Source organism: Saccostrea cucullata, unplaced genomic scaffold (assembly GCF_032062105.1).
Source record: "Saccostrea cucullata isolate Sc308-1 unplaced genomic scaffold, CSIRO_AGI_Scuc_v1 ctg607, whole genome shotgun sequence".
Classification (NCBI taxonomy): Eukaryota; Metazoa; Mollusca; class Bivalvia; order Ostreida; family Ostreidae; genus Saccostrea; species Saccostrea cuccullata.
In genome coordinates, this window is record NW_026933462.1 from 398,541 (window position 1) to 470,629 (window position 72,089).

The 72,089-nt window shown below is 34.1% G+C and overlaps 5 protein-coding genes across 10 annotated transcripts in view; 2 read left to right on the forward strand and 3 right to left on the reverse strand.

Annotated features, from left to right (window-relative positions):
- Positions 1-14,661: 14,661 nt before the first annotated feature.
- LOC134238425 (uncharacterized) lies at positions 14,662-15,978 on the reverse strand. Its single transcript, XM_062720552.1, has 2 exons — positions 14,842-15,978; positions 14,662-14,740 (listed from the first exon to the last, which is right to left on the reverse strand). The coding sequence occupies exons 1-2, from the start codon at positions 15,878-15,880 to the stop codon at positions 14,670-14,672; spliced, it is 1,110 nt and encodes a 369-aa protein (XP_062576536.1). The 5' UTR covers positions 15,881-15,978; the 3' UTR covers positions 14,662-14,669.
- Positions 15,979-38,975: 22,997 nt separating this feature from the next.
- On the forward strand, positions 38,976-42,329 carry LOC134238416 (uncharacterized). The gene has a single exon (XM_062720541.1). It carries the CDS (start codon positions 39,081-39,083, stop codon positions 41,097-41,099), a length of 2,019 nt encoding a protein of 672 aa, XP_062576525.1. The 5' UTR covers positions 38,976-39,080; the 3' UTR covers positions 41,100-42,329.
- A 3,682-nt stretch (positions 42,330-46,011) lies between these two features.
- LOC134238417 (exosome complex component 10-like) lies at positions 46,012-60,313 on the reverse strand. Its single transcript, XM_062720542.1, has 22 exons — positions 60,207-60,313; positions 59,819-59,955; positions 58,112-58,235; positions 57,805-57,915; positions 57,439-57,592; positions 56,946-57,003; positions 56,730-56,805; positions 56,487-56,597; positions 55,901-56,044; positions 55,405-55,595; positions 54,987-55,143; positions 53,497-53,645; positions 53,077-53,239; positions 52,635-52,782; positions 52,218-52,321; positions 52,021-52,098; positions 51,715-51,753; positions 51,533-51,605; positions 51,271-51,335; positions 50,858-51,026; positions 50,437-50,510; positions 46,012-46,257 (listed from the first exon to the last, which is right to left on the reverse strand). The coding sequence occupies exons 1-22, from the start codon at positions 60,285-60,287 to the stop codon at positions 46,153-46,155; spliced, it is 2,511 nt and encodes an 836-aa protein (XP_062576526.1). The 5' UTR covers positions 60,288-60,313; the 3' UTR covers positions 46,012-46,152.
- A 2,702-nt stretch (positions 60,314-63,015) lies between these two features.
- Positions 63,016-64,534, forward strand: LOC134238426 (uncharacterized). 2 transcript variants are annotated; one of them, XM_062720553.1, is made up of 3 exons: positions 63,016-63,479; positions 63,639-63,802; positions 63,916-64,534. In XM_062720553.1, the coding sequence occupies exons 1-3, from the start codon at positions 63,112-63,114 to the stop codon at positions 64,479-64,481; spliced, it is 1,098 nt and encodes a 365-aa protein (XP_062576537.1). In that variant the 5' UTR covers positions 63,016-63,111; the 3' UTR covers positions 64,482-64,534. The 2 variants fall into 2 exon arrangements, with proteins under 2 accessions (XP_062576537.1, XP_062576538.1); XM_062720554.1 differs by having other exon boundaries at positions 63,919-64,534.
- A 1,038-nt stretch (positions 64,535-65,572) lies between these two features.
- Positions 65,573-72,089, reverse strand: part of LOC134238419 (ciliary-associated calcium-binding coiled-coil protein 1-like) — a 65,649-nt gene continuing 59,132 nt past the window's right edge. For 4 of the 5 annotated variants that reach the window (XM_062720549.1, XM_062720548.1, XM_062720547.1 and 1 more), the window contains 7 exons: positions 71,977-72,089; positions 70,269-70,416; positions 69,554-69,626; positions 68,990-69,109; positions 68,098-68,139; positions 67,376-67,504; positions 65,573-65,760 (listed from right to left, as the gene is read on the reverse strand). The exon at positions 71,977-72,089 is cut by the window's right edge and continues 57 nt beyond it. In XM_062720549.1, the coding sequence (XP_062576533.1) occupies positions 65,674-65,760; positions 67,376-67,504; positions 68,098-68,139; positions 68,990-69,109; positions 69,554-69,626; positions 70,269-70,416; positions 71,977-72,089 (712 nt within the window). In that variant the 3' untranslated portion in view covers positions 65,573-65,673. The remainder of the gene's footprint in view (positions 65,761-67,375; positions 67,505-68,097; positions 68,140-68,989; positions 69,110-69,553; positions 69,627-70,268; positions 70,417-71,976) is intronic. The other variant, XM_062720546.1, reaches the window with a different exon arrangement.

Genomic DNA, 72,089 nt, shown 5'->3' on the forward strand with positions numbered 1-72,089 from the left:
TTCCACTTTAATTAGGGAAAACCTAGGCCCTGGAGATTGTGGTACACTGGGGAATCGTGCTCTAGGCTGGGGTGGTCTGGATGAAGGTACCTGGCTCCTGTATTGTAATGGGTATCTTTGACCTGAAAAATCTAGAAGCATATTGATTTTTAGCAGACGGGCCTGTACACATAACTGATGGATGAGGGCCGCTACAGCTCAAACATTTATGTAAACTAGAGGTATTGTGAGCAATCAGCTCACTAAATGATACCCCCCGCCTCCCATATGAATATAATGGCAGTGTCCATGTTTTGCTCTGGAAAATCCAAAATATATGTCAGATCAAAAAGTAAAATAGGAGGTGCACAATGGCAATGTGTAATGAAGATTCTGTGAAAGTTTCATTAAATTTCCTTCAGTGGTATGAGAGGAGTTGCGGATAAGGGATGGATACCCCAAAGCGTAACAGACGGACGGACGGACGGAAATACCGATTACTATATACCCTCCCACTTTTCAAGCGGGGGGTATAATAATGGCACTGCTGTTTTACACAAACCCCATAATTGTTATAGTCATAGCATTTAAGATACGCCCCCCTGCTGAAGGTTTTTGCATAGGACCCGTAAACGATGGTACCATGTACATTAGCCAAAGCTCCGGATCAACTATTCCCAATGAAGCACTTGAATTTTTAGCAATTCTCATTCAAAATTGCTCATCATAAAATTTCCACCCTATACCAGTGCATCTGCTAGCCCCTAGACGAACAGTGTGGATGTACTTAAGCAAACCAAAATTTTTGTAGGGTGTACTGTGGCATATATTGATGAGAAAAAAAAAATGCATCAGTCCACTGCTGCACATTTGTAATTTTTACTGTACTGTAGCCCGTTTCGGTTCAATCACTACTTGACCATTGGATATTGTTAGTGTTTGCTTACCATCCATCGGGACCGGATTGGATAGAAGCTGACCTAAAACAATGTATTCACCCTTAACGATTTTTTGTTTGATCGATTCTGTAACATTTGCCCCCAATCTACCGTATATACTATCGATCTCGTTACCTGTTGTATCTAAATTGACCTCAGGTTCATTGCTGGGACTAGTGGAAGGAGTAGCCACACTTGAAGTTGTAATACTAGCTGTACAGGGTATGTTTTCCTCTGTCGAAACTTCTGTTGACGCAACTGATCCTCTTTTTTGTTTTGGTCCACTCGTAGGTGCTGACTTGGCAGCGGATTTCCGCTTCGCGGGCTTGGCAGCCGGTTTACCTCTAGGCATTTTCTGAACCTACCGACTTAAGAGTAAGAAATAAATATAGAAATCATAAAGTTATTAATATTATTTTTTTTTTTTTGCTCAAATATTGTCTCAGCGTTACGACCTTTCTGTTTTTTTACACGTGGTTTTTCAAAATCGAAAAACATCCGAAGAGTCATTTACATAATGGTGCATATACGCACGAAAATAAAATTGCTAGAAATATTCTCCTTAAATTTCAATGCATAACATGAAAACATGAATATTTTTTAACACAGTATAAATAATAAACAAATTTACAACTTGGGATGCAGGATGCTTCTGCTTTCCTTGGTTCTCTAACGAAAAAGGAAGTCCCAAGGGTTAGGCTAAAATACCGAAAGTTGATAGAACGGGGAAATACTAATGACCCAATAACCCCAAATATGGGCCTCTCTAATAACGCGATTTAATTTTCAGCAATTAAATCGAATTAGTGTTAAGGAAGAACGTGCTCAAGTGAGCTTTTCTGATCGAAATTTGTCCGTTGTCTGTCGCCGTTATAAACTTTAAACATTTTCATTCTCTATGCCACTTTCAACCAGAATTGCAACAATGTATTCTTGGGTATAGAGGATTCAAGTTAATACAAATGCAGGGCAACACTTTACAAATTCTGTGAAATATAAATGGCATCATTCAAAAATCGTCTTCGCAAACCACTGTGTTGGAAAATATGAATCTTGTGTAGAGTGGGGTCACAGTTGGTGATCAAAGTTTTAGATAGGAAAATAAAGGAAAAACCGTTAAAAATTTTCATCCGAAAAACAGCAAAACCATGGTTGGTCATTTCCTCGGGTAGTGAAGAATCATGCTTTTGCATATCAAAACTGCCAGGGATAGGGTGGGCCCACAGTGGGAAAGCAAATATTTTTGGATGTCCCATTGAATATCCTATTGCATGCTGGTCATTTTTTTGTCGCTCGCGTGGTGCAGTGGTTGGAGCATCTGCTCTAGAGTCACGAAGTAAGGAGTAAATCCTTACGTCGCGGGTTCGAATCCCACTGTGGGACGTGGAGACCGGTCCTTTGGATGAGACCGAATAAACCGAGGTCCCGTATCGCAGTAGGTGCTGGTACGAAATAGATCCCTTCTTGCTCAATGGCGCTGAGTGCCGAGTATAGGATAAAATTTGCAGCTCTCCGCCGGCGAGTGGTGGCGTCTCCATATGCGTGAAAAATTCTCGAGAGTGGCGTTAAACAATATACAATCAATCATATCCTTTTTTCCTAGCCATTGTTGGAAGAAAATTGTCAAGAGTGAATGTTAAGTCTCTTTTTGTGGCAAGATATTGCAATAATACTACAACTATAGGGGTATCTTTTAGTAAAATTTGACAGTATTTCAATTTTAGTTACCATTGCAACATCATTGATCAAAATAAAAAAAAAATGAAAACAATAAAGACAATTATGTATCTCAGTGTAGTCTGCTTGTGTGCCAAGTTATATTAAAATCAGACAAAACTGTAGGAGGAGTAGCATTTTGAAAGTATTTCACAGAAATTTCTGATTTAAGAAACCACGGCAACACTGTTCATCGAGATCAAAAACCGATATACAGAATTATGTATCTTAGTGTAGTCTAATTGTAGTGCCAGGTTGTATTGAAAACGGACCAAAACTGTAGGAGGATTAGTATTTTGAAAGTATTTCACAAATATTTCTATTTTTAGTAACCACGGCAACATCGTTCGTCAAAATCAAAAACCGATAAAAAAAAATTATGCATCTTAGTGTAGTCTACTTGTGTGCCAAGTTATATTAAAATCAGATCTCGACCAAAACTGTAGGAGGAGTAGCATATTGAAATTATTTCACAAAAAAATATTTTTTTAGTAACCACGGCAACACTGTTCATCGAAATTAAAAAAACCAATACACACAATCATGTATCTTAGTGTAGTCGACTTGTGTGCCAAGTTATAATGAAATCAGACCAAAACTGTAGGAGGAGTAGCATTTTGAAAAATTGTTTACAGACAGAAGGTCGGACGCCGGACGCCTTACTATTGCATAAGCTGTTTAAATTTAAAAGTGGGTTCGATGGAAGGGGGGGGGGTATTTGAACAAACTTAAATCTAAAATTTCTAAGAATACTTTTGAATTAATATGACAAATTATGGCTTTGATGTTTATAAGATGAAATTTTTTATTGATTTGGCTATTGCCTTTCTATTCCTTTCTTACAATCCAACATTACCTTTTTTGATGCTTTTAAATTGATGATACATCATGGCTTTGTGAAGAATTTTAATGATTTTTACCATGTATTCGTACGAAAAACCTTGATCAACCATTGTGGCCCCACTCCCCCCCCCCCCGGGGGGGGGGGGGGGTGATCATGATTTGAACAAACTTGAATTTACACTACCTGAGGATGCTTCCATATAACTATAACCAATCACAGCTTTGCCGTTCTCAAGGAGAAGAATTTTAAAGATTATTTTCTATGTGATCGTACTTTGATCATCCATAATGGCCCCACCCTTGTAGGGGTCATGATTTGAACAAACTTGAATCTTCACTACTAGGAGATGCTTCCATTTTACTATGACCAATCATGGATTTGTTCTTGAGAAAAAGATTTTTCCTATGTATTCCTATGTTAAACTTGATCCCCCACTACCACCCCCTACCCCCCGAGGGTCATGATTTGAACAAACTTGAATCTACCCTTTCAGAGGATGCTTCCATTTAACTTTAACCATAATGGCTTTGCTGTCTTTGAGAAACAGATTTTTAAAGATTTTTACTATGTATTCCATGTTAAACCTTGATACCCATTGTGGCTCCACCCTACCCCCGAGGGTCATGATTTTAACAAACTTGAATCTTCTCTACCAGAGAATGCTTCTACATGAGTTTCATCTTTCCTGGCCCTTTGGTTCTTCAGAAAAAGAATTTTAAAGATAATTTTTCCTATAAATTCCCATGTTAAACTTCGACACCCCATTGTGGACCCAGCTTCGTGTAGTCATGATTTGAAAAATGAATCTTGACTACATGAAGATGCCTCCACATGAGTTTCATCTTTCCTGGCCCTGTGGTTCTTGAGGGGAAGATTTTTCGTATGTTAAGTTTTGATATCCCATTGTTGCGCCACCCTTTCCCTGAGGATCATGATTTAAACAAATTTGAATCTACATGTACACTACATGAGGATGCTCCCACATGAGTTTCATCTTTCCTGGCCTACTTGTTCTTGAGAAGAAGGTTTTTTTTAGAGATACCATTGATTTATCAATAATTAATTATTATCTCCCCATGGAAGAGGGCTTGGCCTTTTATTTGAACAAACTTGAATCCCCTTCACCCAAGGATACTTTGTAGCAAGTGTGGTTGAAGTTGGCCCAGTGGTTCTGAAGAAGAAGATGAAAATGTGATCTGAAAAGTTTACGACAACAACGACGACAGACAGCGGACAAATTTTAATCAGAAAAGCTTACTTGAGCCTTTGGCTCAGGTGAGCTAAAAACACCAGGATGGCGACGTTATTTTTGGGGAACTCCCTAAGCAAATAGATCTGGGTTTCGTAAGAAAAGAAGATGGGGGGATAAGGCGGGCGAAGTGCCTATAGTGCAACAGATAAGAAGTGAAAATTTTAATCTCAATTAAATCCAAATTTTATTTGATATTTCTATTAAAGTATTCTTTATGTAAAATCTCTGCAATTTACAACATTCTCACAAAAACAGAAAATATTTGCCTATAAAAAAGCTTACACACACTAAAAAGAACAAAAACGATCATTTTCCCGTAGTTTAACAAAATTTTTCAATATGAGTTGGACTTCGCTCCATTTTTTCGGAAAGATGATCCTAAAATTTTGCAATTAAATATACATTTTTGGGTTTACAAAAAAAATGTAGCGAAGACCTACTATACCTTAAAAGTTCACTTTTATGACACAACATTCGCATCTTTCCGAGAAATACTACAAGTCCATTAAGTCAAGGGTCATATCACAAACATGATTTAAATGCCCCAAATCACCATGAGTGATGTAGCATAGTTGTTAACGCGTTAGTCTCAAAGCAGTTTGCTATTGATACTTCGGATTTTTATTGCTAGGGTTTGAATCCCACGAATACCATCTATTAATTTTATGCAAGAAAATTTTTTCCGAGATTTTTTTTCTCTCTGAAAAGTTTTTTTCTCATAATTTCAAAAATTTCAATAATTAGAAGTTAATTGAAATACTCAATTTACATACTGAATATGATTTCTTAATATCGGACGCTAAAGGCATTCTGCCCGCCTTGTTCCCCCATCTTCTTTCGCGACTAAATTCAGTATCGTGCTTTTTATTTAAGTTGAAAGTCCAATCTGCTTGAAAACTACGGGCCGTGCATGGCCCTTTTCAACCTTTGCAGCTCATCCTGGACCCATTCCACTAAATCGAAAGTGAAACCCGTATCATTCGTATAATATATAAATTGTCTTCATTAACTTGTCAACTTTTTTGTGAACAATCTGGTAATAATTAACACGTGTATAATTCTTTTAAGTGATACATTTTTTTTAAAATTTGACACGCAAGCATGTACGAAAACCTCTGACATTTTCTGAACTGTCAGGATTTGGTGGTGTTAGCCATAAATTTGAGCAACAGACATTAAACCGTATGGATTAGACGTTTCATCTAAAAAAAAAAAAGACATATTTTACGCTCTAAATGTAAAGTAATATCTATATGATATATTTTTATTAATCTGTAAATGACAGTTTCTAATCTAGTCGCTCCTTAACAAGAAATATGAGATTATGCTTACCTTTAATATTCAGGTTTTATGCCTTGCTCTAATTGTTGAAGAAGATTTGTCATTGATTGATTGATTTACTTGACTTTCAATTCTGTTTAAGAAATTCTAATTGAAAATTTATGTATATTCATACTATTGATTGATCATTTACTTGACTTTTAAACCTGATCAAGATGTTGCAGTAGAAAATTAAAATGTATATCCTACTGAGACTGTAAGTTAACTTATGACCATGTCTTCAGCTTAATCTTTCAGATCGAATTTGTCATCCAAATACAAAATAGTTACTCTCTCTCTCTTTTTATGTATATACCCGTATAATATATGCGTTTTGATGTGATGATGACATAGTCTATATATATATATATATATATATAATGTAAAACTCCACCAAAATCGAATAGGCAACAGGTGGGGTTCAATATTCGTCATTACTGAATTAATTTATTGTACCTTAATAAAACATTCCTGACAGAAGGAATTTCTTTTAATAATGTAAAATTCATATGCTGCGTAGATATGCTAGTTTCAAATCAATTAAAATTTGAATAAAATGATTATCCTGAGCACCTAGGAATACGAAAGCTGTAAGTTTAGAATATAATATTTGACATGTCTATTGTATGATTGAATATGGGTTAAGACCTAAATATTGTCACGGCATTGGACAATAGGTATAGAGCTCGAGAGTATTATTCTAGATCCTGCTATCCAAAAGAAGAACAAGAGGCCCATGGGCCACATCGCTCACCTGAGCACTGTGGCTAGGAAAAGTAGAAATTGGTTTATTATTGAAAAGTTTAAATCCAAAAATAGTCCCGTGACCAATCATGGCTTTGCTATTCTTGAGAAGATTTTTCCAAAGAATTTACTATATATGTCTATGTAAAACGTTTGTCAGCCATTGTGGCCCCGCCCTACCCTCGGGGGTCATGATTTGAACAAACTTGAATCAACACTACCTGAGGATGCTTCCATATAAATATGATCAATTATGGATTTGTTATTCTTGAGAAGAAGATTTTAAAGAATTTTCCTATATATTTCTATGTAAAACTTTGTTCGGTCAATGTGGCCCCGCTCTACCCCTGGGGGTCATGATTTGAACAAACTTGAATCTACACTACCTGAGGATGCTTCCATATACATATGATCAATTGTGGCCTTGTTATTCTTGAGAAGAAGATTTTTAAAGAATTTTCCTATATATTTCTATGTAAAATTTTGGTCGGCCATTGTGGCCCCGCCCTACCCCTGGGGGTTATGATTTGAACAAACTTGAATCTACACTACCTGAGGATGCTTCCATATAAATATGATCAATTATGGATTTGTTATTCTTGAGAAGAAGATTTTTAAAGAATTTTCCTATATATTTCTATGTAAAACTTTGTTCGTTCAATGTGGCCACACTCTACCCCTGGGGGTCATGATTTGAACAAACTTGAATCTACACTACCTGAGGATGCTTCCATATACATATGATCAATTATGGCTTTGTTATTCTTGAGAAGAAGATTTTTAAAGAATTTTCCTATATATTTCTATGTAAAATTTTGGTCGGCCATTGTGGCCCCGCCCTACCCCTGGGGGTCATGATTTGAACAAAATTGAATCTACACTACCTGAGGATGCTTCCATATAAATATGATCAATCAAGGCTTTGTTATTCTTGAGAAGAAGATTTTCAAAGAATTTTCCTATATATTTCTATGTAAAACTTTGGTCGGCCATTGTGGCCCCGCCCTACCCCCGGAGGTCATGATTTGAACAAACTTGATTCTACACTACCTGAGGATGTTTTCCCATAAGTTTCATCTTTCCTGGCACAGTGGTTCTTGAGAAGAAGATTTTTAAAACATACCACCAAATTTTCATTAATTCCCAATTATCTCCCCTTGAATGAGAGCGTGGCCCTTCGTTTGAACAAACTTGAATCCCCTTCACCCAAAGCTGCTTTGTGGCAAGTTTGGTTGAAATTGGCCCAGCGGTTCTTGAGAAGAAGTCGAAAATGTGAAAAGTTTACAGACAGACAGACGGAGAGACAGACAGACGGACGCCGGACAAAATGTGATCCGAAAAGCTCACTTGAGCCTTCAGCTCAGGTGAGCTAAAAACTAAAAAATTAATTCTTTTCATGGATTAGACGTTTCATCTAAAAAAAAAACAAAAGAAAAAACATATTTTTTACGCTCTAAATGTAATGTTTTTTAATGAACATTTGATCTTGAATAGTGTTCGTTATCTCCATATGTTTCATTTCAAGAATAGCCAATAAATAAATAAAAAATCGGAACTCCCAAAATTTTAATGTGTCTACTTTATACAGGACGTTCACGTGTACTTTTTAATCTCACGAAAAAATTTACCGCCAGTCTCGTGCAAAAATGCCTGAATCTGGATGAAGGGATTATTTTGCGTCGGACTTGTTTTGGTCATTAACATCAAATGAAGCCCTGTTGAGACAAAGTGATTAATGCAGTAAAAATATAAAGGACATTTTTAATCGTTAAAGGATCTTGTATTTTACCAAAGGATTCTGCATGTGGTAGTTCCCTTAAAAAGGAGTAAACTCATCAAAGTCATTTCATTTTTATTGTATTTATAACATTCTCAACTATTAAAATGCATTTGAAGTACCGTAATGACACTTTAACTGGACATACTCTGTACATGTAACAATTCTGACCATATGACATCTGTCATTGTCATTGGAAATATAAAAGGGTGGCCCAAACGACGTGCAAACGGCACAGGGGGTATATGATGTCCCGGTAGTACTTAAGTTATTTAAAAAAAACAACAAAAACTTTCGCTGCAGTTATAAAATGTTCCATAAATATAAATTAACCCTCAATTTGTCAGTGCAATCAAATTGATATGTATTTTTAAGAAATAAAAATGCAAAAGAAAAATAACTTATTTATTATCATGAGCATCATCATCATCATAAAAGAAGCACACAGACACATTAGTGTTCACAATGCCAACATTTTTACAAAACAGTGACAAGAATTAAACTATGAAATATGTACATTAACAAAAAATATTAAAATATAAAAATATGGGTCATTTTCAAAAAATGTCCAAATTCCTGTTATACAAGCTTTTTTTGAAAATTTTACAATAAAAATCAAATTTTTTTTTACCCGATGAATTTAACAACAATCTACAAGTGTAGAAAAAAATTAAGTGCGATTAAAAATTGACTTGAATACTGAAAAAAGTCCTTCAACCTGAGTAAAATTAAAGAGAATTGCTTGTGATTTGGCCGGATGTTTGACTTCAACTCTGATCATTGATGTAATAAATATAATTAAGCAGTGTAAAATGACATTTATTGTGTTGTACATGTTTAATACTGTCTAAATGCATGCTAAAATGTGATTGAAAAAGAGTAAGAATATGATTTTTTTTAAGTTAAGTGTGTGTTATTTTGGCCGTGTCCTTGGAGTTACCAGGATATAAAAGTTATCTGTAACAGTTATCTTTCCTAAAGAAACTCTTCACTATCAGCCTCATTCTTTTGGTCTTGATCCCGCCAAAATATCATGAGACACTTTACACAGATCTTTTATACCATAGGCACAATATGTGGTTGAAGGCAAGTTTGATTGCAATAGTAATTTATTTTTGAGTCCTAGGAGTTACTTCGATATTGTGATGATAAATTAATTTGCCATTCCTTTGATGCATTGAGCAAGTTTATAACAAAATACCTATCATCTAGGAGCTGTGCTTTATGTTCATAAGTCAGTTATTGCTTTTATACTTCCAATTATTTATATAATAATTCCCTGGTGTTACTGTCCATTTTGTTACTGCAAGAAAAGTTACTCTAAGGATGTATCTAGTTACTCCAAGGACAATTTACATAGAAAATAATTAAAAAGAATGAAAGTTGGAGTCATGTTTTATTTTCCTCCCTTATTTAAAACTATCCAGTAACTAATTTTGTTTTAAAATGCCAAAATATTTACTAAATGTTTTACCATTTGAAAATCATATGATTTTGCAGTCTTGGTTATGCAAAGGACAGAACTGGGTAACTCCGCGGACCTATTGAAAAAAAAAACCCTTTAAATTCCCAATTTTAATACAACATTTGTGTAAAGTTTATTACAATATAAAATAACAGAAATATTTTTATCAAATTGGCATTTTTTTTTCATATTATGTTTCCATGAGCTATGAATTAATTCAATAAATAATTTGAGTAACACAAAGGACAATGTTTGGTAACACAATGGATGTAAAAACGATTAAATATTTATGTTATTAATATACTCTTGCATGTTCTTTTGTTTCTGTTGGAAAATATACAACTTTTATTTCTTTTGAATAAATTGAAATATCAAAATTCATTATGTAATGCAATCATATCCCCTTTTATGCTCTTTAAAGTAACCTATGGTAACACCATAGACAAATTCAGTTACTCAAGGGACACAGCAAGGATTAAAGATAGAAAAATGAAACAAGCGTATTGCATATGGAGTGGTAATTGTGTTCATTGTATTGCAGAAAACAAATGTGGTGGGATATTGCAATTCAAGTAACAATGAATAATGAAGTGCTATAAATATATGATGGTTAAAAATGGTAACACAAAGGAAGTTTTAGGTAACACAAGGGAATGTGAAATAAGGCAGAATATGATTTGTTTTCTTTAGTCTGAGGATTCTAGTTATGTTCTCTTGATGAAGATGATGTAAACAAGACACATTAAAAAGTTGCAATGAAGCCAATAGAATCCAAGACGTAAAAGATAGATTTATATCATTGAATTGAAAATACCTTTAAAGTTATATCAGATACGGAACATTTCTTTGCAAATGCATTTAAAGTCCTTTAATCATGTAAACCCTTAGATGAAAAAGTCACAAATTGTTCATAACTGTTCTAAAAGGATTTCAAAAGATTTTTTTAAGGAGACAATGTACCAGTCATTACCCTAGAATACAGTTTTGCATTTAGTTGAGGATGTTCTTCAGATTTGTCCAACTGAAATCCCTCATGACTGTTCTACATCCTGTAAAAGTTGGTGCTGAAAGAAGTTTTTAACCTTGAATGTACACAAGCTTTTGGAAAGTGGTGGAGAAGATTATATAGTCGAGGCAGCATTGGACAACAACAAGGCCAGATATGGTGGCAGACCACTACATTTCAAGCCACTTTGTTGGATTGTTACCCTGAAGAACTGACAATGAAAGTTTGGCAAACGATCAGTGGATACAAGAGCAAAAAGGGCAGAAAAATATCAATGAAAAAAATGAAAAAGAGTACAGATTAACAAGAGGCCCAGGGGCCATATCGCTCACCTGAGTGTAAGACCTTTACTTGCAAGAATTATGCATGTAGATGTTGAGTATGAATTTCTTTTTATTCATTTTCTGTAATTGGGCTTGATCTGAGCATAAAATTGTTTAGAATGGCTTTCTTTTCAACCAGTGCTTAATTAATGCTTACAGTGTACCTCATTATCAATTTAGTCATAAAGAGGTCAATCTCAGTATTTCTGCGGAATATAGCACTTGTACTGTCAACTCTGAAGTGTACTATGCTTTTATTGAACAATAACATTTCTCTCCTTTTTGGGGGGTGTAACATTAGCTATGATAGTTACTGTGGAATCACAAATTTTCGTGGGGGGTTAATTTTCGTTGTTTTCGTGGTATGACAAGACCCACGAATTCATGTCTACAACGAAATGTAAAATTTCACACACATAAGTACTTATTGATTCTTGATCCACGAAATCAAATCCCCACGAACCAAGAAATTTTCCTCAAACCACGAAAATTTGACCCCACGAAAATATGTGATTTTACAGTATAATAAAAACAGAAAATGCGAATAAGATTTTACTTTTATTTCTTTACAAAATTCAACAGATTTGGTGAAAATTTATCAGACAATTAGTAGAGAATATAATGAAAACTAAGAAGCGTTAATAACAATCAACTATCTAAATTTCATATGATTTCAACAGACATATATAATCACAGTATCAAATATGCAATATTGCAACAATTTTGTGACAGAAATGCAAAACTTCCTGACAATAACATTACATGTAAACATAGATGCTTTTTAAACAGTTCAAAATTTGTTTAGAGGAAAGTTAAATACATCAAGGTAATCGTTTGAAAGATACAAAATATACTGTATTTATTTTTAAGTTCACTTAATAGTAAATCTTTCCTATACATAACGAAAGCGAAAATTGGAAAGATTCCAACTGAAAGTGAATAATTATATGAATAATTATATGACACTGACTTTGAACATCAACTATTATTTTTAAAGAATTTTTAATAAGTAACATTTACCGGTAATTGGAGTACCTGCAGGAATCAGATAACCTAAACTTGATGGTAATATTCCAAAATGGAGTGATTAAGATTTTTGCAATCAATAATTTTGATTTTAAAGCCCAGTCATGAGAAATTATAGTGATCCACCTTTTTTTCCCTGTCTTTTAAAGGAAAAATTGTAATGTTATAAAGAGGTAGGTTTACCTCCCTTTACGGGCTGGCCATTGACCCCCTCTTTTCATACTTACCTGGGTATAAGTCGATTCTCATGAAATTATAATATAATGGTGGTCACATATTAAATATCTCAATGCTGGAGAAAATTAAATATCAATTAGTATGGAGTTAACTGAAATCAGCAATATACTAGTAGCTTAGAATGAGTTGTCAGTTTCTGTCTGATTATGCAGGTTGCTTTCCTATTCTACACAGGTATAAGCTAAAGCTAGTAAAAGTAAATGTTTAAAGCTGAATGACTTGAAATACAAAAATACAATAAACTTAACATTTTAAGACAAAAAAAATCCAAAAAGATAAAAATTCAAGACAAATTATTTCAACACAAAGTTTCATATATACAATGAACATACATGTAAATGATGTTAAAAGAAAATATTTGCTCTGGGAAAAATATTAATTCATATACACTGTAAAAATTTATACTCTCATGTACTCCAGTATTGTTCAGCAGGGACTAAATGACACAAGACATAGTAACATTTTTAAACTTACAATATTTCTATACAGCAAAATTTTATATGAACAGATGCCGGTAATATTCGATGAATTTACTTCATAAAATTATAGAATACAGTGTTGAACATATATCAAAGATACCAATTACTTGATGCAAGTGCAACTCTAATCATTATTAAGCAGAACTCATTATTTTCTTTAAAGTAAACTTTGTAAACAATTCATGTAATCTCAAAATATTTCATGTATACCGGTATTCAAAATACAAGTTCATGATATTCATATGTATAATCATTAAAGAAAAGAATCTAAACAGTAAGGGTAAAACTATTATCTCACAAACATCAATACAGTATATTCATAATTTCTAAATATTAATTAACACATAATATATACAATGATCATCATTTTTTTTTACATGAATGATTGTTATTGATGGTACATAAATTTCCCTTAACATGCAACATTCAATTATTTGTACATTTATTGTCTGTTAAAAATTAACCCACAATAAAAATTCATAATGAAGGATTCCTGTTTAGTACAATCATTTTAGTACATTTATTTGCAAATTTTTAAGGCTATTCAATGCATACATATAAAAAATAGTTTAAAGTTACTAAAAACAAACAAGATTTTACATCAAGTAATTGGTGTCTATAAGATACTGTATACAGGGAAATATTCGCCCCATTTCATTTTTCCCACTGTCATCCATCTGAGGTAAGACAAATTTAAAACAGGGTAAATTAAAAGAACACGTAGTATGATTTCTTCAATAATACTGTGAGTGGGGATAATTTAAACGCTGAAAAAATTGTGTGAAAGGCTGAAAATAACACAGCCAGGGCGAATATAACCCTGTATACAGCAATCAATGTACCAAATGTCACTAAGTGACACTGGCACATCGATAGGTGGGAGAGGGGACAAGATGACGTATCTCCCCCAAATAAATACTCTTGCGTCCCTTATATCAGATTTATAAAGAATATGTACAGTAAATCATTTTATGGTCCGACCAATATGCCTCAATCACATCAGTTTCACAATGAGGGAAGTTTGTGAAAATCAAATCAAGTTGTGAACCTGAATCATGAGTTACCTTTTTGATCAATTGTGTGCATTTTAAATTCAACTTCATAAAGTTCAGAAATTCTTTGTGACCTGTAAACAAATCAAAATTGAAATCTCCAAGAATTATCAATTTTTTCTCTGTGTCTACAAAAGGTTTCAAGTGCAACATAACTTCACGTTCAAATTCTTTAAAAGAACATGCTGGGAACTTGTATAAAACAACTATCTGCACTTCTCCAAGGTCTCTGAAATTTATTAAAGCTATGATGAATTCAAGCAAAGTGTTACTGAATTTTGAGATACATGTCATCAAATGGTCTTGTTTAACATATAATGCTGTTCCATGATGAGGCCGATTGCTGTCACTTCTCTTTTCATGATTAAACAAAGTCAAGTAACCTTCCATCATAAAATTCTGTTCATCATTGATGGTTAGTCTTGTTTCTGAAAAACCAATAACATCTGATGCTACAACATTGGGTTCATTTTTAATTTCATCAAAATGTTTGTGAAGAGATCTTGCATTATTAAACATAATTTTTAGTTTGTTCTGCTCTGTTTTGTACAATGGAAGATAACACAGCTTTAGAGGTGCTTCCTTCCTCATTCTTTCCATTTCTTCTACAACTTTATCATCAACAGTTAATGCTTGCTCATTGAAATTCAGAATATGCAATTTGTCAACAGATCTAACTCTACTAAGAGCTACATAATGAATGTGGGGTGTTTTCCTTATCCTTGACTGAGATAAATCTACTACAATTTCATCAACAGTGCAGCCCTGAGCCTTATGAATTGTCTTACCTGCAGCTGGTCTTAAAGGAAACTGTATTCTTTGATATGTAGTTGAATTGAAAACAAAAGATCGCTGACAGTCAAATATCGGTGTCCAATCATCCATAACACCATCATGGAAAAGATGTCTGTATTTCTGTCGAGCAATTCTCCCTACTGCAGAATCCAAAAACTTCACCCATACTATACTTGGCCTTGATACACCAGGTAATCTGTTTTCAACAAGAAATACAGTACATGATGAACCATTTGTCAAGCCATCAGTAACATCAATATTAACTGTAATGTCATATATCATTCCAATGGCTAGAGTTAGTTTTGTCATGAGATTTGCAGTTTTGCTAACATCATCTTGATTTTGCAATGATCTGAGTAGTCGGTCTTTCACAGACTTACTGTGGTCTTGGAGGACACTGTCAACAGCTTTTACAATAACTTTTTCACCAGGAAGTTGCTCTATAAGTTTATTGTTATATTCATCTACTTTTGCATTCATTGTGAAAAGATGGGGAGCATTGTGTGGATAATTTGGACTATTTTCAGCAATGATGCACCTGTGAATTATATCCAAGTCCTCAGAAGTCATCTCATTGTGACGAAGACGGTTCAAAAGCTGTGCAAATTCTAAATCATCCTTTTGTCGCATTACTTCATCTAACTCGAATAAGGTGAAGTTTTCTTTCCAAAGATTACATGCAAGTGCTTGGGCATTTTGTTTTAAATCTTGAAAAATCCAGCCATCCATAATTGGTTTCAGTTGAAAGAAATCTCCAACAGCAATAATACTGATGCCTCCAAACGGCCTCTTCAAACCAGTAAGAAGCTGAAGTCTGCCATTGATAAATTCCAACTTTGCATTGCCAACCATTGAAATTTCATCTATGATGACAACTGACAAATTTCTGTATTTAGTTCTAAATGTGTTGAGTTCATCACAATGCATATTTTGCTGCCTTTGGTTAATTTTCTGGTGAAATGCAGAAGCAATTGTCTGACCACCAATGTTAAACGCAGCTTTACCAGTGTATGCACAAAGAAGAATTCGTATATCGTCTGGATTTTCACCCTCCTTAGCACATAAATACCGATGTAAAGCTTGATAAAGCGCTTTAATTAACACTGACTTCCCAACTCCTGCACCTCCTGAAAGATATGCATGAATAGGTTCCTGTTTAGACTTGATCCATTGCATAACATGATTGAAGAATTCGCGTTGCTTCAAATTTAAACTGGCTACAAGCTTTAAATACTCATCATCAGGTAATCTAACAGAACTCTGTTCATTTAATTGTCTTGTTGATGGAATTCCAACTTCATTTCCTATATCATACTCTCTCTGTTCAATTGGCCTTTCTGGATTAAAGTGAACGAATGTTTCAGAATCAACATTTCCTTCATATTCATCATCTGCGTCAGTTTGTTGAGCACCAGGAGCTAATTCATCATATGCTTCTGTCAAATCATCCTGCGCCATCTGTTCTGCCTGCTCAAGCACATCAGCATTGTGTTCATACTGTTTGATTTTCTGAGCCAAGAAAAATTTTTTCTGGTTAAATGACTGCTCAAAGCTCTGCTGTCCACACAGAAGATCAGAACATTCATTTCGCCATGGAGTGAACAGCATTAGTTTTTCTCTATAGTAATTTTCTGGGTTTGTCTTTAAGCTATAACGCACATATCTTATAACTCTTGGTGTTTTTCTGCGCTTGATTTTAATTCCATTTCTCAACACAACTAATGTGCTGTCTTCTTTAAATTCACCCTCAGTATCACTTCCACTATCTTCATTTTCTGACTGGTGCTTCTCATCATCATTTGTTTCCATTTCAGACAGCTCACTTATACTTTCCTTTGGGAAAACTACATCTAACTGTGACACATAGTCAGCTAAACACCAGTTTTCAAGTTGTTTTGGACGTTTTGCATATCTTTTGACTATGTTACTGCATTCTATGTCTGTGGAATTAGCATTCAACTTTTCAAGTTCTGAATCAGGTTTGACAAGTATTACACGGTCATCAACTGGAGATGTGTTTATGAACATTACATCTCTTGATGCTTTTGTAAGGGGCATTTGCAAAACTAGATATGCAGCTTCTTGTGCTCCAACTTCAACACTGTTAAGAAATTGATTTCCAATGTGTCTAACTTGTCTCTTAATGTCAAGATTGCCCTCTCTTGCTTCCTTAGCAGCTCTACTCAGCAGCTCACTCATTCCTCTTTGGGATTTACTTATGTATGAGACAATGTACATTGCACAAGCATATGGATCCAAAACATACTGAATATCAATGTTTGCTGCCCAAGCATGAAGAAGAGTACTGTTGTAAGCATTCACTCTCAAGTCACAGGGTTTACGTTTTAAAAATACCTTGGGTGTTCTCAAAGAACTTCTGATGCATTTTATATAATCATCTTCAGAAAGTTGTAGTACATTCTGCAAAAAGTCTTGGAAAGTGCAGCTTATGTCACATCCATTTTTAAAGTCATTCACTTTGTCTTGCATAGTCTTGTGCATTTTCTTGTATTTATCAATGTCACTGTCCAAAGGTTCTAATATCATAGTAGCTTGGAGTGGTGGAAGTGGAAATCCAAATCTACAAACAGCCTTTCCTTTTTTCTTGCATGTTTGTGAGTGTTTATGAACCTGCAATTCTGTCAAATTGTCTTCTGTATTCCTTTCACACTTCAAGTAGCTGTCAACAAATGCAGCAATTTCCTTGTTATCATTTTCTAAGTATTTTGGAGCATTTTCAATCCAAACAATCATGTGAACATGTGGTGATCCCCTCTGTTGAAATTCAACTCTATAGAAAAAGTCCTGTATCTTACCAATAGGATGATGATCACTCTTAAGCACAGTATTCAAAAAAGTCCGAAAACGATGATCAAAATACCTTGTGCATGTAATCGGATCTTTCTGAATTAACTTTGACTTTTCAGTCCATGTCATGCTCTCAATTTCAGAATCTGTGTACTGTTTGTCATCGTTTAAAACTCCTAATGCTCTGATCAGATCATTCCAACGTGTATCTGCAGCAGAAAAGGACATAAACCAAGTTGGTAGACCAAGCTGTCGTATCATTGCAAAAACGTCTTTCTTTCTTGTTTCAAGATAAGGAGGAGAATTTCTCAACTGTTTGAAAACATAAAATCCCTCATTGTGTCTAACAATGTCATTGATTTGATCAGGATTTCTTATTTCATTTGCAGTAAAGGTTTTCCCCTTTGTTTTGCACTTTCTAAGGGCTAAATTGCATTTGTCTGTTACCTGTTTTAGTTGAATCTTTTTCAATTTGAAAAACAAATTTGGTACCGACTGTGCAGCACGTCTATCAACACTTCGTAATTCCCACTTGGCAATATCAGCATATGAAACAGGTATTTGACGCTGATCGTTTTCTACCCTTCCTTTGCCACAAAATATTGTAGGAAATGACAAATACTCAGCCATTTGATCTTGATACAAACTAATTGGTCGCTGTCCCTCTCCTGGAGCAAATGTGAAGATCTGATTCATGTCATACGAGTCACTGTCTAGTAAAGTATCACGATTTCCATCCTTACCACTATCAACTTCACAGAATTCATCAGAGTCTGATTCATCTGATTGGTCATGCATTGCTGAATCTTGATTGGTGTGACCCTCTATAAACTCTCTCATTAATTCGCTTGCGGAATTGGTGACCTCAAGGAACCAGTTGTCATCTATGTTTATGTTTGAATTCTGATAATATTCACTGTTTTTCATTAACCAATGTAAAGCAATCAGAACCTTTGTAGGTCGGATATTTTCATGACAATAAGAGTGCTGAAAAGATAGTTTCCTTTTTAACTTCACAGGTATTGTAATATTTTCATCAAGTCTCCTGGGAAGACTGTTGATTGTTGGTTGAATGTCAACTGGCACGTTTACAACATTTCCTTTTACTGAATACTGCCCTCCTCTTGGTAATTCTCTTATCTGCATGAAGGGAATTCTTAAGGATACGAGTCTTTCTTCCAATGGTAACAGATTTAATTCACTTGGTTTTTGAAGCCATGTCATTCCATTTGCAATAGAGAGTTTTGGCGTTCGACTTTCTTTTAAACTTGAATTGCATGTGTTGCATATCCATTCCTGCCCATTTACAGACTTTGTATTAGTAAAATACTTCCTTTTGATTTCAGCATGCAACAAAACATTATCTACATTTGAAACACTTTCGTGAAACCATGTCTGTTGGCAACATGTGCATACAAACACAGGACCCAATCTTACATTGTTGTGAAAATTGTCAACACACTCAATTGCATCAACTCCAAATTTACTTTTTCTGTATCTTTGTTTTTCAGTTTCAATATAGTCCGAATTCCCCCGTGAGTGTGCTTTTGATTGTTTTGCAGCAATATTTTCTGATGATCTATACTCTTCATTTTTTCTCTTTTCTTTCATCTTCAATCTTTCTTTTTCTAACTGGTTAGAATTTTGTCTCATTTCTTTTTTCTTCTTTAAATCTCTTGTTTGCTCATCATGCCTATACTCTGCATCTTGTCTCTTGTTTCTTTTACTGTCCCTTTCCCTGTCTTTAAACTCTGGATCTTTTCTCTTGTTTTTCTTACTGTCCCTTTCCCTGTCTTTAAACTCTGGATCCTGTCTCTTGTTTCTCTTACTGTCCCTTTCCCTGTCTTTAAACTCTGGATCTTTTCTCTTGTTTTTCTTACTGTCCCTTTCCCAGTCTTTAAACTCTGGATCTTGTCTTTTGTTCCTCATACTGTCCCTTTCCTTTTCTTTGAACTCTGGTTCCTGTCTCTTGTTCCTCATACTGTCCCTTTCCTTCTCTTTAAACTCTGGATCCTGTCTCTTGTTTCTCTTACTGTTCCTTTCCCTGTCTTTAAACTCTGGATCTTGTCTCTTGTTTCTCATACTGTCCCTTTCCTTTTCTATGAACTCTGGTTCCTGTCTCTTGTTTCTCATACTGTCCCTTTCCTTCTCTTTAAACTCTGGATCCTGTCTCTTGTTTCTCTTACTGTTCCTTTCCCTGTCTTTAAACTCTGGATCTTGTCTCTTGTTTCTCATACTGTCCCTTTCCTTTTCTATGAACTCTGGATCTTGTCTCTTGTTTCTCATACTGTCCCTTTCCTTTTCTATGAACTCTGGATCCTGTCTTTTGTTTCTCATACTGTCCCTTTCCTTCTCTTTAAACTCTGGATCTTGTCTCTTGTTTCTCTTACTGTCCCTCTCTTTTCCTTTAAACTCTGCATCTTGTCGTTTGTTTCTTTTACGGTCTCTTTCATTGTCTTTAAACTCTGGATCCTGTCTCTTGTTTCTCTTTCTGTCCCTTTCCCTTTCTTTAAACTCTGGATCTTGTCTTTTGTTTCTTTTACTGTCCCTTTCCTTTTGTTTGAACTCTGATTCCTGTCTCTTGTTTCTCATATATTCTCTCATGTAATCCTTTTTATCTTTCTTTATCGCTGTTGTTTTTAAGTGACCAGTATTGGTACCAGCAGATTGTTTGTTTGTGAGAGCAGTTGTTGTTAACTGATCTAATCTACAATATTGATGTGTACTTTGATTATTACTAGGGAAGCTATGAATAAGTGTGCGAAAGGCAACAGGCATCACTTCAAACTCAGTTGCAAATTCAATGTGCATACTTTCATACATTGCATACAGAAATCCTAACAAATCATCTAAGCAGCAACTGTGTCTCATCAGAGACTTTCCATCACATTCAGACAAACCATTTTCCCCATGAGAATGCGAGTCAAAAAAATAAAAATCATTGTCTGAAGCTTTGTACAGTGCTGAACATATCGAGCCAATCATTATTAATACATATCTAGATAACCCCAATGCTTGTTGCAGACATTCATGTAGAGTTTGAATTTGATTTCTCTTATCATCTGTAACTAATAAACCAAACAATGTATCAAACTTGTCAACAATGTGATGATTTTCACCAGAATCAATATGAAGTGGTAGTTCATCAAACATCAGTAACCTACTTTTAAAATTTCCAGCACTCTGGAGATTCTTCACAGCTGTGTTGTACAAATTATCTCCCTTGAGCAGAGTCTGATCTAAAAAGGAACTAGTAAATGAAAAATTTTCATATGAATTTGACAACATCATAAGTGAATTGCATGTACACTGATTACCTCTTGAAAATGATGAAAACCTCATGCTTCCCTGATGGAAGGATCCAAACACGAGATTATCTGAATTCTGATGCATACAATTACCTTGCAGTGCATGTGTTGTTTCATTTGGTATATTGTTCATTGTAAACGGAGTAATATTCTGAGTTGTAATCTGAGATATATTCTGAGTAAGCAACTGAGAGGAATTCAGAGTAATCATTTGAGGCAACTTTTGAGGCAACATTTGAGCCAGAGGCAACATTTGAGGCATAGTTTGAGCCAGAGGCAACATTTGAGGTATAGTTTGAGCCAGAGGCAACACTTGAGGCATAGTTTCAGTCAAAGTGGTCTCAGGGAGAGCCGCAGAGACCACTGTCACAGGGGTGGTAGAGATCACCCCTGCCGGTACAGATGTCATAGGTGTTAGGACGTGGCCTACACCCAGAGGCACAGATGGTTGGACGTGGCCAACATCTGTGGGGTACTTGTCACCCACATCTGCCTTACAAGATTTCGTCTTCTTCACAGCAGCTTTCTTCCAGCTCTTCTTCCTAGGCATTCTGTGATCTACAAAAAACATAACAATGTTATAATCTATAGTATATAATAAGGATCAGCATAGCCTACACATGATACTAACACACATTCTCGAATTCATAATGCTGCCATCACTGACACTTTCAGATTTGAGAGCAGTTGTTCGAAACTACATTGCAGATACTTTTAAAAATATATACTTACCGGGGGTACTTTAAGTTTGTAGCCAAATCAAATTAAAGAAAGCAGAAAGTTGAAAAAATTTAAAACCTGAAAGTTAAATTCAAAATCACATGCAAAACATATGACAACATTCATTTAAAGAGGTCACTTGTGTTGCACAGTGGTTAAAGGCACACACTAAGGAGTTTATCCTTAGTTCGCTGGTTCGAATCCCACTGTGGGATGTGGAGACTGATCGCTTGGACGAGACCCTTTAAACAGAGCTCCTGTGTCTCTGTAGGTGCTGGAATGAAAAAGATCCCTCACTGCTCAATTGCCCTGAGTGCCAAGTATTGGACAAAAATTTGTAGATCTCCACTTGCAAGTGGTGGCATCTCATACGAATGAAAAATTCAGAGGGTTGTTAAATAACATACAATCAATCATTTTATGAGAAACGCAAGTTATATGCAATTTGTAAACCATTTTCACACAAGACTTACCTTGAACATGTGACACACATTTAAGAAATTATATGTACCATATAAATGTATACAAAATATACTGGCATAGCTTTTGTGCAATAAGTCCAAATTACATACCGTGTAGCGGGTTATTTTAGTGGGGTGCTAATTTTAGCTTATTTTGGCATTTTGATGGTAGTCCACTAAAATTTTAATCGCTAAAAACAAAATATACTGGCATAGCTTTTGTGCAATAAGTCCAAATTACATACCGTGTAGCGGGTTATTTTAGTGGGGTGCTAATTTTACCTTATTTTGGCATTTTGATGGTAGTCCGCTAAAATTTTAATCGCTAAAAATAGTCAATACTCATCTTAGTGTTAATCTGCAAACCGCTGAAACTCTGTCAGCTAAAATAAATTACACCAATTTATTGGCATACCTTTGAGCATGCATAACACCAAATTTTACACCCGCCAAAAAAACTTGCTATATGGTACCTAACCATTGTGGTATTCCATAAAAATTTTCTTTTATCGTGTTTATCGAGAACTGTGTGTACATTGGTATTGTATTTAACCTGCAGTCAAAATTATAAAAGCAACCCTTTAAGCCATTTCATTTTTTTCTCCCTTATGCCACTACATGTATCTTTATTTTTTCATAACTCGTATCTAAAATTACAGTCTGGATTCTTAAAATTTCCTATTTTGGTCAAAACCTTTTATTCTGCCATTTCCTCTAAATATTCCTATAACATGTTTTATAATTTGCTAGCATTTAATACCTTGAAATTTCTTTTGAAAAAGATTGATTAAAATCAATTCCTTTGAATTACATCATTTTTATCATCATAAAGTCTGCAAGTTTTGGAAGTATATATAGTTTTCTTGTCCACAAAAACTTTAACCTTGCTTATAACCTTTGATTGGCTCCTCATCCACTATGGCTTTCACATTTCACAGGTGTATTTCTTGTGATAAGACTTTCCAACTTTCAATTATTAAAAGAAAAATTAATAAACATTTATCATTATGAATAAGTTTAACTTTCCAGTGTTTATGTTATTTGAATTAAAAATTTCAATTATAATTCATTATTTATCAATTATGCCCAGCTAATTATTACCGATAATTGATTCTAATTATTTCCGATTTCCCATCACTAGAACTTGAATCAGACTGCTAATTAAATAAACCACATTATTATTATTCTACTTTTATATAGCACCTTATGTAAATATGTTATTACCCTGAAGCACCTTACATGTATAAAACAAGTACCAGGGGCGGATACAGGATTTGTGGTTAGGGGGGGGCGTGGATAATTCTGTTGAGGCAAGAGGTCTGGGGGCCGCCTTAAGGCCCTTAGTAGGTCCAGGGCGAAGCCCTGGTGGAGGCCCAGGGGGCAAAGCCCCCGGAAGCTCTTGGGTTTTCATGTATTTTAAAGTAAAATCAGGCACATTAATAGTGCATATTTTTCAATTATTTTTGTTAAAAGTATATAGCATATAGGTGGGGGCCCAGCTCCCGGAAGCTCCTGGGTTTTATTGTATTTTAGAGTAAAACCAGGCACATATTAACCAGTGCATATTTTTCAATTTATTTTTGTTAAAAGTATATAGCATATAGGTGGGGGTCCAGGGGGCGAAGCCCCCTGAAGCTCCTCGGTTTTCGTGTATTTTAGAGTAAAACCAGTGCCGCACAATAATAGTGCATATTTTTCAATTATTTTTGGTATAAGTAAATAGCATGTAGGTCCAGATGTTTGAAAAATAAATGTTTTGAATATTTCACATTTCTCATTGTATTGTAACACATGTCACTATATAATAAACGATTTACTTACTCATAATGGTATTGGTTAGTGATGTATCAAAGTACGACGTGTTTAATACTTGTCATGTCATACTTTGAGTAGTAGGGGCGCAGCCCCCGGAAGCTCCTGGATTTTTGTGTATTTTAAGAATAAAACCAGGCAGAATAACACTTATTTGATTAGTTTTGTATCAAAATGTGGCATTATAAGTATTAGTCACATCATACTTTGAAAATTTTAGGGGGGGCGTGCGCCCCCCACGCCCCCCTTAAATCCGCCAGTGAGTACAATATAAAACAAAGAACAAGTGCAATATAAAAGGCAGAATTGTAAAATCATGAAAATGACACCTTTCTCCTATTAATTTTTTTTTAAATAAAAAATACCCAAAAACAATAATGAACTGCAAGTAGATCTATAGTCTTTTTATTGTACTGTTGTCTTTTTTAAGCATTTTACGCACACTACTAATAATGTCTATGCTTTTTTTTAGCCAATTGTCAGGAACCTGTGTAGGCGATATTCTTCATCTCTGCGATTGACACAAAATCACAATTTATGTAGGAGTTTCCTTTCTGCAAACTTCGACAAACACTTCGTACTGCTGCTAAAGTACTTTCATTAATAATAAGTTATCCTTTATAAATATGTCCTGATGACAGGTGTACCTATATGCGAGAGTTGTCACTGTAGACGACTCACATTTACAAAAGTTTTTCCCCTTTGTGGGAACTATCCGGGGTCAACCAGCGTAAGGCACTGTTTTCCCTCTATAACCTTACCAACTTTATAGATCAGTATCTTACTTCTACTCTTAGTAATTAAATCTGCATGAATATGATCATAATTTACCTTACCCCATACTCTGGCAATACAGGTACAGATCCAAATTGTTCGATAACGTTTGAAAATTAAAAATATTAACAAGTAACTTAAAAAGGACAAAGACAGTGGGAAAACGAGCGTTACGCCGACAACGGGACATAATTCTTAGAAATGTAAAAAAAATCGTCTATTTATATTAATTATGCAATGACAAACTATTAGTCTATTACGCTTCCTTCTACTAAGTAAATCTAAAAAAAAAAAAATCTTCTCAATCTTTTTTAACACTAGTAAAATGTAGCAGTGCCTAAATGGACTTGTTTTTCTCCATGTGACTTTCTCCGAAGGAGACTTCAACTGCGCAATACGATCGCTGTGCCTAAACACTGCATATATGCTGCATGAACAAATATACGCAAGGTAGTAATTATTCAGCTAAATCCTTTACTCTTCAAACCTTACAGAATGAAAACAACAATCAGCAATGAACACTTTTGTTTCAGATCAAAATTCGGTTACTTCTTCACCGTCCACATCAAAAATGGCTGAAGGAGTGAGCCTCGTTTTCATTTATTATGTACACCGCGCCCGATCGAAAAAAAAAATAAACAAAGGTAAACCTAATCCGTTATCATTTCGTACGGGCACAAACTAGACAAAATTGAATGCGCACTAAATAAGGTTGCTTGCATATTAATGTAACTAATCATGGCTCTGTTGCTTATGAGATCTAGAGAAGAAGATTTTTAAATTTTAAAGGTTTTCTGATGTATTCTTATTTAAAATTTACTCATCCATTACGGACCAACCCTTACCCCAGGGGTCATGATTTGAACAAACTTGAATCTACACCACCTGAGGATACTTCACTATGAGTCTAATCTTTCCTGGCCCAGTGGTTCTTGAGAAGAAGATTTTTAAAATACATCATTACTTTTTCACAAATTCCTAATTATCTCCCCTTGAAAGGGAGCATGGCCCCTCATTTGAACAAACCTGAATCCCCTTCACCTAAGGATGCTTTATTGCAAGTTTGGTTGAAATTGGCCCAGTGGTTCTTGAGAAGAAGATGAAAATGTGAAAAGTTTACGACGACGACGACAACAACAACGACAACAACGACAACAACGACGACGACGACAGACAACGGACAGATTGTGATCAGAAAAGCTCACTTGAGCCTTTGGCTCAGGTGAGCTAAAAAAAGTCAAGAGTTCCTGATAGGAAATCCGACTAAAGAAACTGAAAAGACTGACACCCTGGAAGAGAAAGAATTGGAGTCAATAATGAACATTAGACTACAGATGAAGAGAAATCAGATCCTTTGGAAGAGAGACTGGATAAAGATACAGAAAAAATGAACTTAAATGTATGCACGGGATTAGACAGAACCTAAAACCATGTTCCTTTTTAACAGGCCAAAAACTGTAAAAGATAAAAGCTGGTATAGCATTGCTAATGTCTTAATAATATTGTCACCATCATATCTTGTAGATGTGTATTATGTAGAGAGCTCATTGTGGAAAGAGGCTAGCTGTAGATAAATGAAATGAAAATGTAAAATCCATAAAAAGATTAATGCATTCTATATATTTGAAATCTTGTCATTTACAAATACATGTACATGTTCTAGTTTCACAATTATTTCTTCATTAAAAATTAGTAACAGTGCGACATTTAACTCCGGACACGACATTTGTCCGGACTTTCGCCAACCACTTTTCCAAAGATATGTGGAAACCATTTATGTCATCTGATGGGATTTTTTAAAACTTAACACATGAACCAAACTTTACACCTGATTATCTTCTAGGTAAAAAGATATTACACCTGAAATCAAGAAATCCCATGGGATAATGGTGGGATTTTTTCTCCTAACCAATATCCCACCATTATTCTGTGGGAGAAAAAGGTATTCTGTGGGATTTTTTCTCCCATAGAAGTTTGAAAATCCCATAAATGCTTTATAATGGGACAAAATCTCCCATATATTTGTATACAGAAAATAATCTCCCATCTCTTTATAAATGTGGGATTTATCCCATATTTATTTCAAAATAGAAAAAAATTCTCCCATGGGATTAAGAAACAACAGTTTTAAACCAAATAAAGAAAATATTGAACAGTTTAACTACCATTAATTATTTATTTTCATTTAAGTTTCTGTGTTTCCTACACCATTTTTTTTTTTATTTATTAAAGTGGGGTAATATTTTATTTTTCAAATGATTAAATATTTTACATGAAATAGCACTAAAAATCAAAAGTGGTTTATCTCTATAACTTTCAGTTTTTTTAAACTAAAAAAGACAATTTCCTTGTATGTAGATTACCTTCTTTTATTCCTTGTATGTAAATTTTGAATGAGAAAAAAATGCAATTAAGAAAGAACAAATCTTTTTTGTTTATTTTCCTCCAAATCATTAAGGTTAATTTATTGCGTAAGTGTCATTTGTCAAGCTTTACAACAAGATCAGATCCATATACGTTTAGATCTTTGCCTGTTTGCTGCACTAAACTGATTGGTTTCCAGTTAAAAAATCACATGAAATTGGGGCGTGTCATTCACTCTGAGATTCTCAAAGAGTTTTAAAACTTATTCAGATGAACAAACTGTAATAATTTACCTATTTTTTACTCTAAATTTTCTTTGTATGATCCTGATCATCATCATGCCTTGTTTTTGTTCCAATGACAGCTGGAAATTATTTTACACATAACGAACCCGATCTGACAAATGAACAAGAAATAATGTTGAAAAAAAAAAATCAACCGTCTTCATTATGCACATTTACTGGTAGTTTGTATTAAAAATATTTAACAATTTTACCTTTTTACTAATTTCAAAATATTTTACCTACACCTTAATTAGAAACATTTCCCTAATTTTTGACAGTTCATTGAACCCGTTCAAAAATAAACATGATGAAAGGGCATGGATCCAAAAATTGCGGTGGTACTCTACTCAGTGTTTCTTATCATCCAGTAGAAGACAAGTTTTCCTTAGTTCTGTTACTTCTTTAATAAAAGCACTCTGCTGATCTTTTACTTATTATTTTTGGTACATAAAATAACTATATGCACCACTGACATGGATTCAACTGATAAGTCACCTTAGGCCATTGCAAGTTTCTTCTTTGTTTAACATCTGTATGCACCTGGATTTTGGACACCCCAAAACACATAAAATAAGAGATTCAGGCCACAGTTAGTTAAAGCTCACTGTTAATACTAGCGCGGATGCAAATATAGCAGAATGATATTGGGTATTAAACTTTTACTTCAGCAATCTACATGTAATTTAAATAAGATGTTAGACCCACACGCATACTCGCTAAACTGACTGTAGTGACTATGTGAGCAGATCTAACATCTAATTTTAACTAGATTGGTACTTCAGTGGCTTAAATTTATTCAACTTCTTTCAAGAATTCAATTTTCTTGTCATAAATGCATATTGTCAATTATTATGCTTCCTGTCAGTTTGTCTCTGTGACATAACCCATATACCCTACTATTCTTGCATTATGTTCTTTGGATTTAAGTACACTGTAGCATAAACATACTATGCCGAAATAGTGCTCGACTATGGGTGGCACTGCACATGTAGCTCTCCCGTCTGTCAATATATATTATTTCGGAGAGCTACAGTTCTGCAGTACTTAACACTTCAGATGAAAAATTAACATTCAAAATAATTCTTTTAAAATAGTTTCTTGCAACCCCCCCCCCCCTTCAGTCAAATACTATTCTCTAAAACTATCTGTACATTATACCTAAAGCATGGAAAGTTCAAAATTAAAGAAAAAGATTATGACGCACGTTGCACAAGGTGACATTATAATAGGGATGCATAATAATAACATTAGTGTAGTATTTTGCATGTATTATATGCCTACATGTATTATTATAGTAGTCAGGGTTTGACACATAGTGCACTCGCACCATTTGTCAAACCCTGACTACATTTTTCTTTTTAATGAAATATAGTTAACAAACAAGGCTTTCTTTTCATTCAATTCATGGAATCCTGGGGGTGAATGAAACATTAAGTCTTATTTGGTCGTTAGACTTGTTACTGGAGTATTTATTTTTTTTATTAACACATACTTTAACATCTAAAATAATCTTTGTTGTAATATTTGAGTTTATAGTATGATATCATCATAATTGTTTTAAATGGGTAGGGGTGTTTTCAAACATTCATAAATAAATCAATATAGATTATAGAGAAAGTTTGTATTACCTCTATTAATTCAAAATTTTCTCAAAACCCCAACACAGGTAAAGTTTGACATCTGGGTATTTCACTGTGTATTAAACCACATCTTGTGTATAGGAATTAGGAGACAGATGGCCACAGGTAGACTGGTAGCTTCCAAGGCATTCACACCTGTACGGAATAAGCCCCTCCCTCACCTGGAATTTACCACCCGGTAAAAAATATCTGCCTTTAGGCATAGTGCATGAAAAATAAAACACTATTAAATAAATATGCACACTTCATGAATTCCCTAGTTCATTTAATAAAGGTACACATCCCTTCATTTTACATTTAAGGAAATATGCAAGGTATCTTACCTACTGATAATTTTTCAAGAAATTCTATATTTAAACTTATAATACATGTACCATATTACATATTTTTAAATTAGACAAAAAATCAGCATGCATTTCCAGGGATTTTGAAAAGATATTAAAGTTTGAAAATTTTTGCATTATTCAAAGAAAAATGTACAAAAATTACAAAACATAAATTCCAGATTTTTTTTTTCATCAAAACTGTTTTAGAGGAGATTTACAAATCCATATATAGACAATAAAAATATTGCACACAGGTCCTTCCTTTAGTGGAACTACTGAACTCCAGGGAAGAACCCAATAAAGTGCAAACTACATTGCGCATGACCTTAAATGCCTGTTTATCAATTATGTAAGAGAAAAATAAATTAAAGAACTTGTTCTAATTAAAATAATGAAAAAAATCCTTATTTAAGCCTTTAAGTTTAATTTTTAATTAAGAAATTTGACAGTTGAATAAAAAGAGTAATATACAATATAATACTTATTAAATTAATTCTCTAACTTAGTTCCATTTAGATATTCAATATTCAAGTCAACACTCTTTACATGAATGAATTATCAACAGTTTTGTCCTTAATGTTTTCAATGGATCCACAGATCATGAGATGATGTCTCCTTTTATGTGTATGTATATATCTGTGTATACTGAAAAAAAGAAAGTAGCTGTGTGATGAAAAAGGATAATAAAGAAGTATCTGATGAGACTGTAGCTCTACTGGTCTGTATGCATAACAAAGAAAAAGAAGCACTTGGATTTGAAACTTTGCAACAGACAGCATTAAATAGAATTATGTATCTAAGTGTAGTATACTTGTGTGCCACATTACATTGAAATCATACCAAAATTGTAGGTGGAGTAGCATTTTAAAGGAATTTTTATACAGAAATTTCTATTTTTAGTAACCATGGCAGCACCGTTCATTGAAATTAAAAAAAAAAACAATGCACTATGTACCTTAGTGCAGTCTACTTGTGTGCCAAGTTATATTGAAATCAGAATAAAACAGAGGAGTAGTATTTTTAAAAATTACAGACAGATGGACAGCTAGACAACTAGACGCCACGGACAGACAACGGATGGACAGCTTGACAGACGGACAAAGGGACACCTTCCTATCGCATAAGCTCTTCTGGTCTCTGACCAGTAGAGCTAAAACAAGAGGCCCATGGGCCACATCACTCACCTGAGAAGATTTGACTGGGTCATGCAATTCTTAACCATGGGTCTTAATTTGGACAATTTAAATTCCCTATTGTAGCCCCGCCCAACTCCTAGGGGTCATGATTTTGAATAATTTAGAATCTACACTACCCCAGGATGCTTCCACATAAGTTTCAGCTTTTCTGGCCTAGTGGTTCTCTTGAAGAAGATTTTTAAAGACTTTTCCTATATATTTCTATGTAAAACTTTGATTCCGTATTGTGGCCCCGCCCAGCCCCTAGGGGTCATAATTTGAACAATTTAGAATCTACACTACCCCAGGATGCTTCGACATAAGTGTCAGGTTTTCTGGCCCGGTGGTTCTTGAGAAGATTTTTAATGACCCCACCCTATTTTTGTCTTTCTTAATTTGGCGGTGAAGAAGCAGCATTTTCTGTTGCTCACCGTCGCAATAGCCGGGCATTGCTCTACGAGCAATGAGCCCGGCTAAAAATGAGTTTAGCAATTTAAAGATTGATTTTCACTCAAAGTTTTAAGACTGTTTTTCAGAGATTAAAAAAGAAACATTTTAATAATTGATTACCAGGGTATATCAATAATCATGTGGGTACATGTCTTATGTAAACTTCAGAGGATCAACAAATTTTCTAACAGAGATTAAGTAATTTGATATTTGGATACTTCCAAATAATATAAGTAGGAGTTTTTGGGGTGATTAGTTACGTCCATCATGACATGTAATAATCATTAAACACTGATCCCTATATTATATCTCAAAAATTATCTTGACAGCAAAAAAAAAAAAAAAGAAGAAAGAAAAAGAAATAATACTTGCAACACACGCAATGTTTGTTAAGGTCAGACGACACGTTCCTCAAAAATATATAATTTTTTCTAAGAAATTGTCATTGAAGTATGGGTACTCAAACAAGTTTCCTCACAAAAAAATAGGGTACCTTACCATGCATTTGGCCAAGATACCATTGGGTCATATTTCTTATATAACCCTTATGGGTAATCTTCTAAATGGTCTATAACTCAAATTTTTGTGTACTTATATTAAAAAACATTTTGAAAACAATGTAGAAATCAGAAGAGAATGGCTAATATGAATAATTTTTGATATAATACCAAGAGATACAAAACATATATTTGAGGAACGTGTCGTCTGACCTTAATCCCTATAGTACACTACAGTAGTGGGATACTTTTAACCATGTCTGAGAGAAGATAAGAATTAATTTTCTAATCAGTAATGCTGATGATCGACTGTAATCAACAATGATCAAGATACTTATAAACTGTAACTTGCAAATTACAGACAAAGTTAGACATGACAACATATTTCTAAGTACAATCATCAGCTTGTGTACACATTCAAGTCATTGAGAATATTCGAACGAACGAGTACTACAACGTTAATTGTCACTGAGGAAATTCGAACGAAAGAATAATATTCGGATGTGTATAATTTTCTGACGATTATTTACTTTGTTAACTTGTATAATGTACTACTGAATATCCCCATCGACTAGACTGCTAGCTTTGCAAACACTTTGTCATATGTTTTGAATGGGAAGAGATGGGGCTTTTATATTACACATGTATTGCCTGTGACAAGACCTTTCTGAATACACTATGATTTTTGACTTCGAGACCTTGACCTTAAAGTTTGACCTACTTTTTAAAAATCTAAACATTACATTGAATTGGCTATAATTTTTGTATGAGAAGAGATTGGGCTTTCATATTAAACATGTGTAATACCTGTGACAAGACCTGTCTAAATACACTATGATTTTTACCTTCATGACCTGGAACTCAGAATTACATTTCCAAAAATTTAACCTTGGTCACATCTTTGAATGAGAAGATATAGGGGTTTCATATTACAGAAGTCCAGTGCCTGTGACTAGACCCTTCTCGATACACTATGATTTTTTTATCTCGTGACCTTGACCTCAAACTTTGACCTACTTTTCAAAAATGTTAAATTTTCTTCTGATTACTTAATATGACAAGATATTTCCGACCAAGCTATGATTTCTAACCCCTTGACCTTCCCGATTGACCTAATTTTTCCGTTGAATAAGCAAGATTCCATAAGACATAAAAATGTCTCTTAAAAAAGGTATATACATGTATGTACACCATTTCTTAAATGGAATAGGCAATGCTGTAGATTACAACTTTGCTTAAAACTTCAGCAGACATGTAGCAACCCTAGATATCGCATTCGTAGCAAAAAAATTAATGTTTTAATTTCTGCTACAAAGTTTCTGAGTCTGCTGGGTGACATGATGAATACTTTCAGAATTAGTAGGAATCTTATTATTGTGTGTGGTTTTTTAGTCCCCCGATTTTTGTGAACGTTCTTGATCCAAGTGTTACAATTAATACAAAAGATGATAAACAATGCAATTTAAATATTAAATTTATCATGGCTTTGCTGTTCTTGAAAAGTTTCCTTGATGTTGTGATCTAAACTTAAAAGGCATATTGCTATTATTTTTAATTGCTGTCTTAGAAAATAAAGTATTTTAAAAAATTTAATTTTTTCTTACTCATTTCGTTTCATTTTTTGTTAATTAGTGGCACATACCGGTATTTGACTTGAAACAACTAAATTTAAAAGACTCGATCTAGACTTTCTTGAACACTGCATCAAAAGCATGGTTATGGGACACAGTGAAAATAAAAGCCCTAGTACTAACTTTTCAAAACCTATGACCAAGATTAAACTTAAAAGTGGATCAAACTCTAAGGTAAAAGTCAAACTTGGTGGGACTCAAATAAGATCTTGTCACAATGAACAAATATGTAAAGAATGAAAGCCCTAGCACAAGCTGTTCAAAAGTTATGACCATTTTTTTTGTATAAGTGGGTTAAACTCCAAGGTTAAGGTCAAGAGGTCAAATTTGGTGGTACCCTAAAAAAGAACCTGTCACAAGGGAAACACCTATGAAATATGAAAGCCGTAGCCCCATCCAGTCAAAAATTATGGGTAAGATTATAATTTTTTTTTGACGGAAAAACAGACTGACAGACGTGTACGGATGGACGGACTGAACAGAAACTTCGATTACTGAGGCATAGAAACACGACCAACGAGGAGTTATCTCTAAATATAGACAAAGCTTAATTACGAAGAAGACTTTACCGGGTATTTATTTGGAGGGTATGCCAAGCTTGTTATAACAAAACTTTTCACTTTTATTTCAAACAAATGGCGGGTATGCCAAGTGTGTTATAGCAAAACTTTACACGTTTATTTCAAACAAATGGCGGGTATGCCAAGCTTGATGTAATAAAACTCTACACGTTTATTTCAAACACATGGCGGGTATGCCAACTGTGTTAAAGCAAAACGTTTCACGTTTATTTCATACATAGTTTTTCTTTACATAGAAACCGACTGTCGACATGTTGATGGACATCAAAAACTCAAGTCAAAATTTTAAGCTTTTCATTTATGATACAAACATAATAAAAATTTCAAGGTTTGTATAATCGTTCAATTTAAACATGTGAAAAAAATTGTTTTGCTATTAAAATTTTCAAAAGTTATACCTGTTCGCAGTTTATGGCCTCCAGGCCAGATTAACATTTTCGGAGCAAGTTATTGATTTTTTGGTGCAGGTTAATTTTTATGGTGCACTTCTCATTTCCAAGTAACTATAAGCCCTATGTTGACCAAACTTACATGGATGATGCATCTAAGGATGCACACTACAAAGCTTGCTTCGGAGGCTAGGTCTACCTACGTTTTATCAGTTTATGGACGAGTAAACTTTTAACATGTTGAAGTTTTTGGTGCAGGTCTCATTTCTAAGTAACTCTAAGCCCTTTGTTGACCAAACTTATAGGGATGACAAATCAAATGATGCGCACCACCAGGCTTGTTTAAGAGGCTGAAACTTACCTACATTTTCCAGATAAGTGAACATGTTAAACTTTTTGGTGCAGGTCTCATTTCCAAGTAATCTTAACTCCTATGTTGACCATGGGTGATACACTTATGGATGCACCCTAATCGGCTTGCTTCGGATGCTGGATCTGACCTACATTTTTCAGATGACTGAACAGGTTTAAGTTTTTAGAGCTGGTTCCTTTAGTATAGGTATAAGCCTTATGTTGAGGAAACCTGCATGGATGATACATCTAAGGATCACACTAATTGACTTGTTTCGGATGCTGGATACGACATAAATTTTCCAGATGATGGACCAGGTTAAACTTATGGGTGCGGTCTATTATAATGAAACTATAAGGCCTAACTTAAACAAACTTGCATAGATGATGCATCAAGGGAGGAACACTTTCAAACTTGCTTTAAATGCTGGATTTGAATTACATTTTCTTGATGGGTGACTAGTTTGAAGTTTTTGGATAAGTCTATTTTCAAGTAACGGAAACAATGTCAGATCAAAATCGCATAAATTTAGCATGTTGAGGCCAAAATAAAAAATACCTTTGTTTCCCCTAACGCGACCGACCCAGTTAAATCGCGCCGACTGAAAAGATTTTTTAAATAAGATGATTCAAATATTTTTTTTATTGTTAACCAAGTTTTATAAAATACAATTTCATCAATATCAGTTTTTATCAAAACAGCCGACATTGTTCTACTGTGATTTTCAAGCATTTGTTGGAAACAAAATGACGTCCAGATGTGATTACAAGGCATTAGCTCTTCATAAAACAATGGCGACTTCTCAATCTTATGCTTTTAGCTAATTGGAATTCTTCACTCTTGAAAACAATTCGATAATAGAATTTACCATGACTAATTAAGAGTGTTTCGGAGGTGCCTTGGCGTCTCCATGTGAGTGAATAAATTTCCGAAAGGGACGTTAAACAACAAACAAACAAACAAAAACCTGTCTTTGAATTTTAAGGTATGTAATACATGGTAAGACCCGCCTCATGAGTAGATGAGGGGCCCACCTAGTGAACACTTCATTCAATTTCACTGCATTTTATTTAATTTTGAGTTTTGATCTAATAAGCAGTTCATCTATATTCCTGTGTTTACTATATGCCATTATGGAACCATAGGAGTTGTTGTAAATATGTCTGCATATTCATCCTGATAAATATTATTCAGATGTCCTTTCTTCATGACTTTATTTAGTGGTAAAACGTCTTGAATATGACATTGTATAGCACTTTTATCATTTGTAGATTCGGTTTCGTTCAATTAGATATTGTTAAAATATTTTTTCCAAATAGTTTTAAAATTTGATTCAGCTTCCTGTGACGTCCAGTGTATTTTTCTTTAATTAGGCCCTTGAAGATCGGTTGTTTCTTTGCTTTTAATCCCTTCGATATTTTTTAGAACGACATTTAAACATTTCTCCATTGCTCCAAATTAAGACGTGCCTTTAAAGGACCGTTTTCAACGTTACTCATTGGGATTTGAACCTGCGATTTAGAATAAGCCACTTACTTCTTAACTCTAAAGCAAAATGCTCCAGAACCACTGCAAATCTCATCGCCCTCAAAAAAATACATTGATCGTCTATAAGCTCTGAAGGCTGATGGAAGATTTGTCTTGTCTTTGCGTATTTGAGAATCTTGTTTATTTTATCTTGTCTATTTTATTTCAATTGATATAAATTTAATGGCCTGAGATATTTCACAAGTTCAACTAAATAACAGTTGTGAATTAATAAATCATGAAATTTGCTTTTAAACGGCATATCTACAATACTTAGCATTTTGTTCACAAATTGCTTTCTTTTGTACTATTCTTATTTATAAACTTAAGGTAATTTTCCATGAAATTTTAGAATGTATTTCAAAAGCTGCTGTCAGAAAATAAAATTGTTTACCTACCTACCGACCCAACTTGAGAATTTAGGGTCGGGTTAGGGGAAACAAAGATATTTTTAATTTCGGCCTGAGATGTAAACTTCTAGATTATCTCTTTAATGCGAGTTTTGTCTTACTTAAAGGCAACATTCGTTGAGGTTAGGTCTGTAAACTCTGATTACCTATGTTTGTAAGAAAAATCAATTAAAATCCTTAAGAGGGCTGGGTGGTTGTGGCCATTTTTAGATTATATTGATCTCCTTTAGAAGAAGCGCTCCATTGATATAGAGATATACAAAAGTGATGAAATTTTAAAATTTAAATGTATGAAATATTTCTTTGCCAAGTGATGTCTGAAAGCTTAAGATATCAAATCTAAAAAAAATTCAGCTATACCCGATGGTTTATATGTTGACCCCCCAGCCTCCTTATAATGTATCCGCTATATTGTTTTTTATTACAGATATTGGTCATTTTGGAAGCTACATTTAAGAAAGCGTTTATGCTATCTACATGCCATGTCTGCTATTTAATGCAAAATAACTCTTAATCCATGTTCAAAGGAGAAATATTTTGACGTCATCTACTGATTCTTTTAATTTAATTTTTTTGTGATGAATATGTTTTACTCGTCAAAAATATATTTTAAAAAAACTGTCGGTTTAATTCCTTGATCATTTTGACACATTATAACATGTGTCCTTCTCAATTAGGCCAAAATAAAAAATACATTTGTTTCCCCTAACGCGACCGACCCAGTTAAATCGCGCCGACTGAAAAGATTTTTTAAATAAGATGATTCAAATATTTTTTTTATTATTAACCAAGTTTTATAAAATACAATTTCATCAATATCAGTTTTTATCATAACGGCCGACATTGTTCTACTGTGATTTTCAAGCATTTGTTGGAAACAAAATGACGTCCAGATGTGATTACAAGGCATTAGCTCTTCATAAAACAATGGCGACGTCTCAATCTTATGCTTTTAGCTAATTGGAATTCTTCACTCTTGAAAACAATTCGATAATAGAATTTACCATGACTAATTAAGAGTGTTTCGGAGGTGCCTTGGCGTCTCCATGTGAGTGAATAAATTTCCGAAAGGGACGTTAAACAACAAACAAACAAACAAAAACCTGTCTTTGAATTTTAAGGTATGTAATACATAGTAAGACCCGCCTCATGAGTAGATGAGAGGCCCACCTAGTGAACACTTCATTCAATTTCACTGCATTTTATTTAATTTTGAGTTTTGATCTAATAAGCAGTTCATCTATATTCCTGTGTTTACTATATGCCATTATGGAACCATAGGAGTTGTTGTAAATATGTCTGCATATTCATCCTGATAAATATTATTCAGATGTCCTTTCTTCATGACTTTATTTAGTGGTAAAACGTCTTGAATGTGACATTGTATAGCACTTTTATCATTTGTAGATTCGGTTTCGTTCAATTAAATATTGTTAAAATATTTTTTCCAAATAGTTTTAAAATTTGATTCAGCTTCCTGAGACGTCCAGTGTATTTTTCTTTAATTAGGCCCTTGAAGATCGGTTGTTTCTTTGCTTTTAATCCCTTCGAGATTTTTTAGGACGACATTTAAACATTTCTCCATTGCTCCAAATTAAGACGTGCCTTTAAAGGACCGTTTTCAACGTTACTCATTGAGATTTGAACCTGCGATTTAAAATTAGCCACTTACTTCTTAACTCTAAAGCAAAATGCTCCAGAACCACTGCAAATCTCATCGCCCTCAAAAAAATACATTGATCGTCTATAAGCTCTGAAGGCTGATGGAAGATTTGTCTTGTCTTTGCGTATTTGAGAATCTTGTTTATTTTATCTTGTCTGTTTTATTTCAATTGATATAAATTTAATGGCCTGAGATATTTCACAAGTTCAACTAAATAACAGTTGTGAATTAATAAATCATGAAATTTGCTTTTAAACGGCATATCTACAATACTTAGCATTTTGTTCACAAATTGCTTTCTTTTGTACTATTCTTATTTATAAACTTAAGGTAATTTTCCATTAAATTTTAGAATGTATTTCAAAAGCTGCTGTCAGAAAATAAAATTGTTTACCTACCTACCGACCCAACTTGAGAATTTAGGGTCGGGTTAGGGGAAACAAAGATATTTTTAATTTCGGCCTTATTAGAAAGATTTTTCTAAAAATTGAATTAAATTTAAAGTATTGCATACTATCATGTGAATTTTCAATTCCTGGGCTATGTATTTTATATTTTTTATCTCATTTTATTCAGCTATATCGGATCAAAACATATTGTAAATTTAGAATAGTTTTAAATATTTCTCTTAATTCAATATACACAAGGCCATTGATTACATCATATATATTACAGTAATATCCATGCATTCACTGGTATGAATAAATTATCAGGAAATTATTAAGTCATCCAGCGAGGTAAATTTGTTGAATTTTAAATACCCAGTTTTAGGCGAACTTCTTTTTGTAGTATGTTTGTTCTCAGTAAGAATACAATGTCAACTGATATTCGCCCCATGGGTATCCGTGCATGCACTTTATTCATTTTAAATCGTCTGCTTTTTAAGTGCAGTTCTGGGGACTTGAACTTAAGTGTTACACTGCATAAGTACGTTGAAGAAGAAAGAGCAATTGATATGGAAATAATTGATTTATCATTGCTGCCCGTTATGTGTGCACTTTGTTTTACTGTATTTCAGATCAACTGTGCCTGTACTGTAAATTACGATATCAACTCATGCCATTTGCTTTTGTCTCTAAATGGCACAATATCTGGGGATCACTGTTCAAAAGCAGAGAGCATGGATTTGGATTATACCTTTAGAAATCTGCAAACTTTTCCAGGAAATTTATGTGATTTTCCCTTCATAAAACTGATTCGTCTTTCGGACAACCTGCTCACAGGTATTCCATCTCTGTCTTGTCTCCCAAACTTGGAGGTTCTGGAACTTTCTAGGAATAAGATCAGTTCTCTCAGAAAAGCTTCGCTGATACACAACAGAAATCTGGGGTATGTTGACTTATCGTATAACTTGATCACATACATAGAGACGGGGGTTCTGGAACTCTCAACCTTTCACACTATCATTCTGAAAGGGAATTTTTTAATGTCCCTTGATGTCAGAGATTTTGCCATTGTGAGGCCATTCTGTTTGATGGATTTCTCCTACAACAACTTACAGGTTCTAGTTAACAACTACAAGTGGACGGTGAACAAGAGTGTCAGCTATTCTGGAGGGTTTATTGACGCAACATACAATAACATCCAAGAACTTCCAAACTGGAAAAAAGTGGGATTTCCAAATCTTTCCGATGTCGGGAAAATCATTTATTTTGGAATTGACATTCGGTATAATCCTATTACTTGTGACTGTAGATTAGCAGAGCCTCTAGTTTATTTTAAACCATTAACAAAGCACATAGATCGAACTTATTTCTATATGTCTTGTCAGAATCCACCAGCTTTAAAAGGAAGTTTAATTATAAATTTTCTGGACGGAGATCGGATTTCAGAGCTTGTTTGTGATTACACAGGTACACCATTGTGTCCTCGTGGCTGTTCCTGTGTAAAGACACCAAGATATTCGAGCGCTGGGGAGACCCAGCTGACTTTCACTTTGAGCATAAACTGTTCACAGTCGAAAATTCAACGATTACCACACATCCTACCAGAAATTAATGAAATCGAATTTTACCTCCATGGAAGCTTTATCGCTCACATTAAAGAGGAACATTACTTGCCTCGTGTCTCTGTTATGGAATTGTCAAACCTGCCTTCCTTTGAGCATGGAGCCTTAGGAAAATTGAAAAGATTAAAAGAATTTTCTACTTCCAGAAAAGCACAGTTTTATGGTATACCGCGTGAGTTTTCTTGTTTTGATCCGTGTATTTTTCTGCAGAAGCAGGATTTTATTGTAAACTGTACCTGCTCACACCGATGGATGTATGAATGGCTGGTGACTAGAAATGGAAACTGCAGTACAGGATTTGCTTTTAAGTGTATGGTTGGAATCAGCGCCGAGAAAATAATAACATACATTCCACACATGGATTGCCAAGAAAAATCTAATAACTCAATTTATATTTTATTATTTAATTGTTCTTTCCTCGGTATATGTGTAGCTGTATTTGCTGCCGCTGTTTATAGATATAAGTATGAAATAAGGCTCATCTATAGAACCTCAAGGGCGTGTAAACGACCATCATCTCAGAGCGTGTTGGACCAAGACTGTGTTGTGTTTGTTTCCTACGACGGAGAAAATCAAGACCTTCATTCATGGATACTTAAATCACTAGAACCTTTTTTGATCCTGAAAGGCTTTCATGTTTTCCTACCGACACGTGACCTGACTCTTGGAAGTGTTCGATCTGACGAGACAGCATGGCAGATCTCGGTGTCGAGGTTTTACATAGTGCATCTATCTGACAATTACTTAAACGAAGACTCTCTGTATACGTATAAGGAGTGGACTTGTATTTGGGAAAGTTATTTGGCGGATAGCAGAAAGAGGCTGCTCGTTATCAACTACGACCTTATCGGTCCCGCAGATACATCCTGCAATAAAATGAAGTCCTTTTTGCACGCTGGAGATGTTGTCAGTTTTTCAAAAGGGGAGAATTTGATGTTTTCAAAAATATCAAAGACTCTTCGCTAGATTAGGAGACTTATCAAAGAAATCTTGATAAATAGGTTATCTGATTACAAAAATTCTGAAAGACCAGTAGAAATATAAAGATTTCTACTAAGTAGTCTACGTAGCGTCATTCAGAATGTGTGCTGTTTTACCACCGTCGATTCATTTTTTTCACTTCAGTAGAAACTTCACCGTACACTGGTTAAGGGCTTCAAATTTAGACCTTTACTCGACACCAGGGTAACTGAGCAGTGCGGATTCACTATAGTGCAAACATACAAACGCCGACTGTGACACAGGACAGAGATTTTCATCACTTGTGTAGGGCAATTATAGAGAAGGAAAAATGAACCTTCCAATCACAAAGCGAACGCTCTACAACTTGGTATCCTGGCCATTCTCAGCAATGAATGGGGAACTTCAGCAGTACGGAGCATCATCAGTTTAGGTTACATGATTTTCTCAAGGTTGCCGATTATATTTGGTTTCGTCCGACGGGTGCAACGTCTGTTGGGCCTTAACATTGAAATGTCATGAAATGAGAACACTCAGCAATTCCAAAAACTGTAGGATATCCGCTCTTTTGACGTGAGAAAGACTCTCAAGATGATTTAATTCAGAAGTATTGAATTTGGAGATGTTTCGTACAAGGAACAATTTTCATTTTATGCTTCTCAAATATGATTTTTAAGTCTTAATTTGTTCTAGTCTTAATTGTTCTGATGTTCTAAAATGATTATTTATCACAATATAATAGCAATATGTAAATACATGTACTTATAAACGATTAAGTTTAAGCATATCAAAGAGAGAAGTTCACGAAGACCAAGACCTTCTTCAAAACCCTGTGAAATGATCGTGGTTTGGGGGCACTGGAATCTTTCCAATTCTCTCTTTAATATACCGTTCACCTCTACAACCTTAAAATTAGAAGCAGAGATTACCTCATTCAAATGAAGACTAGCTTATCAAGTTCATTCACAGCGATTTCTAAGGAGATATCACATATATAGACTAAAAACACCAGAAGTCACTGCCAAGACTAGCTCTACTGATTTGTGTGAAATATGAAACCCATATTAATTAACTGTTTAAAACTTATGGCCAAGGTTGAAGATTTTAAAAAGTGGGTCAATCAAAGACTAGCTCTATTGATTTGTGTGAAATACATGAATGAAATCCCTAGTATTAACTGTTCAAAACGTATGTCCAAGGTTAAACATTTTAAAAAGTGGGTCAATGAAGGTCAAAAATAGTTAAAGCCATTGAAAGACCATTGTCAAAATCTATACACGTGTGAAGTATGAAAGCCCTAGCAAATTGTTCAAAAATTATGGCCTAGGCTTACGTTTGGTCATTTTCTGTAAAAATGGGTTAAACTCCAAGGTCAAGAGCTCAAATTTGGTGGTACTCTAAGAAGGTTTTGTCAAAAGGAGTACTTGTATATCTGTGAAATATGAAAGCCAAAGCCCCACCCACTCAAAAGGTATGGGTGTGCTTAAAAGGTTTGTTGACAAACAGACAGTCAGACAGGGCAAAAACTGTATATCTCTCATTATTCTTTTCGGGGACAGGAAAAATAGAATTTTGTAGTCAATATACAAAATTAAAATGAGGTTAAGAAAAGCAACAGAATCATCCAAAAAAGACCCAAAACACGGCGTTAAGTTTCATTCATCCTTTCTATTTTTAATAACCAAGGCAACACCCTTCATTAAAATCAAAAAAACTCATTCTATCGCATAAGCTCTTCTAGTCTCCGACCAGTAGAGTAATAAAAATTAAAATTCTTGCAAAATACCAAACCAGTCACAAACAAATATTAGCATTGAAAACTAGTACTAGTATTTTCAAGGAAAGTGCCAGATGGTGTTACAGGCTCTCTTCTATGCAACGAAATAAAATTTCTGTACATTTGTTCATCAAATTGAATGATCTACATGAAAATCAGGGATAAAGAATCAACTCTTCAGATGAACCAGATGCTGATGTACCGGTGTATGTGTCGTTTGTTATGCCTATGACTTATGCCGACATATGATGCACAGAAGTGATAGATAACATAACAAAGTGTAGGAAAATATACCTTTGTCATTTACAGCCTAAGCATACTTAAAAAAACAAACAAACAAACAATTTACCACCCCCACAACTTTTCACTAATACTGTATCTTTTGTTTATGATCCTGAAAAATCATACGTTACACACTTCTATATTGGGGAGTACCTGATGTAAGCCATTTTATCATTAATTATTTAATCTCTGATGAGAAATGAGCAATTGAAATAATTAGATTAAAATTTAATTTAAAATTGTTTTTAAATAATCTAATTTCCCAATATGCAGCTTCAAACACAACCTAATATAATATATTATAGTTAATCGCTCTTGTGGTCGATATTAAAAACCTTGAAGAACTGAAAGCGTGTTGGAGATCATAAGATTCACTTGATGACATCAAAAGAGAATCTTGTAAGCTTTTAATTGAATTGATCTTATCACGAGAAATTTTTATATTATTTTTATTGTAACTATGTAAAAAGAGCAGTCCATGTTTTTGGATAATTATGGCTTTCAAAACACATTTTAGAACATTATAAATCAGGCCTTAGCAGCTTTTATGAAAATATATGCATATTCCATAGTGAACCATTATATTTAAAGATTTAAATTTCTTACACAAGAGAAAATACAAATAAACAAGTGGTGCACATCTGTAGAAATTGTATTATAGAGAAATTTTCCTTTTTAATTCTTCTGTTAAAAAATTTACTTGTCAATATTTTGTTAAATACAAGTCAGTTTTACAAGTCGGTAAAAACACTATCATTAATAATTTATAGAATTTTAATATGGTACCTTTAAATGATATAATTTAGCATATGTTTGGATCATTGTAGTGGAATTTTGAGCTCACCTTGGCAAAGACTCAAGTAAGATTTTCTGATCAAAATGTGTACGTTGTCGTTTGCGTCGTTGTCGATGTAAACTTTTCACATTTTCATCTTCTTCTCAAGAACTACTTGGCCGATTTCAACTAAACTGGGTACAGCGTATCCTTGGGTAAAGGGAATTTAAATTTGTTCAAATTAAGGGCCATATCCTCTTGTAAGGGGAGATAATAACAAATAAGTGAAAAATTAATGACACCATTAAAAAATCTACTCAAGAACCACTGAGCCAGGAAAGATGAAACTCCTATGGAATCATCCTCAGGTAGTCGGAAATATCTGACGTTCTCCAGGCTTTTTTTTTTACGATTTTGATATTTTCCTGGCAAGTAAAATATCAAAATTGTGAAAATACCTGGAAAATGTAAGATATTTCGGACTAATCCTCAGGTAGTGTAAATTCAAAATTGTTCAGATCATGACCCCCGGGGGTAAGGTTGGGCTGCAATGGCCAATCAAAGTTTTACAAAGGAATATATAGGAAAAATCTTTTAAAAATCTTCTCAAGAACAACTGGGCCAACAAAGATGAAATTATGTTTGTTCAAATCATGACCCCTAGAGGTAGGTTGGGACCATATCGACCGATCAGGGAATTACATAGGAATATATTGGGAAAATCTTTAAAAATCTTCTCAAGAACCACTGCGCCGAGAAAAAAAAACTCATTTGGAATCATACTAAGGTGGTGTAAATTCAGTTAGTTCAAATCATGACTCCAGGAAGTAGGGTGGGGACACATTGGACGATTCAAGTTTGCAAAGGTATGTATGGCAAATATCTTTAAAAATCTTCTCAAGAATTGCAAAACTATGATTGGTCTTATTTAAATGGAAGCATCCTCAGATGGTGCAGATTGTTCAAATCATGACCACCGGTGATAGGGTGGGGCCACATGTGACAATGGGGGATCAAAGTTTTACATAGAAATATATATGGAAAAATCTTCTTCTCAAGAATAGCAAAGCCATGATTAGTGATATTTATATGGAAGCATCCTCTGGTTGTGAAGATTCAAGTTTCAAATCATAATCCCAGGGGGTAGGGTGAGATCACAGTAGGGGATCAAATTTTTACATAGAAATATATACCCCTGGTAATCTTTAAAAATCTTTTTCACAAGAATAGCAAAGCCATGATTAGTGATATTTAGATGGAAGCATCCTCTGGTTGTGAAGATTCAAATCATAACCCCCAGGGGTAGGGTGGGGTTCAAATTTTTACATAGAAATATAAAGAAAAAAAATCTTCTTCTTAAGAATAGTAAGGCCATGATTAGTGATACTTATAAGGTAGTGCAAATTCAAGTTTATTCAAAACATAACCCCCAAGGTTAGGGATAGTCCACAATGGTGGATCAAAGTTTTACATCTATAGGAAAATAGCAGGAAAAGCCTTTCTCAAGAAAAGAAAGCTATGTTTAGTCACATTAACATGTAAGCATTCTCATGTTGTGAAGATTTCAATTTGTTCAAGACTCCTTGGGGTAGGGAGGGACCACACATGGGGGATCAATTTTTACAAAGTACCATATAGGAAGAAAATCTTTTTCTCAAGAACAGCAAAGTTATATGTTATATGATGGGGCATCCTTATGTAGTACAAAATTCATACCATAACCACCCTCCCCTCCCCCTACCTTAGTAAACTTTTCAATACTGAACTGATTTGTGCTTTTTTCCCAGCTGATGTGCTAAGGTGAGCAATGTCGCCCATGGGCCTCTTGTTTTCATTTAAGAGTGAAAAAGAACACCTACATTTCGCAATAATTTACAAGCTTTATACTTTAAAATTCTACTGTTTCTCTATATTTTAGGAATTAATTATTTATGTCCTTTCTATTCAAATTCAGTATTAACAAATCACATACATGCATATCAATATATTCAACATTTTTTTGTACACAGTTGTGTTATTTATGTTAAACACACAGCTATGTTCTTCTGATAGATAATTCTGAAGACATCAAATGCTATATATTACCAATTATTATTGTAATTTTAATATGACTATGAAAATGTCAACACAAATGTGATACTGTTGTTGCAGTTTGGACAGCACAAAGAGATTTATGAAATAGTCCTTCATCTCTGTTTTGGTTGATTATGACCCATTCCTGCCACTCATTTCTGTTTCGGCCAGTTGTGGCTCCTCCCCCCTCTTTTTCCATCCTGTTTGTAACTGTGACTCTTCTGGGATCGGGAAAATGATTGACTGGATCTTCCAACCTTTTAAAAATGAAACAAAGGTTATCCTACAATTATTCTATTGTTTTCAAACTAACAAAAGCAATAACTGACACTGATGAAATTATCAGTCCCATTTAAATCTTGTTAACATTACTTTTTTCCACTGGATCATACTTATTATTGAATTATAATTTCTGTCTATTTTGTCAGTAGATTAGTAGTAAATTATACAGATTCTTGTTTTGTCATTGAGGGTATTTTATGTACTATACATGTAAGTGACAAAATGCTCTTGACCATTTGCAGAGCTGCCAACATTCTGAAATGAAAAATAGGAAGGCAGGGTTCGCGGACCGCCTAAGCCCCCTGCCGCTGAAGATGTTTCGTAAATGGACATGCAATTGTAGCCATTTAAGGTATGTTTCCATTTTGTTTACTTTAAAACATTGACATGAATGTGATTTAGCAATCTAAAACCAAAACGACGATGCAAGCAAGCGTTGTAAGGATTATGAATATTTAATTATAATAGTAGAAACTGTAGACCACCAGTTATGAAAATTCCAATATTATAAACTCTGATCGAGACAAACAAAAATCGGAAGCATATAGAGAGAAATCGTAATCTTTTTTTGGACACTAATTTCGTACGACTTACGCCAAAATCGTAAGGGTTGGCAGCTCTGCATTTGTGACCCCCTACTAAATATCCAGAAAAGAAAAATGTCTATGGTATATCTTCCCCCAGTTTAAAAACACAGAAATGAATCGTATTTCAAAGAACTGGGTACGGTATGTATAATGAGGCGGCCCTGACTCTAAATTTCATTGAAGTTTGTTACAATCATGCCTAAAATGTGTCCTTTCAAAATCATTTTATTTTTTAAAATTATTTCAACCGTTTTTCCGCCAGAGGTTATGAAAACTGGTGCATTTTCTTCAATAACTACAACTTAAGACGTAATAACGTCATCACGGCGTTACTGATTTTAACGTTACATTAAATGAAATCTGTAAATTCTCTTAACCGAAAACTATTTACTTAATCCTGCCAATATTCCAGTGAACCATTTTGAACTAATTTTCAATTCATCATATATCGTTGATAGTTTAAAATAGTTTAATAATTTTCAGAAATATATAATTTTTTAACAAACGATTGTACCAAACACGCTAGTCTACGAAACTTTATTCATCCAGATGAAATGAGGTGAGTACTTAAAAAAATGAACGTATTGTTTATTAAGTTGGAATTTTTTTTTTTTTTGCAATGAAAAAGCTATCAACAGAACTCCCCCTTTCCATTCCAACAAATGACGGCGCTATAAATGTAGTATCTTTTTATATGAACATATTAATTACTTCCTTATTTCGGGGTTATGTGAAATGCCTTTTTCAATTTTCTTTGATTTTAGATTTTTTACCCTCGCTTAAAAAGTGGCAGGGTATATAGTGATCAGGATGTCCGTCCGTCTGTAATGCTTTGGGGGTACCTCTCTTTTATGTTTTGTCGTTAGAATCCCAAAACATGTGTCGGATCAAAAAGTAAAATAAAAGTTGCACAATGGCAATATGTTATTAAGATTCTGTGAAAGTTTCATTGAATTTCATTCAGTGGTGTAATAGGATACGCGGATAAGAGACGGGTACCCCAAAGCATAACGGGCAGACAGACGGGTGGACATATCGATTACTATAACCCTCCTGATTTTCAAGTGGGAGGTAAAAAACACGAATTTCCGGGAAGGGATCCCAGAATTTAGTAGTACAATGTAGTAGTACTGTCTAACAGGTATGATTTTCTAGACTTGTAGAAATAAATATTATGCTATTTTGTAATGTTATGTGCATGATTTACATAGTTTATCCACATCAGCTATAGAAGTCTGTGCGTTTTGTTTTCTAAGCAAAACGAGGTATTATCTTGTGAAAACGACATAATTATCTTGTGAAAACGAGATATTATTTTGTGAAAACGACTTATTATCTTGTGAAAACGAGATATTATCTTGTGAAAACGACATATTATCTTGTGAAAACGACATAATGTCTTGTGAAAACGACATAATTATCTTGTGAAAACGAGATATTATCTTGTGAAAACGACATAATATCTTGTGAAAACGAGATATTATCTTGTGAAAACGACATAAAAACGAGATATTATATTATGTCGTTTTCACAAGATAGTATCTCGTTTTCACAAGATAATTATGTCGTTTTCACAAGATATTATGTCGTTTTCACAAGATATTATCTCGTTTTCACAAGATAATAAGTCGTTTTCACAAGATAATAAGTCGTTTTCACAAAATAATATCTCGTTTTCACAAGATAATATCTCGTTTTCACAAGATAGTATCTCGTTTTCACAAGATAATATGTCGTTTTCACAAGATAATATCTCGTTTTCACAAAAAAATATCTCGTTTTCACAAGATAATAAGTCGTTTTCACAAAATAATATCTCGTTTTCACAAGATAATATCTCATTTTCACAAGATAATATGTCGTTTTCACAAGATAATTATGTCGTTTTCACAGGATAATTTTTTTCTGGTATTTAAAAAAAAATAATTGCGTGTCCTAAATATACCACCGTAGTTAATCTTTATTCGGACACAAATAAATATAGTTGATTGCATCACTTTTCATTCAAAATAACATAGAAATTGCCGAAAACACTCACAACTGTAGCCATACAAAATTTGTCAAAATAATATTATTTCGTTATCTAAACTCCTTAAAGATTATAGTTGCGGATCCAGGAATTTAATAACGGGGGAGGGAGTGGTATTAATAACAGGGTGTCTGGAGCTGCGTTGAAACCCCATGGGGGTTGGCAGCACATTCCTGGTAGGGTCCGGGGAACGAACATCTACTATGTGTAATATGTGCCCTCCCCCCTTTGATTTAGAAAACAATTCGTCATCTTGCAGGAATTCTAGAATACATTGCCATGGCGGTAAAATATATCGGAATATCTCCTACCATACGTGTAGATCTACTGATAAGTTTGTGTTTCATGCTAGTACCAAAAAAATAATCAATTAAATGCTTGTTTTACAAAATACAAAAAATACAAGCAATTTTTTAAAAATTAAACGGTGGATTGGGGGGGGGGGGGGGCTCGGCGCACCGGCTCTGGATCCGCCTTTGAACTGCATGTTTAATTTAAACCTGTCTTGAAAGCACTGATGTCAACATTCAGCATGATAAATGTATAATCTAAATCATATTTTAAAAGAGCTGCATGATAATTTTCAATAAAACGTTTAAAAACATCTTTTCTTGAACAGTAAAGTCAATATCACGTCCAATATGAAGGAGACGCTCGTTTTAATAAGAGGTACATGTATAAATGTAAACTTATGTCATTTGACTGTTTTTCACTGTATATATTGTTTGAAAATTTAATATCATATTATTCTTTTATTACGGAAGACTGAAGAATTTGGTTATTCAACATATGTCGGCTCATTGTGACGTCATGTTTTTAATGTATTGTTGCGTAATTAATTTCCATGCAATGTCCCTTGATAAATTTTACGAAGAAAAGTTTATGTGGTTTTCATAACATTCAGATACAGATTTAAACAATTTATTCCTGTAAAAGTATAGATTAGATAATAACTCATTTAGATTCAGACTTCAACATTTAATTTCCTTAAAAGTAAAGATTTTAATGATAAGGAAAAGTCACATCTTTCCAAAAACGAAGTATTTTCAACTACAGTTTTTCTTAAAAACGGACGTGGCCGCACTTTGGTACAGTCATTTTTTTTCTTTCATATTAGAAACCGAAGTATACTTGTTCTTTCTGCAAAGTTTCGCAAATGTACTCGGATGCGGCCACATCGAAATCTAGACTTGAAGAGGAGGAAAACGTCCAAAATAGGTGAATTCCAGCATTTTTTGACCGGTTTTGAACGTTACATACACAAAAGGTCACGTGAGTTGAGGAAAATTGATACCAATTTTTCAAAAAGGGGAACCTTAACAATAAATTAACAAAGTTAAAAAAATGTCATCGTGCGTTTAATTTTTGCCGATTTTACAGGGCCGCCTCGTTATACATACCGTACCCATTTCTTTATAAAATGTTCCTGGATTTTAACTTTTAGTTAACAGATGAGGACAAACATGTATATAAAGTGTTCAGACTACGTATTGTTTTAACATCAATAAAATAGAAAGAACACAGCTAAGTATACTGACCTTCTGGTTTCCTTTACTTTGTAATGAAGTGTACGGGTTAAAAACATCATGTTTTTTCTTCTTACTGTCACCACCTAAAAAGTAAATAAACATGTCTAATTACATGTACATATGTAGGTCAATCTTCCACTGAAATAAATATACAGTCAAACCTCTTTATCTCGAACTTGAGGGGACTGAGACAAAAACGTCAAGGTATCCAAAGATTTTTTAAAGAAATCAGATTGAAATACATAGAGGATAAGTGGTTGCATGGGATTTTCAAATCATTTAGACAAATCCACAGTACTGTAAACGTATTTAACATTTATGACATTTGTTGGAAATTGAACAAGTTACCATAGATTTGATTTAGCCCATTTCTCGATGTTCTTATTTATGTATTACCAAAGAAGGTACTTGTATTTAAGTCCCATCCTACCTAAGAACATATTTTGGTCTGCCTGGCTGTAATCAAAGGCAGCAAACTCAGCGTCTTCTCTCTTCTTCCTCTTCTCTTTCTTCTTCTTCTTTTTCTTAGGTTTATCATCGTCCGTTGTTTTCAGATTAACATGGTCCTCTTTGTCCCTCTGTCTTTGCTGGATCGTCATCTTGATGAAACATGGTTTAGATATAAAATATATAATGTATCAAAGGAAGCTGTTACTGCAAGTACACACAAATATTAAATGAAAAAAAATAGAATGTCTGAATGCAATACCAACAAAACTCTTTTATTACTTAATACTGCCTCAAACTGTTTTAGAAAATTAAAACAATTATTGAGACTATTCCTAGCTTCGTCATTCACATGTATTCATCATAAATCAACAATATCCTCCACTGAAACCTTACCTCCCTCACTGACAATTCAATCTGTTCTGATACAGGGTCTGACTTCACTTTCTTTGGAGGTGGACCTAATAAAATTAACACACAAAGTAAAATTTTGTATTAACAAACAATGGACCTGACAATGGCAATGGAGATGAAAGTCTTAATTTGCTCCAAAGTCATCTGACAGAATTATACATAAGGTAGATTATACATCTTATATAGCTGCAGAATTATACTTTAAAAATGGTAGATTTTAATTATATTAGTGGATAATTCTAACCTTTAGGTGGGCTAGGAGATCGTTCTTTCCTCTTTGTATTCTTCTTTAATGTCCAACTTCCTAAGCTCTGTGCCTTAATTTGTAAAACACATCATTTTTTAAAAAAAATATGAAATATTTATTTTGAAATTTAAAAAAAAGAACAAATACCATTAAAGAATGACCTCTGACTGTATAACTACCTCTGATTCTGCAGAAGGTTCACCATCATCAGGCAGAAACTGTAATAAAGATGTTAAATTATAAATTACAGATGTATTAAATGTACATAAAATGTGTATAAAACCTTTAATTTCTTAAAATACTTTGAGCTCATTCATTGATATTGTCTTTCTATAAATCACCCCCTTTAGCATGTGATACTTTTAAATTTGGTGTCAATTTCCAGTTGTCCTTGGAAAAATGTCAGGTTACATTCTCGGGTAATTAGCAACCAAGTACCTTTGTAAATGTCAGGTAATATTCTCAGGTAATTAGCAACCAAGTACCTTTGTAAATGGACTTAAGAAGGAGGAAGCAAGTGCTGCAGCTATCCTCTGTCCCTTTGTGGCTTTTTTCTTGTCCTTCTAGCAGTGTAAATAGAAATGAAACACATGCATATCACAGATTTAATAGTTTATCACATCATATAACAGAAGAACACATGCATGTTTTTTTTTATATATTCCTCCTGGAAATGACTTACTTTGTCACCAAAAGCTGTAAGAAGTGGACTGGCCTTCACCCTTACTATCAGGCCAGAGTTATTGGTACCATACAGCATGGAGGACTTTGTTACCATGGAAACATCTAAGTTAAAACAAATATTAAGAATGCTGTAAAGAGGGTAAATTCATGTTATAACACTTACAAAAAATTTTGCCCCATTTAAAATTTGCTGCAAGAGAGACACTGTGGTCTGCGTAGAATTCTTCTGAGGATTTGGATAAAAGGGTGAATATAAAAATCAGGCAAATATTTCCTGGAAACAGTATTCATTTTTATAAATAATTAAAATCATCAAGACAGATTTAAAAAAAAAAAAAGGAAAAGAAAGTGTGACACAGATCCGGAAAGGACATATTTTATTAAGATAGCAAGAGATGGAGAGAGAGAGATATACCTGGGACAGTAGTTGACTGCTGACTATTTGTCATGTGACCGGGGTCATCTGACATGTGACTGAGGTCATGGTGACAGTTCAGGAGACTGTTCGGGTCGTATCTGGGATGCTGATATGTACTGGGTCTCTTCTCTTGTGGTAATGACACCTGATACAAATAAGAAAGCCACTTACAGATGTATTCTAAAAAGAATATTAACATGTACCTCAAGAAAGACTATTTACTATATATTTTATTTGAAGGAGACTAAGATTTCCAAGTAGCTTTATATTTCAATGCATCTTTAAATAATAATAAAGTATAACATAATACATGTTCATGAATAAAGTGGGCACCATCGCAATCCTTTCGTGTATGGTGTAAAAAGTAATGTTCATCTACGATATTGGAGACTGTAATATTGTACATCTTTAATAATAGAGCCAGTGCAATGATCCCTACCTTTATCAAAGGAGCTTCCCGTGCTTCCAGTATAAACTTGTGAATCTCTGGCAGAAACTGTCGCACTAACGGAGGGATGGGTGTACAACACGCAAAGATCCCCTGCTGTTCTCTCGGCAGAATCTCCGCTATCTGGAGAAGCATGTGGTTCGGAAGAACGTATCTGTTGAAATAAATAGACAGGTTAAAAAAACATCATACACTTCTAATTTTTTAACCACGACTCCAGTTTTTTATTTATGACTATTGCTTTACTTAGTAATTTGTAATTTCCTTTGTACAAGTGTAATTTCTAACATAATATTTCTGACTATATACACAAAGAAAATCAGTTATTTACTCCACACTCATTACTTTTGCTCTACATCCTAGTTATCAAATCCCTTAATGATATAACTTCTGTCGTTTTTTAATTCTTACCCAGTACTTTCATCTTCCACCCTGGCCAGTTTGTCTCTCCACTGATATAACTTCTGCAGCGCCTGTAGCTGCCTTGAGTTAAACACCTTCTTACTTTTCTTGTACAACTCAAGGTAAGAATCCTCCTTAAACACTGCCTTCCTATATACCTGTAGATTAAACAATAGCAGTGTGAACATTACAAATCAGTTGGAAATCAGTTACCTGTGTGTTGATTGTATGAGACTATACTAAATACAGATGATATGTATACTGCAGTAAAAGTTACATTACTGTATATGAAATATCAGTTCCAGGTATATTCATATTTAGTTACATGTACCTGATGATTATGTTGCAAGTTATATGTATCTGTAGATTATATTACAATCGCATGTACATGTAACTGCAGCTAGTATTTCAGTAATTTTATAGTAAATGTACCTGTATCTTTTTATCTTGTAGGTTATAATACCAGTAACTTATATCACTGTTACATATTACATACACATGGACCTCATGTCACAAATATATGCATAGGTGGATTAATTTAAAGTTAAAATTCTTTCTAATATCAGGATCTGTTACTTTGTAAATGACATATAGACATACATGTTAACTCTCCCGATTTAGGCGGGAGTCTACCGCTTTTTCACTCCATCTCCCGCCTACCGATTTAATTTAGAAATCTACCGCTTTTCTACAAAAGCTGCGTCTAAAGTATTTTTGGTTCGCTTGGGTATCCATTTTTGAAGCCACTCTCATAAAATCTTGCTAGATATCGCGTGATTTGCCTCAGAATCATACAAACGCTTTTTTGTACATAGATTTCAAGCACGGATTTGACAACGACAACAACATAAGACTACCAGTGATTACATTGGTTACGATAAATTAATCAACATCCCTGCTATGAAAAAGGAGATATAGCTTTTAAGAATTAGATGAAAACATTTGACATCGTGTTAAAAGCACAGTAAGCTCACAACTTTATCAATAAAGTCATAAGAAATCACTCGATTGACCAAGCCATATGGCACATCTCTACTTTCGTTTTCGATATCGCGGGAAATCTGATTTATATAACGAAAGATACGAACTTGTTTTAGGTCTAGATTAAACCATGCCATCATTTGTTTTGTTTAAAAACTGAATGAACATTCAGAATTATTGATTCTAGGCTATTTCAGCAAAGATCACTCTTCAAAAGGCTAAGTAAACCAGCCAATCCAAGCAAAATGATGAGCATGAAAAAAATTTGAATTTGTACAATTTTTGTCAAACTTAAGGTGTTTCTGTCTTCTTCTTTGCTGTTGATATTTAAGATTAATTAGTGTAGGTACCTGATTTCATTTAAGGCTTATAATATACATGTATATTACATGAAAGATATCGATAATCCAAGCGTTAAACAACACGCGCGCAATGCTACCGCTTTTGAGGTCTGAATCTCCCTCTTTTTCATCACAATAGGTTAACATGTATGTATAGAACTCATTGTAGAAGTTGACCTTGGCACAGATGTCTGTACTCCTTTGTAAGACAGACATCAGTAAATTCTTCTGGTCGTTTCCCCTTGCCAACAGTTCTTGCTTCATTCTGTGGTAGATATACAACAAGTAATGTGTGTCGTCCCGAGCGTACTGCATCAGCTCCACGGGAAGAGGTCTGAAACAGAGGGTTTACACAGATATAAAGAGAGTGTAAAAACATAGGCCTACACAAAGTCTGAATTAGCTCCCTTACAAATAAGTGTCGAGGAAAAGCACAGTTCAAAGATTTAATTATGTAATCATTGCTATACAATTTTAAAGGACTATTTAAAATGTAATTTTTTTATTTTACAATACTAAATCTTTAATTCATTATCAATTTACATTTCATAAATTTTTTTTTAAATATTATAAATTATCCCAGATAATCACATACCGAATTCTCCAATCAGCTAACTGGTATTGTTTGTCTGCAGTGACATCACAGTAGTGCTCCATCAAATGAGCCAATGAGAAGCGAGCATGGTTCAGTACCCGGGCAGCTTGTCCTGTATCAAACATGTTCACTATGTACAGACCAAGGTCTCTCTGGAGCCAGTCAATGTCACTATCAGCTCCGTGGAACACCTGAAATAAAAACAATATTCAACACATGCAGTTTGACCATGCTTTTATTCATATGTCAATCATAATTACATGTTCATCAATATTTGCTTTCTTTTTTTTTTTTTTATTTTAAAAGCAACTACTCATTATACATTACCTGTAAATTTTTTTTCTTCCTAAAAATACTCATCCTCAACATTAAACAACTTTACACTTGAAATTCATTTGTGTATATTCCTATTTTAAAGTTCAAAACACATGTATATAACTAAGGCTCCTCTTGCACTACATTCCGCCACACTCTGTGCAGGATTTATCAGCATTACCTTCACAACAGCAGGGTTTGTCAGTATCTCATTAAGGGGAGATAAGTCATTTCTCAGTGACAGAGTGTCAATCAAGAAGTCCTCTGTTGCCGTGGAGATCTGCATCAAGCAGGTTATTCCCTGGAAAGTCCGGTAGGAGTGATGCTGAAATCCAGAAAACACAGAAGTAAGAGAGAGTTACAAAATGTACTACACAAATCAATTCACAAAGATAATTCCCTGGAAAGTCTTGTGAGTCTGACGCTGACCCCCACCCCCTCCTTCACCCTCCCCCAAAAAACATTGATGTAAGAATTACATGTTAACATCACAACACAGAGATAATTGCTTGGTCAACCCCGTAGAACTGATGTTAAAAACCAGATATCGTGTTTGACAAAATTCCAAAATCTCCCCCGCATATAATTCAAGTTCTGTATGACTTAATGCTGTAATGTATGTATGTAAAGCTTTGGCAGAATATCTCACTGACAAAAAAATCCAAAATCTCCCCAAACATACAAACATTTTACAATGACAAATCTTCAGAATTTCGAAATGGATACTATGAACCCTATAGTTTATTATTTCTTTGTAACCGACTTACTTCTAAATCCACAGCTAGAATTTCCTCTGTTTTGAGTTTATCAAGCACTGTCTGAAATTCTGTCACCGTGGAGACAAAGGTCAGGGGAGTATCAGCTGTCGAAAGTGCCCTCTACAGAAAAATTCAGATTGAAAAACTATTACAATTTCATAAAATACATTTTTAATAAAAAGTGAAGAAAAAAATTGCTTCCAGTCTTTCAGTTCTTTGATGATTAAAGAATGCAATTTAATGTAATCTTACAATGGGCTCAGTGGCTTGAAGTTGCTTTTCTGTTGGTTTGAACACACTTAGTTCAAACTTGTATGGGTGTGGGTAACTGTAATTAAACCAAATTTATTTTTTATGTTATTAGCAATCATTGCAGTTAGTGAAAGTCTTTGACATCTTAGTTTGTTAATTATTTTGTTTTAAAAAAAGCACATGATTTTAAACTGTAGTAAAAATAAAAAGACTTACAGAAAATCTGGTTCCTCTAACATTTCCGGTGTGATATCTTCATGTAGTTTAAGACTTTCTGTATGAAGAAAAGAAATCCAAACAATGTAAACACCTTTTTACTATGGTAAGTGGCAAGAGCACTGAGAAGAATTAAGATAGGAGGGGCTTCATACATTCACCTTTAATATAATACCCATGTCACACAGAGGTCAAGCTATTTAGCAAAAACAAAAAAGGCAAAGCATTGGATAATTAAAATTTTGTGCATGATTATTTTCATCTTTTCTGACTGAAATTCCTTTTTGCAAGTCTATCTTGTTAGTGATTTTTGCAAACATTGTTTTTTAAGAGTGTAAAAGGAGCAAGAAAAGGAGCTGCTGCAAAAATAAAATGTATATCTCTATGCACTGTAAATCACTTCTATTAAAATTTACCAAACAAATTCAAAATACATGTACCCACAAAGCAAACATTAACAACAAATGATCTTGAGACTGGATATATTATGTACCTTCCAGAGACTGAAGAGCATTAGGTTTCTCCATGATTCTGGGCACAAATGGTCTGTTTTCATTGTCGATCTTGTCCCTAAACTTTAGCTGAGGCCGCTGTATGTTCCTCGCCGTCAGAAGCTTGTACTCAGATATACTTGGGGAAGCAGAGCTCTGTCAAACATAAAGAGGTTAGAAAAAAAAATCAGGTACATCATTTTACTATTAATTAGCAGTGAAGGTTTACTAAAACAAAGATGTTCCTGCTTGGATTTCATACAATAATTTCAAACTGAAATGTACAGCACACATAAACTCAAACCAGTAAATATAAAATAATGATATTTCACACAATTAGTATCTTTTTAGATTATTAAAAATCATACCTTCTTATTCCAGCTGGCAGTGGAGGTTTGTTTTACTTTTGGAGTGGCTGTTGCAATAATTAAATCTTCTTCCTTCTTCTTCAGACCAGCAGATTCATCCAAATAAGATCCCTGTCAAAAAAAAAAGTAAACCGAATCATCGTTACAGTCAATTTCATCTCATAAAATTTTTAGTTTTCTTTATGACCATTTGATTTTTATTTTTTGTTTATTGGATACCAAGAACTCTCTTGACTTTTATCAATAAAGATTTTAATTTATAGAGAAGATAGTGTGTCAGAGACATTTTTAAATAGTTTCACTGTACCACTTTCTCTAGGATGTGGTCATTAGCGTCCATCAAGACATCAAACTTATCCTCCAGGTCATGGGCATCCGACGATGATGTCATGTGTCCCTTCACATTGTGGTAACGCAACACATTCTGGATACTGTCAACAGAAACTCAAAGATCAAATACAATTATAACAATCTGCCATCCACCAACTCCCCCAAAAATGCAAATAAATAATGAATCATATGACAGAGTATGAAGACTCACTGTGAAGAACCATTTACCATTATACAGGGCTTTCAAAAAGATTTGAACCAGGTGGTACTTTATCAAAAATAGGAGGTACCATGTGGCGAACGCCGAAGGCGTGAGCATGCTAGGGGTTTCCGGGGGCATGCCCCCCCCCGGAAAAATTTTGAAATTTAGAAGCCACCAGACAGCATTTCCTGGTTTCTAGACACAAAGAAGTATGCTGCTATCGGTGTTATTTTTATGCCATGTTTCAAAGTTTATTTTGGTCAATACACATTGAAGTTTAGGACTGGATGGGTGGAATTACATAGAAAAATTAGTTATTTGAGCAGAGTAACAATAAGATTTAGATAAAACTTCTAAGTTCTATGCTATATTTGTTTATACTAATTTGTTCAAAAATTTTTTGCAAGGTTTGAGTTGTGTTTTATTTTAAATATAAAAAAATTATTGAGTCACGAAAGGAAATGGAAATTCAGAATTTAAATTTAATAAAAGAGAAATGAATGTGTACTTGCATTAAATTAAATTCATTTCTGTTCTACAGTAAAGTGCAGATTAAAAAATAAAATAGAAGAAGCACTACATGATTTATAGCATGTACCAATAAATTCAGCATATTTTTCATGCACTGGTACATATACATATAAAATAATATACATGTGAAAATTAGACAAAGATGACATCAAGACTGGAGACAAAAAAATTTAGATATGACTCTCTCACTTTACTGGATATGGTTACAATAATGGGAAGAAAGTAACCTCCGCAAGGTCATTCTCTTGACCACTAGAAAACTGCTGAATCAAAGAATTAAATGTGTGGCAAAAGAAATAGTTTCTGCTTTATGTCCTTTTGTTTCATCAGAGCTATTAAAATGTACAGAGGTGGTCAAAGAACTATCTACTGTTCATATCAATCTCTCTATCGGTCAGCTGTGTTGAAGACTTTCCGCGATCTAGTTCCTTGTATCTTAAAATCTTTTGTGAAACTCATTACCATGGCTTTAAATAATGTTAAATTGACACTTTCATTTCTGACACCTGGATTCCTATTTTTTATTTTTTTGACCGTATTTATTTAAAACATATTCCTAGTCATTAGCTTTTGTCAAAATCAGTGACGGTGGAATTTGGTATCGAAATCTACTTTCGTTTTCGACGCGTTACGCAATCTCTTTTGTTTCATTTATTCAAACGCTTTAATGATCTTCTTGACTAACCAATCAAAAACGTTATTAGATACCACTACGGACTAAGAATAATACAAAGCTACGTAACCACAATGTTGAGTTTGTAAAACATGATACCTATGATAGGGCCTATCATATTTCCAAGCGATTTTTTTTCTCCACTGAATATTTTGGCCGGTACCATGAATGAATCCAACCGGGTAAAAGTACCGGGTACCGGCAGATTTTGAAAGGCCTGATTATAGATTTTTGCATGACATACTTAGTATAACGAATATTTGTGAATAATCCCTTACATATTGAGGACTCGCTTCCCTTCAATGTCCAAGATGTCCCGCACGCCTTGGAAACTTGAGTAGTAATCAAAATCATCCCCAGCAGCAGGCAAGTCGTTAGATGCACGAGTTGCTTGCAATACAGACTTCAATGATTGCTAAAAAACAAAAATTATTAAGTTTGAATAAAAGATCCATTGCAAAAAAAAAGTCATTAGTTATGATGACTTTCGAAACTATTTAATTGCAATTCGCTTAAGTCTTCAGTTTCACTACTTTTTACTGAAGTTAGAACTTCGAGGAAATTCGAGACAATATTTCCACGTGTTGGAAATCCGAAAAAATAGGTCAATTACACAAAAACGTTTACAATTTTTAATGAAATGCTAACTTTATCGATGGGATGTACCTGTGTAAATGTGTTAACATCCTGAAACCCAGGAATAGGCTCACTCTTTTCAATACTCGAGTTTTTACTGTCATCAGACATTTTTTCCCATCGGATTCAATACCAGTATATCTAGAATATCAAACCCGATTCAATTATTCGTTGTAAAAAAAAACAAGGTTAGCTTTTTTAAAAAAGCTGAGGGTCAGCCACTGGAATACAGAAAGTTTCTTTCTTGTTTTGTAATGGTTTATGATTTGATCTATCCATCATGTTGTGTTCCTTACATGTAATAAATGCCAATGTAAGAAAAGTTAAATTCTTGTAATCGTTTTCTTATTTGTAACATAATGCTGTACACAATAAATAATAAAACATAGAGTAAATTTTAGCTAGTCTGCATCGTGATCATTGCCATTGTTACATTAAAAGTTTAAATCTAAAGTTTAAACTTATCTATAACTATCTAGATAGTTATAGATAAGTTTAAACTTTAGATTTAAACTGTTAATGTAACTCAATGATCTCCAATAAATTCTCTTCAAGGCAGACGTCAGAGAAAGTTCATCTCATACCGGTAAATGAACAAAAGCCAACATGGCAACTAAGATCAGGTTGAATTCTATAAAAATGATATAGATTATGATGAATAAAAGGAAGGTAGACTTTGTGTTAGATTGTTTTAAATATTATTAAATAACGGTTTTCAGTTGTGCATTTCGAGGCAATGCATGATGTGGAGGGGGGGGGGGTATATTTAATTTAATTTCTATGTTTGAGCATCCATTTTATTAGTGTTATTAAGGAAGAAAAGAATTGCTTCCAAAAAAAAAAATAATGAATGCCACGGAAAACAATTTAAAATGGAAATTCAAAATATGTTTATACATGCAGTTCGTATACTTAAAATGTCTTTGATGATCATGATGATGTCTACCATCATAACAAAACTATAGATTAAAATACTGGAATCCATCCCCCTTCTCTCTCCTTTCACTGGGGGGGGGGGTGACCCTGTCTATAAATCAGCACAGTTCTCTCAGCTATTGCATTTCCACTGTGGTCAATTTCTCAAATGTGGGCGTGGTTCACGTGCACAAGCGGACTTACACGTCCATCATCATGTAAATTCTAAGAATTTACTGTTTTACAGTAGTCTTCTGATGTTTTCATAACTTCTATCATTAGAGTGAAAAGAAATTGATCATTCTTTTTTTCACTATTTTGGGACCTTTGTGGCAAGTGGATTGTTGTGTGAATTCCAACCCGTACATGTCTTATGCAAGGTATTGGAGTCTTGCATCACGCATCCAGAAGAATACACAATTTACAATGAAGCGCATTGAAGTGGTAAAATTTTCTGTTTGGATGGAACGTTTTGAGCTATCTTTAGACACGCCCATTTCTTTAGAAAGGAAAAATCGGTCAAATGATTCAATTGAATACCTGTAGAACAGGTATTTCATAAATATAATCGCCAATGAAATTGAAGGTCTACATAAATACCGAGTAAGCACGTGTTCGACTGATACATGTGTTATGTTAAATCCAATAAACACGATAAAATCATAATTATGTATAAAATCGTCTCAATGCGTGTTTTACATATAAGCGGAAACTCTCTATATGTCTCTTTCTTATATAAAAATTTTAATTTCAGTGTAACTCATGTTTTTTGTGCGGAAAGTGTAATGTCCTAAAACATTATGACGAATATTCCTGTCTCGTTTCTAAAGAAACGTAATGTTATAATTGACGTTCAAAACATGACTCAGAACGTTTCATCCAAATGGAAAATTTTACCACTTCAATGCGCTTCATTGTAAATCCCCGGCTTGCAATGGCGATTGAGGGAATAAATGTACTTATCTTCTATTAGAAGCAATGAAATATTTTCATAGAATCATTTAAAAACTGACAATTATCCCATCTAGACTTTTGCTGAACAGTCTATGTCATTAACTTTCACCGAGAACGATGAAGAACAATGCAGTCTATAAATAGATCGAGGTCGTGAGTATTCGAGAAGAAGCACGCCCTCTGGTCGGAGAAAATTGTGCAAATCTTTTTCCCACAATTCCAATTAACGCAGGCGCACTTGCAGTTTCATCCTAACGTAACTAGTCAGCCCGGGGGCTGACTAAAAACAACAACTCGGAACTTTATGTGTAATTGTTGATAAGATTTATAATATTGACAAGGTTGATATTCTCTAACTTTTTATAAAGTATGTGATAAGAGTAAATTCGAAATTAAAATATTTACAGCACCCCTAAAAACATGAGGGAGGCTTCGGGGCCTCCAACGTATGAAAAACACGTTGGTGTTGGTGTCCCACAGGCACTTGTTTCAGTCGTATACGGGATACCCCTTCCTTATAAGTAGGGGGTATCCCGTATACGAAACAAGTGGCTATGTGGTGTCCCCTGGATCTGCAACTGAGTTCTGTTTGCACAGAAAATTTTGGTTTCAATTTAATTTTTTACTATATATTTAATTTTGGTAACGCGTCATTTGATTGCATAAAAAATTAGTCCATATCACCACGATCACATGGGTTGTAGATCTACGTCACAATGACTTACGTCAAAAACGTATCAATCCGCTTGACGGTTACATTTTTACATGAAGGCATTTTTCGAAGAGTACATTGTCATATTTCTACACATTTTGATGGAAAATGAAACATGTTAAATATTATTATACAGTAATACTATAGAACAGAACAGAACAAGTATAAAGCGTTGACTGTCCCAACCCAAGTTTACATACCGTACAACTATAACAGCTATTACATTTTGACGTCATTATGATGTGGGACAACATTTCCTACCAGTAGCAAACGTCCTATGACGTCAGCCCCATAGCGACGTTGTAAAAGCAATAACGCCGAAAACGTCAAAATATCGATCCAGGCAATGAATGAATGTACGTTGTATCCATCAAACGATACTCGTATGTCATAATTCTTTCCATATGTGGATACCTTACCATAGCAATGCTCAAGAAAATATTTCGACGTGGAAAGAAGACCAAACCTGTGATTAGCACAGACTCCGCGCAGTCACTGGAAATGTCACCAGCTCGATTATCGGGGGAAAAGTTATTGTCAGAATATGATCAGGAGGAGAGTGACTCAGATTCAGCGTCCATGAAAGTTCTTGGTGCTTCCACAGGATCACGTTCTGGTAGCGAAAGCTCTAGTTATGCGCGTTTGAATGAAGATGCTAGAGAGACCGATGGCGAGTATAAAAATACTTGTCGCAAACTCAACAGTGCCATGCAAAAGTTTAGGTTGGCTTCCAAACTACTCTATTACTATTTTGAATGAAGTAATAGTTATGTGAACCATTGGATTCTATACAGCTGAATTTCACTTTATGATGCTGCAACAATATTCTATGATAGCTAAATTAAGATTATGACGATTTGGAATGTGTTGTTTTGTTGCAGAAGGAAAGAGGCAAAGATAAAGAGGCGACAGAGAGACATTGTCTGTATGCACCGTGAACTCTGTGAACTGACTCGTTTGATGCACCTGGCAAATGTACAAGCAATCTCCCTGGAACAAGCTGTAGACCACACCAAGATGGAAATGACCACTCTCTGCTCTCAATGTAAGTTAAAAATATTAATTTGTTTACTGAGTAGGTTGTGTAGCAATATAATAACTTAAGGCTCCATATAAGCATCAGAACAATATAAAACTGAAATATATTAATTTTTTTAGTAGATTACGATTCTGAGGAAGACATTCGCAAGAGAGAACCCCTTTGTTACAAAAAATTCAAAAACGCTTCAACGAAAGCCGACACGGAAAAAGTTCTCAATATGATCCGAGGCCGTCAGAATGCGCTTCGTCACCTAGAAGTTCTCGCCTACAAGAAGCTACTGATGTATTCTAATAACCTGATCAACACCAGGATAGATGTCAATGAGGCCTCAAACAAAGACAAAAAGAGTGCAGAAAATATGGCCTCATTGCAAAGTCGACGGAAGCCCCCTACACCACCCAAACCTAAGGTTCGAAGCCCTAGCGGGCGATTGAATTCTCAACTTCAAAGCGCACAGACTTTGTTAAATCAATTATTACAAATGACAGGAACGCCCAACAATGGGCCACAAAGTGTAACAGGGCCCGAAATTAGTCCCATTAACCACGTCAATGTAGTGAGACCGCTTGGCGTAGCGGGCAGCGATAATGGCCCGCTCAGCGGAACGGGCAATGATAATGGGCCGCTTAACGGAATGGGCAATGATGATGGGCCGTTGGCACTACAGGAATCTGACGTCTGATTGTAAATTCTTCCAGAAACTACCTGTTATGGCGTCTTTGTTGATAAAAGAAAAAAAAAATCTCATTTTCTGTTGCGTTTTCTCTAGTGTAATTTAATATGATTGGTCCACAGAAAATTAAAGAATATATTTTCCTTATACCATGGAAATAAAAAATAAATAAATCACCCTTTTAGTCTTTTTTGTACATTTATAAATAAGGTAATGTTCAACGTAGTTTTAAAAAAAATGGCCACAAACTTAATTACTAAGCATAAAATCTGTTATGAAAAGGAAAACTGCGATAAAAGGTTGTCTTCGGCTACCTGTGTGGCTCCCAACGTAAGCTAGCTCCAGACAGCTCCATTTTACGTTACGCTAACAATGTTATCATGATGCCATTATTGAGGGGGCACAGATACACTGTATATATAGTAGCTTACATGCGCTTGACGTTTTTAACCTTTCTTGCCCGCGTGGCGCAGTCGTTAGAGTCTGCTTTAGAGTCGCGAAGTAAGGAGCTGATCCTTACGTCGCGAGTTCGAATCCCACTGTGGGACTTTGAGACCGGTCCTTCGGATGAGACCGTGTAAACCGAAGTCCGTGTCGCAGTAGGTGCTGGAACGAAAAAAAAACGTTATTATTATAGTACGGGGAATTTTCAGGCCGACTAAAGCCAGTCCCTACTATTTTACTTCGTTGCCTACGAACGAATTGAAATAGTAGGGACTGGCTGTAGTCAGACTGGGGAAATTTTTTATCTATGAAAAGAAAAGTTAAAAACGTCAAGCGCCCGTGGTAGTAGTGCCTTTTCTATAGTATTCTATATATCAGCAATATTATTAGGCAGGGGAACCCTCTCCCTCCCCGGTCCCTACGGGCATGCCGGAGAATTGACACTGTGTGCATTGACAATATGCTCCCAAGTCCCAACAGAATATGTGCACGAGGCGGAACGAGAACACTTGAATTAGTGTCATACATATGCATCATTCAATGTTCAAGAAATGGCAAATGCTACAAAAATATCAATAATATATTGGGGGATGTGTGTGAAAATGATAGAAACAGAAAATTCAATGTTTTGTAGCTAAATATGAAACAAAAACATATGTATTTTAGATTTTTATTAATAACTGTATTTACATGTTAAAGTAACAAAACAAGTGGACACATAATAACAAGCACTGTCTACAGAACACTCCTCCCATGTCTACGTAGTCTCTGCCACTCTGTGAACTTTGTTTATTTTCTGAATTAGATTGTTCTCCTTCTCCCTCAGTTTAGCAGCTATGTCCAGCTGTGAAAATAAAGATTGTACTGTCATCAGAAGATTTTATAGACATAGAAATTAATTCATTGCTTTTATCTCTATTTAATAATGTACTGCTGCTGTATTCATGTTCAAAGAAATAATCTGCAAAACAGCTCTGTTTACAGGAATCATCACTGACCAGGGTCATTTACCTGTCACTGCCATATCATTGGAAACATCAAAGATGAATAGTTCATTAAAAAAGTTTTACTTGTCAAAAGATCTTCTTAAAAACCACAGGTTACTGATGTCTTGAGATGACCTTATATCTGACCTTTGACCTTTTTTAAAACAACTTTTTTAATGGCTAGTGATAAGTTTAGCATACATTGCAGTTAGTTCCTTTGTGACATTTTATCACTGACATTAACTCCTCTGAGATATTGCACTAACCTGTAGGCCTGACATTAGCTCCTTTGTGACATTAACTTCACTGAGATATGGCACTAATCTGTAGGCCTGTCATTAGCTCTTTTGTGACATTGACTCCTCTGAGATATTGTACTTACCTGTATGCCTGACATTAGTTCCTTTGTGACATTTTATCACTGACATTAACTCCTCTAAGATATTGCACTAACCTGTAGGCCTGACATTAGCTCCTTTGTGACATTAACTTCACTGAGATATTGCACTAATCTGTAGGCCTGATATTAGCTCCTTTGTGACATTTACTCCTCTGAGATATTGTACTAACCTGTAGGCCTGACATTAGCTCCTTTGTGACATTAACTCCTCTGAGAAGAGATATTGCACTAATCTTTAGGCCTGACATTAGCTCCTTTGTGACATTAACTCCTCTGAGATATTGCACTAATCTGTAGGCCTGTCATTAGCTCTTTTGTGACATTGACTCCTCTGAGATATTGTACTAACCTGTAGGCCTGACATTAGCTCCTTTGTGACATTAACTCCTCTGAGATATTGCACTAATCTGTAGACCTGACATTAGCTCCTTTGTAACATTGACTCCTCTGAGATATTGTACTAACCTGTAGACCTGACATTAGCTCCTTTGTGACATTGACTCCTCTGAGATATTGTACTAACCTGTAGACCTGACATTAGCTCCTTTGTGACATTGACTCCTCTGAGATATTGTACTAACCTGTAGACCTGACATTAGCTCCTTTGTGACATTAACTCCTCTGAGATATTGCACTAATCTGTAGGCCTGACATTAGCTCCTTTGTGACATTAACTCCTCTGAGATATTGCACTAATCTGTAGGCCTGACATTAGCTCTTTTGTGACATTGACTCCTCTGAGATATTGTACTCACCTGTAGGCCTGACATTAGCTCCTTTGTGACATTAAATCCTCCGAGATATTGCACTAACCTGTAGGCCTGACATTAGCTCTTTTGTGACAATGACTCCTCTCAGATATTGGACTAAACTGTAGGTCTGTCATTAGCTCCTTTGTGACATTAACTCCTCTGAGATATTGCACTCACCTGAAGGCCTGACATTAATTCCTTTGTGACATTTTATCAATGACATTAACTCCTCTGAGATATTATACTAACCTGTAGGCCTGACATTAATTCCTCTGTGACATTTTATTACTGACATTGACTCTACTGAGATATTGTACTCACCTGTAGGCCTGACATTAGCTCCTTTGTGACACTCTCTACTACTTCTATGACATCCTGCGGTGTCAGTTCTGAGAAGGCATCAATGTCCTCTACAGGTGGGGGTTCTGTCATTTTAGCAGATTCGTCCACCTGAGAAGTAAAAATAATCAGATTTGAGCATGCTTACAGTCAGGTATGAGCTCAGCCTATTCTGAAAGTATCTTAAATATGAAAATATCACAACAAAAGAGCAACATATTCACTCTCTCATTTATAAAATTTTACAAATCAATTTCGGAATATATTAATTCAGTCTGAATCAAACAAAATACTTTGAACTTTTTTTATGGGGGGGTGTCTTTTATTCTTAAAAAAGTTTAAATAACTAGAAATGGGAAGTTGTAAAGTAATATCTTGCAAATGCATTTGTTCACCATGGGGAGGATGACAAGACAAAAGTTGAAACCATAAGGAGTATTAATTAAATTGTATATCTTTTTTTAAAATTAACTTTATCAAGTTAAAGTCATTAGAATGTAGAGTAAAGGATGCAAATATCAACATTTCATTGTTAGCAGAGAAATTAAATGTCTGAATTCAAGGCTGAACTTTTTACTTTTATTTTGTATATTAAGAAAATATTGGTTAAGATTGAAAAAAAAAATAATTTGAAAAACTGGAAAGGGAAGAAGATAAAACTGGAATGTAACAAAAGATTTTGAAAACAAGGAATAAAGATTGACCTCTGCTGATTCTAAGCGTAAAATGTCTGCCTCCTCTGTAACCTATATAGCAATAACAAAGAACATCTCACATCATAAGTTTTTTTAGATTCAATTGAAGTGCCATCAAAGAAAAAAAGGGAAACTCTATGTTCCATCAATATCATTTGAAATTAATACAGTAAAACATGGTTATAGCAAACATGTCTATAATAAATTTATGGTTACAGTGGAGTAATTCTTTTTCTCTGTGAAATATATTGTAAATTTAACAGATATAATGAAATATGCTTATAATGAAGTGAAATTGTTCATCCCTGGAACTTCGTTATAAAATTGTTTTATTTGTATTTTGTCATTGTGACAATGGTGTATATAACATTTTAAGATAAGTTTTCCTATTATGTCACAAATATAATAGGTATCACTATAAACCCTGAAAAAGATAGAAACAGGTCACATGATATAATGTAAACGAATTACATTTGGTGTTCACTGTTGTATTATTTTTAGCGTTTTTGGCGGAAAGAAACTTCCGCTAATTCAAGTACAATGCTAAATGTCTTATACATATATACTTTAATAAGAATCATTAAGAAATGTGCTAAATCAAATCTAGGCTAACTTGTTCAAAAATCAATTTCCGCCAAATATTGTACACGCTAAATATAATACATCTACAGTATATCCTTAATTTGCGAGGAAGAATACAAGACTAATTTTTTTTTCTAATTAAGGGTAAAAAAGATGATTTATTAAATGCAAGGATTTTTTTTCTTTACAACAGATGACATTAAAACTAATTTGTTTTAAACTCAGCTCTCCCTATTTGGGAAATGTTTAAAAAAATTATTAAATTGGCAAAAATAGAATTGATTTTAATGTAACAGGATCCAGTAAACACTGTACAAACCTGTGGTTCTGGTGAGGGAGGGGGCGTGGCTATATAGGCAGTGAACAGACTCTCTTCCACACCTTCATCCAGGGGTGGGGGGAAGGGCAGGGCTGCTGGCTTAGCCACCTCTATCTCCAGCTGTTATATTACATCAGCATTATAAATAGATACAATATTTCCCATCCGATATTGCTATCATTTTTGGACATACATGTATATCATTTTCTATGGGGTACATTTTTAATTGTAATATGGACTATGGTTGTATTTGTTTTGTAATACAGCAAAATATAAAGTATGTTGTATATTTTGTTTCTGAGCATACTTCTGGAAAGGAAAAGTTAAGTAAAATTTCCTTGATTTATATTTGTACATGAGGTTTTCTTCTACGCCTAATAGGAAAGGACTCTCACAGATATACCAAAAATTCTTAACTTTATATTACAGATATTTACTTTTAAAAATTCAAATTCAAAGCTTCTAATATCTAATGCATCAAATGACAATAAATTCATTTTTAAACAATATCTTTAAGAAGACTTGATTTGTTATTGAGTCTGTAGACTAGCTGGTGACACTTACATCAGTTCCTATAATCTCCTCGGCTTGTGTGTGTGAGAACATAAACTCAAACAATTTGTAGTGCTGAAAGAGGCTGAAAATAAACCAAGCATATAAAGGATAAAACCACAAGTGTATAATCTGTTAACTAGGTACATGACACCACAATGACAAGAACAGTCTCCCTCTTAAGTACGAATAAACCATAAAATTTGTTACTTAATTAGAACCATTTTAGGAAATATTTAAACCCTGAACAGAATTTAAATGTGTACAAATTGACAGAAAAAATATTAAAAATGTATACAGTAAAATTAAAAACATATAATATCTTTCTTTTCTAAGAGATACGGGATAACATACTTATAAGACTTTTCCCTTAATAACTCTTAAATAAAATATACTTCTGGTAGGAATCTTTTCTTTTAAAATTTGCTGCAGAACATGATTTTCCATATATTTCAACAGGAAAACAAAAATACATGTAGTACCACAAAATTTACAGTTGTTTTCCAGCCATATAGAATAAAATAGAAAAATTTGATAAAACTTTCAGTTATTGTAAATGCTTAAAAAAACAATAAGAAATTTTCGGGATAGATTTTCTCAAGATTTTTGTCCTGTAAATCTATGAGATAAAATTTAAATGGGTGAAAAATGAAGAAATGATTGCACATAATTAGGGTGGTGTAAAGAGATATTTTATCTGTTTATGCACTAAAACTGAATTCAGTACCTTGTAAACATATACTCTGATATGCTTTTGGCCTGCTGTAAATTGAAAAAATCTAATCCTGCTGACTTGACATCAGAATATTCAGGTTCAACTCCACGCAACATTTTCTGCATTTCCTTGAGATTATCAACTAAATGCAGGTGTTGATCTACAAATAAACAGAATACATGACATTATATTATACAGTTTGGAATTTGAATAAATGTTTGCAGTTAAGCATGCACATTTGCTAGTAAGTACCAGTTTATACCAGTGTCACAGAATGCAAAGAAAATGAACATGCATATTAAGGTAAGTCACTCGTCAGCTTTTTAGAAAAGTTCACGCAGAAGCTTTTACTTCAAAACTACTTATTAAAATTCAATTTTTATAACATATTTAAATTCAACAATATAGCATTCAAAATAAAAATTTGATAAGAAGGGACTATTTCTTTTGGTGGAAGGATATTATAGCAGAAAATGCAAATCTGCACATTTATAAAATTTAAAATGGAAATTTAGCCTCACATATATTTACTTGGAGAATATTTTCCGTTTTGATATTGCTAAAAATATTCAATATAGGTCTTAATTTATATTTTTAGACTAAGTTTTAAAATTTAACAAACTTTTCCAAAAAATGAAAATATATTAAAGAAGTCAAGGTCAAATTTACACCATTTTTTGCCTGAAAATCACATATTTTGACAAATATTTCAAAATTAACATCACGTACTGACCCCACCTTTTTCTTTCATTATTTTAAACTACTCGATACTTGTGACTGATCAGCACTAAAGTCGTAAAAAGTTTGATATAAGAAAATTTTTTATTGCCTATTAAGTTTTTTAATACCCCAAATATGTTATTTTTTAGTGCAAAAAGGTCACACAATAATTTACGCGCATTAATTTGAAAGATTTGTTTAATGATAAATATTATTCAAACTATTTTACGTAAAATAAGATTATATTTATTGCCATGCTTACATCTAATCAAATATAATAAGGATTAAAGTTATTAACCAAAGAGATGAAATTTAAGTGCAAAAAGGTGTTAAATGCAGTTAAGCACATGCACATTTTTTTTGCGATTTTGAGTTACACTTTACCAGTACTTATCCAAAATATACTTCTCAAAAAATCCTTGATATAACAAATTTCAGGAGTGACTTACCTTAAGTGATCAATTTGCACAGGCACTTATTTATAAACTAATATAAACCCATAGAATAACATTATTATTGCACTATGAGTTATTACAGAAACAAGTTTTTGTGACAATTCAGTATGAAAATAATGGAAAAGGAATTTAGGCACAAGACAATTCAGTATGAAAATAATGGAAAAGGAATTTAGACACAAGACAATTCAGTATGAAAATAATGAAAAGGAATTTAGGCACAGGACAATTCAGTATGAAAATAATGAAAAGGAATTTAGACACAGGACAATTCAGTCTGAAAATAATGGAAAAGGAATTTAGACACAAGACAATTCAGTATGAAAATAATGGAAAGGAATTTAGGCACAGGACAATTCAGTATGAAAATAATGAAAAGGAATTCAGACACAGGACAATTCAGTATGAAAATAATGAAAAGGAATTTAGGTACAGGACAATTCAGTATAAAAATAACAGAAAAGGAATTAAGACACAGGACAAAAAGTATACAATTATGTATAACACTACATAGTTTATTTGATTTTTAATGACTTAATACAAACCTTTGACATTAGTAAACAATGTATGCACCACTGTAAAGAATCCTGACAGCTGCTGCGGAGTAAATGACTGTTGTTTTCCCCACCAGATGGCGCTTGTGTAGTAGTCTAATGTC

Coding starts and splice junctions, on each gene's coding strand:
- LOC134238425 (XM_062720552.1), bottom strand. CDS start 15,880: ATGCATTGTGATGAACTCAACACATTTAGAACTAAATACAGAAATTTG. Junction 14,741..14,841: donor CATTCATTATGTAGCTCTTA/GTAGAGTTAGAT, acceptor AGAATGAGGAAG/GAAGCACCTCTAAAGCTGTG.
- LOC134238426 (XM_062720553.1), top strand. CDS start 63,112: ATGTACGTTGTATCCATCAAACGATACTCGTATGTCATAATTCTTTCC. Junction 63,480..63,638: donor AGTGCCATGCAAAAGTTTAG/GTTGGCTTCCAA, acceptor GTTTTGTTGCAG/AAGGAAAGAGGCAAAGATAA. Junction 63,803..63,915: donor GACCACTCTCTGCTCTCAAT/GTAAGTTAAAAA, acceptor TAATTTTTTTAG/TAGATTACGATTCTGAGGAA.
- LOC134238416 (XM_062720541.1), top strand. CDS start 39,081: ATGGAAATAATTGATTTATCATTGCTGCCCGTTATGTGTGCACTTTGT.
- LOC134238417 (XM_062720542.1), bottom strand. CDS start 60,287: ATGTCTGATGACAGTAAAAACTCGAGTATTGAAAAGAGTGAGCCTATT. Junction 57,593..57,804: donor CTGCCAGCTGGAATAAGAAG/GTATGATTTTTA, acceptor TATGTTTGACAG/AGCTCTGCTTCCCCAAGTAT. Junction 51,754..52,020: donor TCTTAAGTCCATTTACAAAG/GTACTTGGTTGC, acceptor TCTTTATTACAG/TTTCTGCCTGATGATGGTGA.